General features: G+C 41.3%; 1 protein-coding gene across 1 annotated transcript; it reads left to right on the top strand.

The window, feature by feature from the left end:
- The first annotated feature begins 6,167 nt into the window (after positions 1-6,167).
- On the top strand, positions 6,168-44,139 carry LOC134351034 (BCL2/adenovirus E1B 19 kDa protein-interacting protein 3-like). The gene is made up of 6 exons (XM_063057021.1): positions 6,168-6,355; positions 15,299-15,485; positions 19,826-19,907; positions 26,827-26,933; positions 35,932-36,081; positions 38,341-44,139. The coding sequence occupies exons 1-6, from the start codon at positions 6,313-6,315 to the stop codon at positions 38,387-38,389; spliced, it is 618 nt and encodes a 205-aa protein (XP_062913091.1). The 5' UTR covers positions 6,168-6,312; the 3' UTR covers positions 38,390-44,139.
- Positions 44,140-58,830: the final 14,691 nt, after the last annotated feature.

The following is a 58,830-nucleotide window of genomic DNA, read 5'->3' as shown; positions in this document are numbered from 1 at the left end:
ACATGAAACTAAGGATTCATTTTATGCATTCCCTTTTAGACTCCTTTGCTGCAAATCTTGGTGGTGTCAGTGATAAGCATGGCGATAGGTTTCACCAGGACATTGCTGTGATGGAGAAACGATATGTGCAACTGGAATCCATTAATGCTGGCTGATTATTGTTGGACACTTAAGTGAGAAGCCTCAGACACAAGAGTACAAACAAAAATCAACAAAGCATTTTTGGCTTAGTTGAACTATTGCAAAGCATCAGCACTGTTATGCAATTACATGTATTATATTCAATAAGAGTTAATTTCTTGTTTCTCCAAATTCCTGTGTGATATTTGTGTTCAGCTTCTGGCAGTCTATCATAAAAAAATTCTGAGGCAGCAGCACTTGCGAAAAGAATTGTCCAGTGTTATGGGTAATTTTAGGACAGACAGGGGAGATATTCAATGAAGTGAAAGATAACATGGGTAGCTAAAGAAAATGGACAGTTCTGACCCGTGGGAAATATTAGTTTATGGACAATTTTCAGGAACTGCAACGGGAACTGCCTAAATTGGTTCTCAGGGATGGTAACACGGGAACTGCCTACATTGGTTTGCTGCCACACTGTGGTGCTACAGTAAATATAGGTGATTCTTACAAATTCACCCTTTTAAATTGGAGCCTCCTAAATCCAAGACATCTCGAGGCTCCCAATGTTTTCACCCTTGTCAGATTTCTTGAGTTTTGCTTAGCCTAGCCTACGTACCAACATTTTTTTTCAGTGTTTCCCCTGCTGGATACCAAGTTACCTTTGGCAAGAAGACTATCAATGTTCAGTGAATGTCTATGTTGAAAGAAATTTGAAAACTACTTGTATATATTGTCTCAGGTAGCCTTTGAAAGGGAATGATGTTGCCTGGAAATGATTTGAAAGAGCATAAATGCTGCTAAACTACGTGCCTAATCATTAGAATTGTGATGTACTAGCTATTTCCTGGTGTACTTCATGGAATGGAAATAACTACTAAGAAATCTTAATCTACATTCTGTATCACAAACAAAAGAAAATCTGCAGATGCTGGAAATTTGAGAAACACACAAAATGCTGGAGGATCTCAGCAGGCCAGGCAACATCTAGGAAAAGGGTATACTTTTCCCAGATGCTGCCTGGCCTGCTGAGTTCCTACATTCTGTGCGTTAGATTGATTGTATTTTTTGGAAAGTGCCTTGTTACAAATTATTGCCCATAATTTGGGTTAGAATTGTAAAAATTTCAATTATCTTATCTTGAAATAGCCTGCATGTCACTTTTGGAAAGGTTGTGAAGTGTTGCACATTGGGAGATCAAAAGTACAGAGACAGTTCACGGCCAACTACAAGACTTTTAACAAAGTTGATGTGCAGAGGGATTTTGAGGTCCAAGTCCATAGGTCCCTAAAAGTGGCTTCACAGGTTGATAGGATGGTAAAGGGGTGTTGACAGTTGGTGCTGATGCTGTGGACTGAAGGGCCTGTTTGTATGACTCTGAAGAAGTGTGTCACTATTTCCGATAAAGGATATTTTTCCCCTTGTAGTTACCAATTTCTTATGACTGAACTGGTGCTTTTATTTTCTTCAGTCAAGTAAGTTAGACCCGAATTGTTATTAGTGTATAAGAAAAAAAACTGCAGCTTCCCCCCCAAAGCCACCAATTTCTGTTATCAGCTCGTTAATGCAGAAAAAACATTCACATTCCTCTCCTATCAGAATCCTTTCTCTTCAGCCATTTGCCTTTCCTACCCACCAGGCTTCACCTATCACCTTCTAGCTATCACAAACATGGGAAAATACGTAGATGGTGGAAATCCAAAGCAAAGACCGGAAACATCGACTGTTTTCCATAGATGCTGCCTGGCCTGCTGAGTTCCTCCAGCATTTTTATGTGTGTGTTACCTTATAGCTCTCCTCCTTCCCCTACTCCCCCTCCCCTCCCCTACCTTTTTATTGTGTCCTCCTCCCGAAGAAAGGTCTTGTCTGGAAACGTTGACTTTTTTCCTCCACTTCCATAGATGCTGCCTGGCCTGCTGAGTTCCTCCAGCATTTTTGCATGTATGTATGTATGTGTGTGTGTGTTGCTTCGGACCATGAAGGCCCCGACTTTGAACCATGGCTACCGTGTTTGTAAATCTTGGTGTAGTTGTAGGAGAGTTGTTAATCTTTGTATTTTGGGATGTGGATGTTGCTGGCAAACCTATCAAAGGGGACTGTTAAAGTGCCAAGCCCACTTTCCTTGCCTCTCCACCCTAGAAAGTTAATTGTGTGTGCAAATGAAGGAACAGCGATTGCACACTATGGTGTTTCTATGTAAATAAAAGGAGCTGATCTCTCAACAATTTGAGTTTTACATATACAGCCAGAGGCTACTGCAGAAACTATTGTCCTCCGGAAATGCTTAGAAGGGAAAAAATGGCATGTACTCCAATTTAAAACTGAGACAGTTATTCTTACGAAAAACTGCTAAACCACTTTCCCTCTCTCCAATGAGTCTGGTGATGAAGGTCACGAACTATATTTAAAACCTTTTCCATCATACAGTGGCATGCAAAAGTTTGGGCACCCCGGTCAAAATTTCTGTTACTGTGAATAGTTAAGCGAGTAAAAGATGAACTGATTTCCAAAAGGCATAAAGTTAAAGATGACACATTCTTTTAATATTTTTAGCAAGAAAACTTTTTTATTTCCATCTTTTACAGTTTCAAAATAACAAAAAAGGAAAAGGGCCCAAAGCAAATGTTTGGGCACCCTGCATGGTTAGTACTTAGTAACACCCCCTTTGGTAAGTATCACAGCTTGTAAACTCTTTTTGTAGCCAGCTAAGAGTCTTTCAATCCATGCAGCATCTCTAGGAAGAGGTACAGTCGATGTTTCGGACCGAGACCCTTCGTCAGGACTAACTGAAAGAAGAGCTAGTAAGAGATTTGAGAGGGGGAGGGGGAGATCCGAAATGATAGGAGAAGACAGGAGGGGGAAGGATGGAGCCAAGAGCTGGACAGGTGATTGGCAAAAGGGATATGAGGGGATCATGGGACAGGAGGCCCAGGGAGAAGGGAAAGGGGGAGGGTGGGAAAACCCAGAGGATGGGCAAGGGAGAGGGACAGAGGGAGGAAAAATGAGAGAGAGAGAGAAAGAATGTGTGTATATAAATAAATAACGGATGGGGTACGAGGGGGAGGTGGGGCATTAGCGGAAGTTAGAGAAGTCAATGTTCATGCCATCAGGTTGGAGGCTACCCAGATGGAATATAAGGTGTTGTTCCTCCAACCTGAGTGTGGCTTCATCTTTACAGTAGAGGAGGCCATGGATAGACATATCAGAATGGGAATGGGATGTGGAATTAAAATGTGTGGCCACTGAGAGATCCTGCTTTCTCGGGCGGACAGAATGTAGGTGTTCAGCGAAACGATTTCCCAGTCTGCGTCAGGTCTCGCCAATGTATAGAAGGCCACATCGGGAGCAACAGATGCGGTATATCACCCCAGCCGACTCACAGGTGAAGTGTCACCTCACCTGGAAGGACTTTCTGGGGCCCTGAGTGGTGGTAAGGGAGCAAGTGTAAGACCATGGATCAAAACCCGGACTCCAGCAATGACCATGGATCGCTACACATGCCCTTACACTTCCTCCCTTACCACCATTCAGGGCCCCAGACAGTCCTTCCAGGTGAGGCAACACTTCACCTGTGTCTCCCTGGGCCTCCTGTCCCATGATCCTCTCATATCCCTTTTGCCAACCAACTGTGCAGCTCTTGGCTCCATCCCTCCCCCTCCTCCTATCATTTTGGATCTCTTCACCCCCCCCCCTTCAAATCTCTTACTAGCTCTTCTTTCAGTTAGTCCTGACGAAGGGTCTCGGCCCGAAACGTCGACTGTACTTCTTCCTAGAGATGCTGCCTGGCCTGCTGCGTTCACCAGCAACTTTGATGTGTGTTGCTTGAATTTCCAGCATCTGCAGAATTCCTCGTGTAAGAGTCTTTCAATTCTTGTTTGGGCCCAAGAATCTCACAGAACTAGAAGCCCTTTGCAAGGAAGAATGGGCGAAAATACCCAAACAAGAACTGAAAGACTCTTAGCTGGCTACAAAAAGCGTTTACAAGCTGTGATACTTGCCAAAGGGGGTGTTACTAAGTACTGACTCATGCAGGGTGCCCAAACTTTTGCTTTGGGCCCTTTCCCTTTTTTGTTATTTTGAAACTGTAAAGATGGAAATAAGTTTTCTTGCTTAAAATATTAAAGAAATGTGTCATCTTTAATTACAAGCCTTTTAGAAATCAGGTCATCTTTTACTCGCTTAGCTATTCACAGTAACAGAAATTTTGACCGGGGTGCCCAAACTTTTGCATGCCACTGTAACTTAAAGCTTTTTTAAATTAATTCTGATGTTTGATTAGCCTGTTGATATTTCCTCCTATTACACTTTTGAGATTGCAATTCCGATTTGTTATAATCATTTGACAATTGTCATTGTTTTCCAGCAGGCCAGGGCTATTTGTAATATTGTAGAATACAAAAATGCAAGTCATTCCTATTTTAATTTCACAATATTGTAGGTTTCAAGCTGATATTTCTTTACAACGGTATTCCCTTGTGTAATTGTATCTGCTGACGAGAGAGATGTAGACAATTTCGTGTTTAAGGAAGTGGTGTTTTGTGGGGTGGATGTTATGATGTTTTAGGCTTGCATGTTGCTTCAGTATTCTACCAGCTTGTGATCCCTCATTCACTGCTGCCTGTTGCTGATGAATAGTAGGCTACTGCTTTAGAGACACTAGACTATTTAATAATGACAAATCGGATCTAACTTTCTACACCCTTCATAATAGATGTTAAAGTTTAGTCTCCTTTTGCTACTGAATAAATTGGCAATTGGTTTTCTATTGTCACATCCACTGAGATACAGTGAAAGGACCTGGACACATTGCAATAGATCAACAGCAGATGTAATCTCAATGGCTCATTGCACACCGCCTTAGACAACCTACGTCAGGATGCTGTTCATCGACTGTAGCTCAGCATTTAACACTATCATTCCCACAATCCTGGGCCTCTGTATTGCCCTCTGTAATTGGATCCTCGACTTCCTAACCAGAAGACCACAATCTGCGCGGATTGGTGATAATATCTCCTCCTCGCTGAGGATAAACACTGGTGAACCTCTGGTGTGTGCTTAGCCCACTACTCTAATCTCTCCATACCCATGACTGTGTGGCTAGGTATAGCTAAAATACCATCTATAAATTTGCTGAAGATACAACCATTGTCGGTAGAATCTCGGGTGGAGGTGAGAGGCAACAACCTCAGTAAGGCGAAAGAGCTAATTGTGGACTTCCAGAAGGGTAAGACAGAGGGATCAGAAGTGGAGAGAGAGCAGTTTCAAGTTCCTGGGTATCAAGATCTCTGAGGGCCCATAAAGAAGGCCAGACCGTGACTATACTTCATTAGGAGTTTGAAGAGATTTGGTATGTCAACAAAAACTTCTGTAGATGTACCGTGGAGAGCAGTCTGCCAGGCTGCATCACTGTCTGGTATTGGGGTGGTAGGGCTACTTACAGGACCGAAAGAAGCTGTAGAGGGTTGAAAGTTTAGTCGGTTCTATCTTGGGTACTAGCCTATAACGTACCCAGGACATTTTCAAGGAGCAGTGTCTCAGAAAGGCAGCGTCCATTATTATGGACTCCCAGCACCCAAGGGCCTGCCAAGTTCTCACCGTTACCATCAGGTAGGAGGTACATAGCCTGAAGTGGCTCACGAATAGCTGCTTCCCCTCTAAATGGACATTGAACCGGCGAAATAATTTGTTTTTGCTTAATTTTAATCTATATACATAATTTGTAATGTATTTATTATTTTTTCTAATAAACCTGATTCTGTATATCTGAGTCTTTACAGTGGGCTGTTTCCCTAATAAGCAATGATGTTTGCTATTATACCAGAGCCAAAATGCGAATGCATTGTTAGCAGTGCTATGTGTGGGCTGGAATATACAACTCTGACCCTTTCGGTGCACTTGTTAAGAGGGGCCAAGCTTTCATCTCCTCTGTCTCATTGTCTTATACTGTGCTGTAAAGTTTCCAAAGACGCTGCGATGACACACCCCTTGGAACTACTGGTGACGCTGGAACGCGATGACGCAATGACGACCGGCGTCCTTTCCTTGGCCCGACAACGGCTCGGCGCATGCGCGCTGATCTGGCAACCGAAAGCTGCCGAGTGGTTGCGTCGGGCCGGTGGGGAAATTCAAACACCGAGGGGACGGACGGCCGCCCACTCCCCGCGACCGGGCGCACAGCGGGGCAGGTGCACCATGGCTGCCGCACAGCCACCCATCGAAGAGACAGGACTCAACGGTGAGTGTGAGGAGACGTGTGCGTAGCCTGGGCAGCAACTTCCACCCCACACCCTATGCATGGAGAAAGTGTGCAGGCTTTGGCGGACCCGCCGCAACGACCTCCTGCGGCTCCAGACGGCCGCTGACGGCCTCTCGTTTTCCGAGGCGGATGCTGGTAAACAAAAACACGGCGGCGGGGGGGCGGAAATGTCGTCAGCTGACTGACATCGGCCCCCAGCCAATGAGATAGCGCTGCTGTGTGTCGGGCTGTGGTGCTGGCGGCTTTCGGCCAATGGAAAGTGGCAGGGGCGGGGTGAGTAGGGACAGCTTGACTGTCTTGGCAACAGCTTTGGGCGAGTAGTGGCCACGGCCCAGGATACTCCATGGCCTTTCTGGCAACTGTCCCCTTCTCATTCCAGGCCAGCTGCTCGGCAGCCAGGCGGAGGTGCTGGTTGGGTCTCAGAACCCACCTCACCTAAACCTAGCATATTTTACCCTGGCCCCCTGAAACATTTCATGGCAACTGATGTCTCTGTGATTTGAGAGAGCTTGCTGTGCATGCATCGCAGGACTTAATAATCACTATATTTTGCTTTAGGGGACACTTTGAAAAGTTGCAGTTTTCAGTTTCTTTCCATCCTCTTAAGCCTTCCATTCATATCCTGGTCTCTTAGTGAGGAGCATCTGTGCAGGATGTATGGCTAGTCTGCCAGTACAAATTTATCCTCCTATCCTTGTAAAAGTTAAACAATTCTCCCCTCCGCTTCTATACCCCACTTTGGTCTTTTACTACTTCTCACCCGCCTATTGCTTCCCCCCTTGGATCATCTCCTTCCCTTTCTCATATAGTCCACTTACCTCTCCTATCAGATTCCTTCTTCTCCAGCCCTTTTCCTGCCCACCTGGCTTCACCCATCACCTTCCAGCTAGCTTCCATCCCCATCCCCCCCCCGACTTTTTTTATTCTGCCGTCTTCCCCCTTCCTTCTCAGTCCTGAAGAAGAGTCTCGGCCCAAAATGTCGACTGTTCGTTCACTTCCATGGATGTTGCCTGACCTACTGAGTTTCTCCAGCATTTTGTATGTTTTAAAATAGACCAGTAGTTATTTGTAATGTACATCTGCCAAATTGTCTCTATAAATGTGTATGGTTTATTTTGTACCAAAGTGTGTTTGTGCCGGATTCCCTTCACCTGAAATTTCTTCTATGTTATCGTTATCTACTCTGCATAAGGTTGAAACGCTGAAATTGCCTGTGTTATGTTCTGTTGGCTCTGATAGTATCAACAAAAGAATCGCATGGGTGGTTGATTTTGGTGAACAAAAATTGGAACAGATTTAACATTCCGTAATAGAACACAACCATCTGCCTTGTTTGTGATCTTTTAATGTCACAGAATGGAGGAGTGCAGTGTTACCTAAACTATTAAATAAACTTTTCTTTATTACTGTTACTTCTAGAAAGGTAAAATTTCCATATTATAACACCTGTACTAATATGGACTTAATGCCATTCCATAGTTTCGCTAATAATGTGACGGTCCTTACATTTTCAAGCTGCTGCCTTACCGCTTGAGTTTCACTGTATTCATTTGTCATTTGTAGCCAATGTAAACAGAATACACCCTTTTAGTTTGCTATCCCGGAGGTGATTTAATCAGGGAGTGCCGAAAAACATTTGAACATAAGAGTGGCGTCACAAAGCACATAACTACTTAAGGAAGGAAATGGAGGCAGTGGCGTTTGGGTCACCAGATTCATACATAGGTATTTTGAGTCTAACTGTGGTATTTACAATAGGCTGCATGGAGAAAAATATATACAATTACTCAGTGTAACAGTAGTCAGAATTTCCTGAAACTATAAACGGTTGAAAAGGATTGACTCGGTTTTGCTGTACATCTTTGCTTTTCAGTGATTTTGTTTGTAAAGAATTATAAGTTGCCAAACCAGGTCTGAATTGAAGAAATCATCCAGTGATTTTATCAAACATTTTATTGTAGTGCATGAAATTGTTTCCTTAGTAATTGAGAATTTCGTTAATATATATAGCTCTAAGAAAAAGTTTGAACCCTTTGCAGTTTCCTGCATTAATTACTCATAAAATGTAGTCTAATCTTCATTTAAGTCACAATAATAGACAAACGCAATCTACCTAAACTAATAACACACAAACAATTGTACTACTTCTTGAGTACTTTATACCATATAAACAATCACAGTCTGGGTTCATAAAAGTATATGAACCTCTGGGGTAATGCCTTCTACAAAAGCTATTTGGATTAGGTGTTCCAATCATTGAGATGAGACTGGAGGTGTGGGTTGTAGAGGTGCCCTGTCCTGTATATTAAAAAAAACACAATCAGTTTACTGACAGCCTGCTCTTCTCAAGAAAGATCTGTTTATGTGCATCATGCCTCAATCAAAACAAATTTCAGAGGTCCTTAGAAGAAGAATTGTAGAGATGAATGGACTTGGAAAAGGCTACAAAAGCATTTCTAAAGACCTGGGTGTTTATCTGTCCACAGTAATAGAAACTGTCTACAAATGGAGGAAATTCTTTGTTGCTACTCTCCCTTGGAGAGTGTGTCCTGCGAAGATCGCACCAGGAGCACAATGTATAATGTTGAAGGAGGTGAAAAAGAATCCATGGGCAACAGCAAAAGACTTGCAGTAATCTCTAAAACTTGCTGAAGTCTCTGTTCATGTGTCCACTACAAGAAGAACACTAAACAAGAATGGTGTTCATGGAAGGACACCATGTAGGAAACCACTGTTCTCCAAAATCTGCTTCATGTCTCAAGTTTGCAGAAGACCTCAATGTTCCACAACGTTTATGAGGCAATGCTCCGTGGACAGATGAGCCAAAAGTTGAACTCTTTTGACAGAAATGCACACCGCTTTGTTTGGAGGAAAAAGGGCACTGCACACCAACACCAAAACCTCATCCCAGCTGTGAAACATGGTGGGAGGAGCATCATGGTTTGGGGCTGCTTTGCTGCCTTGAGGGAACAATGAATCAAAATTGGATCAAGTCATTTTACAGGGGAATGTTAGGGTTGCGGTCTGTCACCTGAAGCTTAATAGAAGTTGGATGATGCAACAAGACAAAAGTAAATCAATAACAATGGTTTAAATAGAAGAAAATTTGTGATTTGGAATGGCCCGGTCAGAGTCCAGTCCTTAACCCAATTGAGATGCTGTGGCATGACTTGAAGAGGGCTGTTCGTGTAAGCTATCCCAGAAATACTGATGAACTGAAGCAGTTTTGTCTGGAGGAATGGTCTAAGATTCCTTCTTGTGTAAGTCTGATCAGCAGCTACAGGAAACGTTGGGTGGGGGTTCTACCAGTTAAATAATACTTGTTATCACATACTTTTTCCAACCTGGACTGGGACTGTGAATGACTAAACAATGTGTTCAATAAAGATATGAAAAGTACAATTGTTTGTGTGTTATTAGTTTAGGCAGATTATGTTTGTCTATTATTGTGACATAGATAAAGATTAGACCACATTTTATGAGTAATTAATGCAGAAAACCAGGTAATTGCAAAGAGTTCACAAATTTTTTCTTGCAACTGTATCTCATTGTTGTTTGGAGCTTTGATTATATTGGATCTTTTTTTCTAGGCTCTTCAATAGTTCCATTATACAATATACAACCTGAAATTCCTACTCTTCACAGTCACCCACAAAAACAGATGAGTGCCCTGAAGAATAAGTGAAAGTAAAAATGTTAGAACCACAAAGCCCACACAAGCAACAACAAAGCAATGACCCTCCCTTTCTCCCACTTCAGCAAAAAAATAGCATAGCACCTACCCACCAAGCAAGCAATAGCAAAGCACCCGAGAAAGACTATGATCTGCAGTACAACAAAAACTAATCGTTCACCTGACAATTCAACATACTGAAGGCTCTTTCTCTCCTCCCCTAATAAATGGACAAAGAGGTGTCGCCCCTTCACGGTGAAAGGGGACACCAACAAGGACAAACAACTTGCCAATTTATGGTGTTAAAGTCTGTCACGCTGCTTTTTTCTGAGTTCCCTGACTTGAGAATCGGCAACAAACTCCCCACCAATGATAGAGAGAGAGATTAAAGGTAGAAATTAAGTTGTTCCTGCAGATGCGGTGTTGAGCACCATCGTAGCTCCGCTCTTTGACAAGTATAAGCCTTTTAAGTTGCTTTTTGTGGCAGCATCCAACACTTAGTGTCATGGAAGTTAATTTTTCACAAAATTCAGTGCTTTGACAGGGTGGTATTCGTGTGGGAAGTAGCTGAGGGGGAGATATGTTTTTTTAAACTAGTGAATCAAGTAAAAAGAAAGTAGAAAATACAAGATGCTTGGCAGTGATAGAAACCCTTATCCCTTCCTCAGAACTAATTCAGTCTTGGTTGAGAGCCAATCTGGAAAGTGTAGATAGTGGTCTGTTCTATGGAATAATTAACATTAATATATGCTTCCTCTAAACATTTTCTGCATTTGAGTTCCACAAATAGCTGCTATTTATATAATATTAAAATTGCATTAGAGTTAAATGAGGAAGATGAAAACTCAGAACATCTGGATGCTTTGAGTAAGTCTATATTAAACAGATAACAAAAGGTTAACGTTTAACTGATAACCGTTGTTAACAAGTGAAGGAAAGCAATGAATAGTGGCACAGAGACTGTCAGTAGCAGTCATTAGCATGAAAATAAGTACACCAAATTTGGAATGTTCTCATTGATATGGTCGGATCCTGCTTGTTTTTCAGACCTTGTCAAATTATGTTAGTGTCATGTTATATTTAAGCAAATCCTCACTGCCTTTGTGCAATGAGATACAATTGCTCTCATAAAATCTCGTTCTACTTAAATATTTTATTGGTATGTAAAAATACATTGAATACTAAGCAACACATACAAAATGCTGGAGGAACAGCAGGTCAGGCAGCATCTATGGAAATGAATAGGTAGTTGACATTTCAGGCCCTTCTTCAGGACTGAGAAGGAAGTGGGAAGATGGCCGAATAAAAAGGTGGAGGAAGGTGATAGGTGAAGCAAGGTGGCTAGGAAAGGTCGAGGGTTGGAGAAGGAATCTCATAGGAGAGGAGAGTGGACCACAGGAAAAGGGAAGGAGGAGGGGTCTGTTGTGACTGTGACAAAGTAACCAGAAGACACAGAAGCTGGTGATATAGAAGTCTTTATTCTGAACGACAAGCAGGCATTATTCCAGAGACACTCTTGGAAGAAGAGGCTTCCTGACCCAATATTACATCACATTTTATATATTATAGAACAAAGGTAACAGCAGGACAATTTCCAGAGTTACAATGCATTCTTAATGCTTCCTTTCAGTTTCAAGCACCTACAGCTTCCCACCAATACACCCAAAATGAGTGTTAATAATCTCGCACTCATGCATACGCAGACACCTCAAGTGAATGAATGTTTCTTGGTTTGCAATCATCCAAGTCCACAGCTCCAGAAAGATAATTGTTTTGGACTGCATTTTAAATTCAATCTACAGTCTGAAGACTGATTGCTGTTGAAAATAATATTTGTTATGTTCCATAACTCCAGAATATGCCCAAACAGGGACCCCGGGGAAATAATACGCAGGTGAGAGGAGATGAAGGGTCAGAATGGGAAATAAAGGAAGTAAGGGGTGGGGGGAATTGAATATTAAATTGTTTTAAAGCAAGGGTTCCAAACCTGAGGTCCACAGACCTTTTGGTTAATGGTAGGGATCTATGGCATAAAAAGGGTTAGGAACTCCTATATTAAAAGTCTACTGTACAGACAGAACATCTTATGCTTATAGCTGATGTCAATTTGCAAAAGGGTTATTACACTGGTAGCTTAATTTCTACATTTAATTGTGCTGCACTTATCAAGTAATAGACTATTAATGGAAGTTCTTAGTTTGAACTGTTGATTTCTGTTGGACCAGAGAATTAAATTTGCTAGGTTCTTCCACCTGCAGAATCTTTTGTGTCTAGATTTGTTTTGATTCCATTGAGATATAGAGGGAAGCTCATTTAAAATAAAGCTTGTAAGCTGAAGTTTTCATTGGTAATTCTAATGAATGATAAAAGTCAAATGGATTCCTAATTGTAATCATGAATAAATAAATTAGAGCCTGCAAGCATTAGTCATAAGAAGAAATTTGTTGTAATCTGACCTTTTGGTTGCATTTTAAAACAAGAAGCCCTTTTTATGAGAAAGGTAATGGTTGTTTTAATTCCACACATTACTGTCTTTATACTTATATAATTATGTGTGATAAAAATAAACTTGGTTGGAGCTTAAGTACTAACCAGCAATGCAGGCAGAGAAGTGATCAAAAGAAAGTCTTGGCATGCTGCCACAACTCCCAGTGCCTCAGAATTTCCTTGTTCATAATTATAGCAAGAAGGCCATTTGGCCCATCAAATCTATGCCGGTTCCCAGTGGAATCTGGTTTTGCAAGTTCTTTTCCTGTAACCCATTCTTCACTTGTCATTTAACAAACTCCCACCACCATTCTGCCATCGGCCACCTACACTAGGAGCTATTTACTCTGTCTAGTTAACCTGTCAGTGTGGCATTGGTAAGTGGGACACAATTGGAACACCTGCAGAATGTGGTTCAACCATGTGGTTAGAGGTAGGAATGTGTGGAGTGTGCGCTATCACCCAGGGTCAGGATTGCATCTTCTGGAGTTCTGAGATAGCTGCACAACCACAGTATCACTGTGCCACCTGGATGCAGACAATGATGATATGTGGCAATGTAAATGAGGTTTACAGACTTATAATGCATAAACCTATTTCTAGGAATAGGTGTTTATGTAAGTAAGGATTAAACTGCTTCCTTCTCCCAATTTGGTTAGTGTTGGCCGTTGAAGTGTGTCTCAACGTCATTTGGTTCCTGTAATGATTAGTATCCTTTGTTTGCTGTAATAGATGTGAGGGCAGCAAACGTTGGGAAAGGTGATGTCAGATATCTCAAGTAGGTTTTCAGCTACGGTTTGACGTACAAGTTTGTGCTATTCTTGTACCACTTAGTGTTGTTGCAAAACAGCTGATGTGGAACATATTTTCCTCCTTCAGCAGTAGAGATTGAGTAAAGCGAATTCTGAATTCAGATAGTGTGCAGATTAGTACTCTGAAAAGTAAACTGTCCTCTGTTAGCATATTGATTAAATGCCATGTGCACACTAAAGGAATTTCAACGCCACTGTTTTTAGCAATGATGTTCCTTCAACGCATTGTATTTATTGTATGCTCCAAGTAGTTATGACTGTGGAAAGGTAGGTCAGTCCTTATACTTGCAGCTTTTCATCACTTGCTTGTTAAAATATCTGCCCTCTTACCTTTGCTGAGTTAATGATGAAGACCTTTTTAATTAATTATTGAGTGTTTACAGGGCTGTGTTCATATGTGGATAAATTGAAATAAGCCCAGGCATGATTAAATCGTATACACATTTATGTTGAGTATGCTGAAGTAATGTCTAGAGTGATTTAACACAGTTATATCATAGAGCAGATTGTATATGTCATATTTAGAAGGTATTTTTTCAATTTATCTGCGACATGGTAGCGTAGAGGTTAATGTATTCAGGGTTTAATTAACCAGATTATTGCCGCTGTCTATATGTAGCTTGTATGTTCTCCCCATGACTGTATGGCTTTCTTTCAGATGCCCCAGTTTCCCCCCATGTTCCAAAGACAGATGAGTGAGTTGTGGGACACAAACAACACACTTCATTATGTTTTGATGTGCATGTGACAAATAAAGCTATTTCTACTTAAAATCCAAAGAAATTAAGCATATTCTTTAGAAAACATTTTGAATTGAGATGATAGAGCAGAAGCTACCAGATGTCCATGATCATTTGAAGAATTGCAATGGTTTGCAGAGTTTTTCCTTTAGACATAGGGTAAATATGAGAAAATAAAGTCATTTGAAACTCTTACTTGGGACCAGCCAAACTCTGTGCCCTTTTCACCCATCAGTTCTGTGCTTGATGGTCTTTAGTGACAATCAGTAAACTAATGCCTTTTTAGAATCATTGGCCTTTCCTCCAAATTCCTCTGTTGTCTTGCACTCATTTCTGTAACCGCATCCAGTCCTGTAATCCTATTGTAATTCTAGCTTAATAGTTAGAATTTAATTATTCTAACTTGAGGTAGCCATTTCTTCTAGCTCCTAGAAGTCCCTTCCTGAAACTTTCCATATCTTTCCTTGATTACATTCTCCTTTCTTGAAAGTCTACCTTTCACCACACTACTTGTCATTTATCCTACCCTAATATTTCCATCTGTGGTTTGGCATCAGTTTTAATTTAATCACCAATCTGTGAAACATAATAAAATATTTTCCATGTGTTGTGAGTGTTATGTAAACAGAAGCCATTTAAATCTATGCTGTCTCCTGTAACTTATAGTTTAAACTCTAGTTTTAGATTTCCCCAAATGAAATATCTTTGTCATTCCTAAATATTGAGCAAGATCAAAAGATTGTGGCAGTGCAAATGTGAAATTATTCCACGACATTTGTACAGCTCCTGCTATCTCTCCCCCCTGAAGGGTTAATATTCCGAGTGAGTTTCTGAAGTGTTTACTGTGGTGTCATAAAGGGATTTGCACATTCCTCTTAAGTAATCTTGTCTGGGAAATCTGTGAGGCATTGCAAAGTACAAAGGGTATAGAGCAACATTTATTAATTTTGTTCAACGCAGGGGAACTGGGGAGGGGACGTTCTCTAAGAATGGAAAAGTATTCCAATCAGTACATATACTGGAAATTATTAATGACATTTACAGAAGGATTTATTGGTAAATATCCAAATGAAATTTGCTGTCTGGTGTTTGTATTTGAAATACATCCATTGTAGCATTAATAACTGAATGAATTTAACATACAGCCTTCAAGAGAGAAGAAAGAAAATTGCATTCTAGATATCACCTTTGTTATTCTTAAAACCTTTAGGTTCTTGGGTGGAGTTGCACATAAAGAACAATGGGAATGGGAATGATAATGGCGCTGGGCGAAATGGAGGGTTGGAACATGTGCCCTCATCATCCTCCATCCATGACGGAGACATGGAAAAAATCCTTTTGGACGCCCAGCATGAATCTGGTCAGAGTAGCTCGAGGGGAAGTTCCCATGCTGACAGGTAAAGAATTACCAATGAATATAACATTTAAGAAAACTGCACTCTTGATTCACAAAAGTGAAATCTTTTTAGGGCTGCTTTCTCTTTTGCTCAAAATTAAGTCTTCTGTGTACTCACAGTGCTGATTTTATGCAATTTTATTATAACAATGCTCTATTTGTTCTTTTAGGATTGTTTCCTTGTAGTGTTTTGCAAAAAAAAGATATTCTCCTGCACGGATATACTATATTGCACACTAGGAAGATAGATGCAGATGTCTTTGACCCCACTGTGTTCCACATGCTTGCGACTAATTTAGAGTCAGGTGTTATGCAGCTCAGAAATGGGCACTTCACCCAACTTGCTCATATGGACCAAGCTGCCTTTCTGGCTGGTCCCATTCACCTGCGTATGGCCCGTATCCCTCTAAACCAGGGATCCCTAACCTTTATTTTATGCCATGGACCAATACCATTATCCATGCACCCCAGGCTGGGACTCCCTGCTCTGAAACTTTATTATCCATGTATCTGTCTGAATTCCTTTTTTAACCATTATAATTGTACCTGCATTTATCACTTCCTCTGGCAGCCTACTACTGCCTTGTATGTGGAAAAAAAAATCCCCTGTGTTTCCTTTAATTTTTTCCACTCACACCTTTTGAAGTCATAAAAGTTTCTACTTTTATGCTCCTCTACTTTGTTGGGCAGGGTGTGGGGAGGCGGAGAAAGAATGTGACCATTCAGTCTATATGTTTCCCCTAGTTTTATAAACCTTAGTAGGGTCACCCCTCAGATTCCTACATTCCAGCCTATCCAGACTCTCCAGTCCCAGTTACATCCTCGTGAATCCTTTATGTACCCTTTCCAGCTTTTGTGCTTTTCATCAGTTATTGCCCCTACTTCAGTATTCACCCACGAGCTTCGTCCATGTTGTTGACAACTGCATATTCAGTGGTACATCCAGTTTTGAGTTGGATGGTTGTGGGGCAAAAAAATTGTTTAAAAATTGAGGCAATGCACATAAAATGCTGGAGGAACTCGGCAGGCCAGGCAGCATCTATGGAAAAGAGTACAGTTGACATTTTGCGCTGAGACCCTTTAGCAGGACTGGAGAAAAAAAGATGAGTAGATTTAAAAGGTAGGGGGAGGGGAGGGAGAAACAACAGGTGATAGGTGAAACGGGGGGGGGGTGAAGTAAGGAGCTGGGAAGTTGATTGGTGAAAGAGTTACAGGGATGGAGATGGGGAAATTTAATAGAGGATAGAATGCCATTGAAGAAAGAAAAGTGGGGAGGAGTGCCAGAGGAAGTGATGAGCAGGCAAGGAGATAAGGTGAGAGAGGGGAATGGTGAAAGGAGGCGGGAGGGGTCATTACTGGAAATTCGAGAAATTGATGCTCTTGCCATCAGGTTGGAGGACCCAGATAGAATATAAGATGTTGTCCCTCCAACCTGAGCATCGATTCCTCGAACTTCCAGTAATGCCTTCCCCTTCACCATTCCTCATCTCCTTTTCCCTCTCTCACCTTATCTCCTTGCCTGCCCATCACCTCCCTCTGGTGCTCCTTTCCCTTTTTTCTTCCCCCTTTTCCTCCTGTCCTCTCCTATTATATTCCCCCCTTCTCCAGCTCTGTATCCCTTTGACCAATCAACTTCCCAACTCTTCACCTTACCCCTCCCCTCTCCTGGTTTCACCTGTCACCTTGTGTTTCTCCCACCCCTTCTTCCGCTTTTTAAATCCACTCCTCGTCCTTTTTTTTTCTCCAGTCTTGCTGAAGGGTCTCAGCCCAAAACGTTGACTGTACTCTTTTCCATAAATGCTGCCTGGCCTATAGAGTTCCTCCAGCATTTTGTGTGTTGCTTGCATTTCCAGCACGTGCAGAGTTTCTCTTGTTTGTTTAATAATTGATTTTGATTGCAATGTGTTGAAGGTCATTAGAATCTCAGAGCATTCCAGCATACCTGGGTACATGCTGTCAGTGATACCTATCTTCACTGATCTCATTTGCCCACAGTAGGCCTGTCAATATCTTTAAACATCGTGTTTCCATCTGCTTTATTTCCTCTGGAAGCTCATTCCAAATATTCACCACCTCCTGCTTGGGAAAAACCTATCCCCTCAGGTCTCTTAAGTTTCTCCTCTCACATCTTAAACCTGTCCCCTCTAGTTCTCGACTCCGTGCCCTGAAGAAAAAGATTCTTATTATTTGCCCTGCCTATGCCCCTCAGAATTTTATAAATATCTATAGGGTCACTCCTCAGCCTCTTTCATACCATTGAGAATAAGCTCATTTATTTTTATAAATCTGTGTAATGCTGAATATAATTGGGGTTTGAAGAATAACGAGTAATTTTTTTAAACCAAATGCTTGTTTAGAAATATGTCTGTGAATTTGCCTTTTCATCAAAAAAATCCTGGCAATACATTCAAAGTACATATATTATCAAAGTGTGTATACATTATACAACCTTGAGATTCGTCTTCCTACGAATAGCCACAAAGCAAGAAACCCAAAAATACCCATTAAAAAAGACCAACAAACACCAAATGTGCAGAGTGAGAGAAAAAACAAATAGTGCAAGTAACGAAAGTAAGCAAATGGCATTTAGAACAAAAGTGAGTCCTCAGACACGAAGCCCGGAGCAGGCCCACGGCCGCAGTGCAGCGAGCGGAACCAGTCCAATCCTCGCCTCTGGTCCTGACACCCTGCCTTTTCAATCCATCCAGCTAACCAATCTTTTATTGGTTAGCAATTTACTTTGTCCCACTGTACAAAAAAACTGCAGAATGGTGAGGACTTTGCAGAGGAGCATCACTAAATAAATTTTACTACTTTGTGATTATTGGCTGTCATGGTTCTTTGTAGAATTGTGTGAAGTTTCATCTTTCATTTTGTACTGTAGCTTTGTTTGGTATGAAATCAATATTTGGCAGTTTCTTTTAAGATGGCGCTGGTGAAACACAGCGATGCCTTACTGGCAGCAAACAAATCTACTAAATACTCAATTAATCGCACTTATTCTGGACAATGATCACTGTAATCAATAGCCTATAACTTGCCTTTCGGCATTGAGCTTTTGAACCGCCTGTACGACCTGGCATTTTTGCGGTGTGAACTGAAGTTTCGAAGGTGCAGGATGGTTGTGGTGTGGCCTGTATGGACCAAATTGAGGCGGCAAGACCCAGGCCTGAGAGAGAGGGACAAGCCGATGTTTGACCAGTTTAAGCAACTGGCCAGATTGGAAAGGTCAAGTTGTCAGGGCTGGAGGTGAAGGATGGGCCAGTTTACTCGTCTCTGCACTGAACTGAGACTGCGGCCTACAACTAACAGGCTCCTGGACTGGCTGCAGCAGTGATTGGCTTCGTGGCTGCGAATTCATTTATGTAAACTTTAGTTCTGAATGTTATGTGCTTACTTTTGATTGTGTAATTTGTTCTTTTTTTTGGCACATTGGGTGTTTGACAATCTTTTTTAAATTGGTTCTGTTGAGTTTCTTTTTTCTGTGGCTGCCTGTAAGGAGACAAATCTCAGGGTTGTATATAGTATACATACTTTGATAATGAATGTACTTTGAACTTTGGGTTTTTTAGAGCAACATTAATTTGACCAAACAAATTGGGGACATTTTCACTTGTCATGTTGAGTTGGCTATGTCACTAATTTGTCTTACTTGTACATGTTTGAAAAAAGTTTTCTTATTCTATTCTTGTGATAACACAGACATTGCTTTATCCTAGGTGACATGTTTAATAACATAAGATTTATTTAAATGAGTCGTGCATGTACTCTAATTGCACCATATCAAATTTCTTTATTGGAAGTAGCTGACCTACAGCCATTAATATTCTACACTTGTATTAAGTTATGTTATTGCGTGTTTCCTTTTTATAATTCATGTAATCCAATAAAACAATTTCAAAATCACTTTGCACTTCACTGAAGTCCAAATGTCAGCATGAGGGATTATAAATCTTTACATATTTGTTAGACATTACCTTAACATTCAATCTCTAGTTATGCAATGGAAAAAGAAACTAGTGTTTTTAACTGGAGTTTTGAAACAGTATTTTAATTTAATTGAGGGTGGGAATTCTTTGTAGCATTGTTTCTACATTGTAATAGCTTGCTTGGGTGCCAGTGAATCAGAGATTTGAAAATAAATGGGGGTCAAGTGATGTTTATTTTGCAACTCTTCTGGTATTGGATATGTATCCCTTTTGTTACCTTGAGATATGTATCCATTTGATAGATATCCTACCATAGATAGATACTTTGGTCATTTTAAAACTTACAAACTTTTGGCACGGTAAGTCTTGTTTCTGTCTCATTTGGGTTGACCATTTCTGTTGAATTTTCCAGTCAGTCTCGACCCCAAACACCTCAGATGACTCAAGCAGTCTTTGAAGTAGAGCCGCAAAGTAGCAGAGACAACAGTTCTCAGGTATGTTCGTCTGATGTTCATGGTTGCTTGCAAATGTAATATGTAGGATTTACTGCAAAGGTAATATATCAAATTTCATGTCATAACCTGACACAAGCTGCCTTAAATTATGTTCAGACATCAATCCATGTAAAGGTATTATGACAGTGCCCAAAAAGTCAATGAGGTTTCTTTTGCAGAGTGATTGAAGAGTTTTGAGAAGGGGAGTACAGGTTTCCCCCACCATCCGAAGGTAGAGCGTTCCTATGAAATGGTTCGTAAGCAGGAATGTTGTAAAGCGAAGAAGCAATTACCATTTATTTATATGGGAAAAATTTGTGAGCGTTTGCAGACCCAAAAATAACCTACCAAATCATGCCAAATAACACATAAAACCTAAAATAACGGTAACCTATAGTAAAAGCAGGAATGATATGATAAACACACAACCTATATAAATTTGAAATACTTCTCTACAACGATTGACTGCACAGATCGCCGTAGCGAAAATCTCACGCAAGCGCTGTTGGCAAAAACACTCTCTCCAGTAACCTTTATGCTATGAAGCTGCCAAATCATACCAAATAACATATAAAAATACACAGCCTATATAAAGTAGAAATAACGTATGTACAGTGTACTTTCGCTTACCGGAATTGGGACAGTGCCGAGCACACTGATGGTGGTGTGTTAGGCTGAGTCGGAGTTTGGGCGGTGCAGTGGCCCCCACTCTCCAGGCAGCGAACCAGTACCAATCCGCGAAGCATGCAGGGGTGCAGCGGTAGCCGGGACGCATCCAGCACATCTTTAAGAAAAAAGCCGAAATAAACAAGCTAATTAGTTAGGTGCCGCCCGGCACATAAATGTCGACCCAGATCAGAGGCAATTGCCGATTACATAGAGCAAGTGAAATCGGCAATCGCTTCTGATCTGGGCCGACATTTACGTGCCGGGCGGCACCTAATTAATTAGCTTGTTTATTTCGGCTTTTTTCTTAAAGACGTGCTGGGTGCTTCCCGGCTACCGCTGCATTCTCTGCGAATCGGTATCTGTCCGCAGCCTGGGGTTTGGGGTGGTGGGACACTGAGGTTTCGATTGTTATCCTTTCCTCTTCCAATTGCATCAGCTCTTCAACTATCAGTTCTTGGTCATCGGATGCCAAAACCTCTTCAGCATCAACTTCGGCAACTTCCACAAGCCAAACTCACTTTGTCCTTACTTCGTCCACCATGATCGAGACACTTAATTATGTCTAGTTTTACGCTAAGTGTAACACCCTTACGAGCTCTTTTAGGCTTTCCCGATACCTTAGATCTCATCTTGCTAACGGCTGCTCACAGGCACGTGTTTAAGCAATGCCGGCGAGAATGCCATTCCAGGGGAGGAGCGGCTGCTCGGGGCGTGTGCTGCTTTTTCTCGCGCGCTGCCTTTTTTCACGCGCTGCTTTTTCGTGCGCTACTTTTTTCGTAACAGTGAAAACACCTGTTTGCGAAAACAGGGAACTAATGTAGGTCTTTCGTAACAGCAAGGTTTCATAAAGCGAACGTTCGAAAAACGGGGGACACCTGTACTGAACTTTGAGGGCAGGGAAGGTGAGAGAAATCTTGGTTGTAGAGGAAATGTTTCAGAGTTGTAGAAGAAGAATTGCATGAGATAGAATTGTGAGGGTTATATTGTGGAAGAGTTTGCAGAGATATCTGTTCTAAAGCTACAGAAGGGTGTTAACTTTAAGATTAGACTTGCAGCCCAGAGAGGGATAAGCCATCCGTTATGGGTGTGCAATGATAGCTATGAGTTAGGTTATGTGCAACAGAGTTTTAGAAGAGCTTAGATTAATGGAAGGTGGTAAATGGGAGATCAGTCGTCTTCAAATATAGCATCAACTTCAACCTATCCAAATATTAATTTCCCAAATATTGATTGGCATCTCCCTAGAACAAAGGGTTTAGATGGGGTGGAGTTTGTTAGGTGTGTTCAGGAAGGTTTCTTGACACAATATGTAGATAAGCTTACAAGAGGAGAGGCTATACTTGATCTGGTATTGGGAAATGAACTTGGTCAGGTGTCAGGTCTCTCAGTGGGAGAGCATTTTGGAGATAGTGATCACAATTCTATCTCCTTTACTATAGCATTGGAGAGGGATAGGAACAGACAAGTTAGGAAAACGTTTAATTGAAGTAAGGGGAAATATGAAGCTATCAGGCAGGAACTTGAAAGCATAATTTGGAAACAGATGTTTTCAGGGAAATGTACGGAAGAAATGTGGCAAATGTTCAAGGGATATTTTCGTGGAGTTCTGCATAGGTATGTTCCAATGCAACAGGGAAAGGTTGGTATGGTACAGGAACCATGGTGTACAAAGGTTGTTGTAAATCTCGTCGAGAAGAAGAAAAAAAGCTTACGAAAGGTTCAAAAAAATAGGTACTGATAGAGATCTAGAAGATTATAAGACTAGCAGGAAGGAGCTTAAGAATGAAATTAGGAGAGCCAGAAGGGGCCGTGAGAAGGCCTTGGCAGACAGGATTAAGGAAAACCCCAAGGCATTGTACAAGTATGTGGAGAGCAAGAGGGTAAGACGTGGGGGAACAGGACCAATCAAGTGTGACAGTGGAAAAGTGTGTATGGAACCGGAGGAGATAGCAGAGGTACTTAATGAGTACTTTGCTTAGTATTCACTGCGGAAAAGGATCTTGTAGCGATATCTTACAGCGGACTGAAAAGCTTGAGCATGTAAAAAGAAAGTGGATGTCCTAGAGCTTTTGGAAAGCATCAAGTTGGATAAGTCACCGGGACCGGATGAGATGTACTTCAGGCTACACTGGGAGGTGAGGGAGGAAATTGCTGAGCCTCTGGCAATGATCTTTGCATCATCAATGGGGACGGGAGAGGTTCCGGAGGATTGGAGGGTTGCGGATGTTGTTCCCTTATTCAAGAAAGGGAACAGAGATAGCCCAGGAAATTATAGACCAGTGAGTCTTAGTTCAGTGGTTCGTAAGTTGATGGAAAAGATCCTTGGAAGCTTGTATGGCGTATAGCTCCGGGGTTGTGCTCCCAATGGGTTTTTTTTTTCCGTTTCTTTTGTTAGTGTGGGTTTTTTTTTAGTTAGTAGGGGCTCTTTTTTCCTTCTTTCTTTTTTCCAAAAAATATAGTTTTAACATTTTATTTTTTCTTATTATTGATATATTGTTTAGCTTTGTTAATCAGTTATTTGATAATTTAATTCTCATTGTACATATTGACATGTTGACTTGATTACTTTAATGTTTTTTTTGTTGATTTTCAATAATAATCAATCAAGATAGAGGTGGGATTTATGAATATTTGGAGAGGCATAATATGATTAGGAATAGTCAGCATGGCTTTGTGAAAGGCAGGTCATGCCTTATGAGTCTAACTGAATTTTTTGAGGATGTGACTAAACACATTGATGAAGGTACAGCAGTAGATATCGTCTATATATGGATTTTAGCAAGGCATTTGAAAAAGTACTAATTGAGAAAGTAAGGAGGCATGGGATCCAAGGGACATTGCTTTGTTGATCCAGAATTGGCTTGCCCACAGAAGGCAAAGAGTGGTTGTAACCGGGTCATATTCTGCATAGAAGTTGGTGACCAGTGGTGTGCCTCAGGATCTGTTCTAGGACAATTCTCTTGGTGATTTTTATAAATGACCTGGATGAGGAAGTGGAGGGATGAGTTAGTAAATTTGCTGATGACACAAAGGTTGGGGGTGTTGTGGATAGTGTGGAGGGCTGTCAGAGGTTACAGCGGGACATTGATAGGATGCAAAAATGGGCTGAAAAGTGGCAGATGGAGTTCAACCCAGATAAGTGTGAGGTGGTTCATTTTGTTAGGTCAAATATGAGGGCAGAATATAGTATTAATTGTAAGACTCTTGACAGTGTGGATGATCAGAGGGATCTTGGGGTCTGAGTCCATAGGACACTCAAAGCTGCTGTGCTGGTTGACTCTGTGGTTAAGAAGGCATACGGTACATTGGCCTTCATCAATCGTGGGTTTGAGTTTAGGAGCTGAGAGGTAATGTTGCAGCTATATAGGACCCTGGTCAGACCCCACTTCGAGTACTGTGCTCATTTCTGGTCGCCTCACCACAGGAAGGATGTGGAAACCATAGAAAGTGTGCAGAGGAGATTTACAAGGATGTTGCCTGGATTGCGGGGCATGCCTTATGAGAACAGGTTGGGTGAACTCGGCCTTTTTTCCTTGGAGCACGGAGGATGAGAGATGACCTGATAGAGGTGTATAAGATGATGAAAGGCATTGATCATGTGGATAGTCAGAGGCTTTTTCCCAGGGCTGACATGGCTAGCATGAGAGGGCACAGTTTTAAGGTATTTGGAAGTAGGTACAGAGGAGATGTTGGGGGTAAATTTTTTTACACGGATAGTGGTGAGTGCGCGGAATGGGCTGCTAGCGACGGTGGTGAAGGCGGATATGATAGGGTTTTTTAAGAGACTCCTGAATAGGGGTACATGGAGCTTAGAAAAATAGAGGGCTATGGGTAACCCTCGGTAGTTTCTAAGGTAAAGACATGTTCGGCACAGCTTTGTGGGCCGAAGGGCCTGTATTGTGCTGTAGGTTTTCTATGTTTCTATCATTGATTACAATGAAATTATTTTATCATTCGTGAAAGGAAAGGTCTGTACCTTGTTTGATTTATGTGTTCGATTTTTCTTACAAACGTAGCCACTGAACCCAAGTGATTATACATCTTAAAACAGTTCATACCTGTACTTAAGATTGCATTTGATCTTTTTCCTTTGTCTTCCCAATTTTCTTTTCGTCTCTTATCAATAATGGCAAAAGCATTTTGCTGTTGAGTTTCGGTGCAGCCTGCATACCTCAGGTTCTTCTAACAATTGACAATCTCTGTGATCTCAGATGGCAATTTCATAACAGGAAGACAGTTGAGATCATAGTTTAAAGTAATAGTCTGGAAAACACTTTTTAAATAGATTTCCATCACTGAAGCACAGAGTGTGCAGAATTACACTTCTAGAGGAGTTGGAACATCAGTGCTGTGCGGGGTGCAGGTTGAAAAAAAAGATTTCAAGTCAATCTCTTTCCCGGTGCACTAATTCAACATTAATGCATTTGTTTTTAACCCTGCCATGGATAAATTTATCTGGGCCAAATGACAGTTTACTGTGACCTTGTCACTTCATAGTTTGACGTAAGTTTTACATCATCTTAGCATGATTGATCATTCTTCTGACCTGGATTGCAGTCCATAAACTTATCCTCAAATTGATGATTAGTTGATAAAGCAGTCAGAGGCAATGGCAAATGATATTACATAGACAACTGCCAAAGGAAAACAGAATATTTTAAAAACCAATAAAATTAAAAGATAAATGAGAGAATATAAGAAAACGAGTTCTCATTTGTTGGCTTGTGGTTTTTAGTATGTTGGCTTGTGGCTTAAAAAAATTAAAGCAACCTGACCTATCAATCTAGCTTTAATATCAGTGTTTATCTTCCACTTTCTGCTTTTTAGGTGTTTCTAAAGCAGGAGTTCCCAAACTTTTTTATGCCATAGACTCCGACCATTAGCTGAGAGGTCTGTGGATCCAGGTTGGGAACTCCTGCTCTAAAGGAAGCTTCTGTTCCTTAGCAGCTCGGTCTGCCTTTCGTCAACCCACTCTTTCCTGTTTGCAGATCATTTGGAGTATATTTTTATAACACATTGCTTTTATTTTTATCTATGTCATTTTGGATGATGGAATTGATGGCTTTGTTGCAAAGATTGCAGAGGATATGAAGATAGCTGGAGGGGCAGGTAGTTTTGAGGAAGTAGAGAGGCTACAGAAGGACTTAGACAGGTTAGGAGAATAGGCAAAGAAATGGCTGATGGAATACAGTGTCGGGAAGTGTATGATCATGCACTTTGGTAGAAGAAATGAAAGGGTTGCCTATTTTCTAAATGGAGAGAAAATACTAAAAACTGAGGTGCAAGGGGACGTGGAGTCCTGTTGCAGGATTCCCTAGAGGTTCATTCGCAGGTTGAGTCTGTGGTGAGGAAGGCAAAAGCAATGTTAGCATTAATTTCAAGAGGACTAGAATATAAAAGCAAGGATGTAGAGACTTCTGGCAAAGTTACAGAACACTTAGACTGAAATGGGTAGAACTGGTTTAGGAACAGTATCTTCATTTATTCGAATAGAGAATAGCATCTGTGAGGGGAAATGTTATTAAATTGTTACTTGTAATTGAGTTTAAATTATTCCAAATTATGTTTAGTATTTTAGTATGATAGCATAATTAGTGTGTAGTTCTTTTAATGTGTTTAAAGTTATTGTCAGCTTCAGCAGACAACAAACCAGCTTGGAAGAGGCCTTTGAAAGGAAGCTCTCCAAGTACGCAGGACTGGTCAGCAACTGTCAGCAGGCTGGATAGAGAGCGAGGTGTCTCCCAGTGGAGGTTGGTTGTAGGGGATTCGTAGCCCGTTCTTTAGTTAGAGCCTTCAGCATTTTGGGCATCGAGGGAGAGGAGAAGAGGAGAGCCATCCGCAGTACCACCGATGTGGCAGAGAGGGCCTCAAGATGGCTGTGGCTCAAAAGAGGGGAGCCATGGAGTCATAAGTAGCTAGCCATCTGGACACAAACTGGGGTCTGATCAGCCCCGGCTGGGTCACCTGGAGGAAGTTGTATGATGTTGAAACACCCGATGATTCCAGGAACATCACGGAAGATGTGTCCAGAAGCATCAATAGATGTATTTACACAACAATGTGTTTAAAGTTATTGTCAGCTTCAGCAGACAACAAACCAGGAGTCATGACTTGCATATCAGTAAGTGGCAATCTGCTAGCCAGAAGCTAGCCAGGACCATAATGTTGTTGGAAACATTAGGCACAAGTGTAATAACAATGTGATGCACACTGCAGACATTTGCCAATTCAGTCTGTGTTTTCCATTTAGTCTGAAGATGATGGTCTGGAACGAGACCGCGAGATGGAAGTTATGATGAAGAAGCGTGCTGAATGGATTTCTGACTGGTCAAGTCGACCTGAAAACATTCCTCCAAAGTGAGTGCCAGTATGTTAGTCAAGAAGGAAATGCGCCATACAGAAAATGTATAGTACTGTGCAAAAGTTTTATATATATATATATATAATATAGAGCTAGGGTACCTAAGGCTTTTGCACAGTACTGTAGTAATTCTGTAGTAATTTTATGTATTGCATTGTACTACTGACGGAAAAAATTCATGACATGTGAACGATGATAAACCTGATTCTGATATGGGTCTCCATTGTGGACTGAGAGTGGGAAGGGGACAGGGAGAAGGGAATCATGGTTGGGGAAAGGGGAAGGGGAGGGAGCAGAAAACCTCAGAGAGATATTCTCTATTGATCAATAAGCCAATTGTTCAGAATCAAATGACTTTACGATATGTATGTGCCTAAGAATTTTGCGTTGTACTGTGTCTTCTGTTTGGAGGTATGATATGCCATATAAATTAAATGTTTATAAAAAATCTGTTGGAGATTAATAATGTCTGTTTTTGTGTAATTATGAAAGAGTAGTTGTTTATTTTCTTAAAAGATCTGGATGAAAACTGACATGGGTGAGCTAGTAATTTTGTAGATGATATGAAGATTGGTGATGTTTTAGGTGGCATAAAGGCTGGCAATGAATGACACGGGATATAAATGAGTTGCAGATATGGGCAGAGAAATGGCAGATAAAGTTTAACATGGCCAGCTGTGGACTGTTGCAGTTTGGGGGATCAAATGTAAAGAGGCAGTACACTGTTAATGTAAAGACATTTAAGAAATTAATGAACAGCGGGATAATGGGGTCCAAGTCTATAGTTCCCTGAAAGCTGAAACATATGTAGGTAGAGTGGTGGAGAAGGCATTGGACGTCTCATGCTTGCATTTATTGGATAAGGAATGTAGTTCAAGGGCTGGGAAATTATGTTACAGCTTTATTCACTCAGTAGCCACTTTTATTAGGTACACCTGTACTCTTCTTTAATGCAAATATCTAATCAGCCAATCATGTGACAGCAGCTCAATGCATAAAAGTATGCAGACGTAGTCAAACAGTTCAGTTGTTCAGACCAAGATTCAGAATGAGGAAGGAATATGATCTAAATGTCTCTGACCGTGGAGTGATTGTTGGTGCCAAACAGGGTGATTTGAGTACTCAGAAGCTGCTGATCTCCTGGGGTTTTCACGGACAACGATCTCTAGAATTCACAGACAATGGTGCAAAAAACATCCAGTTCTGTGGGCAAAAATGCCTTATCAAAGAGAAAGGGCAGAGGAGAATGGCCAGACTGGTTCGAGTTGACAGGAAGGTGACAGTAACTCAAATAACCACATGTTACAACAGTGGTGTGCAGAAGAGCGTCTCTGAATGTACAATATGTCGAACCTTGAGCTGGATGGGCTACAGCAGCACAAGATCACAAAATGCACCCAGTGCCACTTTATTAGGTACAGGAGGAATCTAATAAAGTGGCCACTGAGTGTAAATTTCTAGTAGCGCTGCATTCACAGTGTTGCATTCAGTTCTGAGTCCATTAGAACAGGGGTCCCCAACCTTTTTTGCACCGTGGACCGGTTTAATATTGACAATATTCTTGCGGACTGGCCGACGGTGGGGTAGGGGGAGGCAGTGGGTGTTAATCCCGACCGGAATATAGGTAATAAGTCGACTATAAGTCATTTATAAGTGGCTAATACACTCAATATCGTTTCTAAAAGGGTTTATCTAACAAATTTAATATTAAACACACAGCGCATATTTTCCTCGCATGAATATAGTGATAAGTCAATTATAAGACACTTATAAGTCAATAGCGTCATAACATTTTAAGTAACGTTTGGATATTAAACGCACAGCGTGTATTTTCCTCAACTGAACATAAAAAATCATTGCAACACACCAATATCGCTGAATCAGTGGGAGGCCTGGGCTTGTTTCCCTGCAACGAGATGGTCCCATCGAGGGGTGATGGGAGACAGCGATACTCGAAGGAGGTTCCTTATGTCCAGTCTATTCCGCAATTTAGTTTTCATTGCATTCATTGCAGAAAACCCTGCTTCGCAGAGATATGAGGTTGGAAATGGAAGCAACATTTTCAGTGCTTTCGTGGCTATCTCAGGATATTCAGCCTTGACTTTGATCCAGAATGCCGGCAGAGATGTTATGTCAAACATACTTTTCAGTCCGCCGTCATTTGCAAGCTCGAGGAGTTAATCTTTTTCCTGCGCTGACATGGATGATTCACCGGGGACATTCACAAATGGGTCACGGACCCATTACTTTGTACGTCTTGGGTCATTTGCAGTTGGGAAGTAATGCTCGAATTCTGTCGACAGCGAAGATAGGTGATCGCGCACCAGCTGTGAGAAAGACGGTGCACCCTCAGTCTCTCCCAGAATCCCAGCTAATATTGGGAACATGTCAAATATGCCCCTGTCCACTCGCCGTCCCCACAGTTCCAGTTTGGCTTTGAAAGCAGACACTTTATCTGCCAACTTGAAGACAGTTGTCATTCTCCCCTGAAGTGACAAATTGAGTTCATTGAGCAGGTTGAAGATGTCACACGGATAAGCGAGTTTTGCTATCCACTCCTCGTCACTGAAGTGTGCTGCCAGTGGTGACTTTTTTTTCCTGAAGGAAATCTCTGTAGCTGCTCTCTTAACTCAAAAATCCTGGCCAGGGCTCTCCCCCTTGATAGCCACCTGACTTCAGTGTGTAAGAGAAGCATTTATGCTCTGCATCTATTTCCTCACAAAGCTGCTCAAACAGACGTTTCTTAGCCTTAGTACTACAGCTAGCCACTAAGTACGACGCTCTCAGAGCAGCAGCATTTGTGGAGGTGGTGACTCTCAGCACTTGCTTCTGTCCCGCTTGCTCACGTTTTTTCTGCTCAAAAAACTCAACGGGTTTGTCTTTAAGTGCAGGGTGCTTGGACTCAAGGTTCCAAAGCAGTTTTGAGGGCTTCATTGCCTCATTAGATAGCTTGTCTCCACATATCACACACAGGGGGCTTGGAGCATGCAAGTCACCAGTCGCAATAAAGCCATATTTTATGTACGACCCATCATATTTTCTATTGAAGGAAGCTTTTTTTTTGTAGTCTCGGCCTCAGCTGTCTCTGCGTTATCATCATCGTTAGGCCTTTTATGTCCCCTACCATCTCTTCTAAAGAAACTCTCAAGTGACATTCGTTTTTTTTACCCATCATACCGCCAAATCATGTTGTTTCCTCGCGGCCCGGTAGCACATGCTTTGCGGCCCAGTACTTGGGGACCACTGCGTTAGAAGAATGATGCGTTATAGGAAGAATGTTGAGGCTTTAGAGAAGTTGCAGAAGAGTTTTATCAGGATGCCGTCTGGATTAGAGGCCTTGTGCTATAAAGAAATATAGAAGAAAAGTGGTGGAGGGTAAGAGGAAACCAACCAATTAGATTGAGAAGCATAGATGCAGTAGACAGCCAGTATCTTTCTTTCAGGTTTGAGATGCCTAATGCTAGAGAGTATGTATTTAAGGTGAGAGGGCGCAAGTTCAAGGGAAATGTGTGGAACAAGTGTTTTTTTTTTACAGTGTTGAGTGCCTGGAATGCACTGTGTCGGGTGGTGGTGGCAGAGGCAAATATAGTGGAAGTGTTCAAGACTCTTAGGCACATGAAAGCTGTGGAAAGTAATATGGATATTGTGTACACAGAAAGGATCAGTTTAGTTGGAAACTTGATCACTAATTTAATTAGTGTGCATGACATTATGGGTCAAAGTGCTTATTCCCGTGTTGTACTGGTTGATGTTCTATTAGATGTACTGTCAATTGTGGCCATTTTGTCTATGGATACTATTTTTTTTCCCCTCAGCTAGGGAACTCTTATTTTTTTTTCACTTTCTCAGATTGGAAGGAATTGATGCTCTGTTGCCAGGACCTGACTCTATTCTTCAAAACAAGTACATGGTCGGAATTCTTACTGATGTGCTTTTTCATCCCCTTTTGTACTGAATTAGCACAAAAATAAATCGCAGCACCTCTACTAAACCCAATCTAAAAGCAGCTAATTCAGTAGAAATCCTGGCATATAATGTTTAAATGTTACTTAGTGACAAAATATGAACAAGTCTTTGATGTATATTCTAGATTGTGTTATTGTGTAACTAAACTTCGGGAGAAAACCCCTCAGGGATCCGATTGTGTAGCTGGAGAATGTGAACGGAATCATTCAAATCCTGAGACTCCGTATTTCCCATTTTAGTAGCACCATTATTGAAATGCACTGAACAGAATCCAACTGCATCCACTATGGCTTTAATCCTTCTGAATATTTTGTGCATTTCTGGTATTTTGAGAAGAACAGCACATTGAAGAAGTTGCATAAGAACGTAAGAGCAGAATTAGGCCTATTCAGCCCATCACGTCTGCTCCACCAATCAGTTATAGAAACATAGAAAATCTACAGCATAATGCAGGCCCTTCGGCCCACAAAGCTGTGCCGAACATGTCTTTTCCTGACAAATTACCTAGGGTTACCCATAGCCCTCTTTTTCTGAGCTCCATATACCTGTCCAGGAGACTCTTAAAAGACCCTATCATATCCGACTCCACCATCGTCACCAGCAGCCCATTCCACGCACTCAACACTCTCTGCATAAAACTTGCCCCTGATATCTCCTCTGTACCTACTTCCAAGCACCTTAAAACTGTGCCCTCACATGCTAGCCATTTCAGCTCTGGGGAAAAAGCCTCTGACTATCCACGGGATCAATGCCTCTGATTATCCATATGATCAATGCCTCTCATCATCTTAATACATCTCTATCAGGTCACCTCTCATCCTCCGTCGCTTCAAGGAAAAAAGATCGAGTTCACTCAACTTATTCTCATAAGGCATGCCCCCCAATCCAGGCAACATTCTTGTAAATCTCCTCTGCACCCTTCCTATGGTTCCTTCCTATAGTGAGGCCACCTGAACTGAGCACAGTGGGGTCTGACCAGGGTCCTATATAACTGCAACATTACCTCTCGGCTCCTAAACTCAATCCCACAATGATGAAGGCCAATGCACCGTATGCTTTCTTAACCACAGAGTCAACTTGTGCAGTAGCCTTGAGTATCCTATAGATTTGGACCCCAAGATCCCACTGATCCTCCACATGGCTAAGAGTCTTACCATTAATACTATATTCTGTCGTCATATTTGACCTACCAAAATGAACCACCTCACACTTATCTGAGTTGAACTCCATCTGCTACTTCTCAGCCCATTTTTGCATCATATCAATGTCCCACTTTAACCTCTGACACCCCTCCACACTATCTACAACACCTCCAATATTTGTGTCATCAGCAAATTTACTAATCCATCCCTCTGCTTCCTCATCCAGGTCACTTATAAAAGTCACGAAGAGTAGGGGTCCCAGAGCAGATCTCTGAGGCACACCGCTGGTGACTGACCTCCATGCAGAATATGACCCGTCTACAAACCACTCTTTGCCTTCTGTGGGCAAGCCAGTTATGGATCCACAAAGCAATTTCTCCTTGGATCCCATGCCTCCTTACTTTCTCAATAAGCCTTGCATGGGGTACCTTGTCAAATGCCTTGCTGAAATCCATGTACACTAAATCTACTGCTCTACCATCATCAATGTATTTAGTCACATGCTCAGAAAACTCAATCAGGCTCACAACGCCTGACCTGCCTTTCACAAAGCCATGCTGACTATTCCTAATCATATTATGCCTCTCCAAATGTTCATAAATCCTTCCTCTCAGGATCTTCTCCATCGAATTACCAACCACTGAAGTAAGACTCACTGGTCTATAATTTCCTGGGCTATCTCTACTCCCTTTCTTGAATAAGGGAACAACATTCGCAACCTTCCAATCCTCCGGAACCTTTCTCGTCCCCATTGATGATGCAAATATCATTGCCAGAGGCTCAGCAATCTCCTCCCTCGCCTCCTAGTGTAGCCTGGGGTACATCTTGTCCAGTCCCTGTGACTTATCCAGCTTGATGCTTTCCAAAAGCTCCAGCACATCCTCTTTCTTAATATCTACATGCTCAAGCTTTTCAGCCCATTGTAAGTCATCCCTACAATTGCCAAGATCCTTTTCCGTAGTGAATACTGAAGCAAAGTATTCATTAAGTACCTCTGCTATCTCCTCCGGTTCCATACACACTTTTCCACTATCATGCTTGATTGGTCTTGTTTTCTCACGTCTTATCCTCTTGCTCTTCACATACTTGTAGAATGCCTTGGGGTTTTCCTTAATCCTGTCCACCAAGGCCATCGCATAGCCCCTTCTGGCTCTCCTACTTTCTTTCTTGAGCTCCTTCCTGCTAGCCTTATAATCTTCTAGATCTCTATCATTACCTAGAGTTTTGAACCTTTCATAAGCTCTTCTTTTCTTCTTGACTGGTTTTACAACAGCCTTTGTACACCACGGTTCCTGTACCCCACCATCCTTTCCTTGTCTCATTGGAACGTACCTATGCAGAACTCCACACAAATATCCCTGAATATTTGCCACATTTTTTCCATACATTTCCCTGAGAACTTCTGTTTCCAATTTATGCTTCCAAGTTCCTGCCTGATAGCCTCATATCTCCCCTTACTCCAATTAAACGCTTTCCTAACTTGTCTGTTCCTATCCCTCTCCAATGCTATGGTAGATAGAGTTGTGATCACCATCTCCAAAATGCTCTCCTACTGAGAGATCTAACCCCTGACCAGGTTCATTTCCCAATACCAGATCAAATACAGCCTCTCCTCTTGTAGGCTTATCTACATATTGTGTCATGAAACCTTCCTGAACACACCTAACAAACTCCACCCCATCTAAATCCCTTGCTCCAAGGACATGCCAATCGATATTTGGGAAATTAAAATCTCCCACCATGACACCTGGGAGGCAAACTACCATCCCTGTTTCTTTCCTGCGTCCACAGAATCGCCTGTCTGACCCCCTAACTATAGAGTCCCCTATCACTGCTGCCATCCTCTCCCTTTCCCTACCTTTCTGAGCCACAATTGACTTTGATTCTGATTTACTTTGTCTCTCAACTCATAAATGGTTTATGAAGTGGATTTCAATGTGGATATTATCAACCTTTCCAGAATCTGTCTCTCTATCTGCTCCTTGATGTCTCTGTTACTATTAAGTGGTCTATAAAAAACACCCATTAGAGTTATTGACTCCTTTCTCTTCCTAATTTTCACCCACAGCGACTCCGTAGACAATCCCTTCATGTCTTCCTCCTTTTCTACAGCCGTGATACTATCTCCGATCAACAGTGCCACGCCCCCACCTCTTTTGCCTCCCTCCCTGTCCTTTCTGAAACATCTGAAGCCTTGCACTCGAAGTAACCATTCCTGCCCCTAAGCCATCCAAGTCTCTGTAATGGCCACAACACCATAGCTCCAAGTACTGATCCACGCCCTAAGCTCATCCACTTTGTTCATAATACTCCTTGCATTAAAATAGACACATCTCAAACCATCGGCCTGAGTGTGTTCCTTCTCAATCACCTGTCTATCCTCCCTTTCGCACTGTCTCCAAGCTTTCTCTATTTGTGAGCCAACCGCCTGTTCCTCCGTCTCTTCAGTTTGGTTCCCACCCCCCAGCAATCCTAGTTTAAACTCTCTCCAATAGCCTTAGCAAACCTCTCCACCAGGATATTGGTCCCCCAGGGATTCAAATGCAACCCGTTCTTTTTGTACAGGTCATTCCTGCCCCAAAAGAGGTCCCAATGATCCAGAAATCTGAATCCCTGTCCCCCTGCTCCAATCCTTTGGCCATGCATTTTTCCTCCACATCACTCTATTCCTAGACTCACTGTCGCGTGGCACAGGCAGTAATCCCGAGATGACTACCTTTGTGGTCCTGCTTCTCAACTTCCTTTCTAACTTCCTGTAGTCTGCTTTCAGAACCTCCTCTCTTTTCCTGCCTGTGTCGTTGGTACCAATATGTACCACAACCTCTGGCTGTTCTCCTTCCCACTTCAGGATATCTTGGACATTATCAGAAACATCCCAGGCCCTGGCACCTGGGAGGCAAACTACCATCCCTGTTTCTTTCCTGCGTCCACAGAATCGCCTGTCTGACCCCCTAACTATAGAGTCCCCTATCACTGCTGCCATCCTCTCCCTTTCCCTACCTTTCTGAGCCACAATTGACTTTGATTCTGATTTACTTTGTCTCTCAACTCATAAATGGTTTATGAAGTGGATTTCAATGTGGATATTATCAAGCTCCCCACAATCAGCACATTTCTTCTTAATTGAAAACATTTGATAAATCCATTTTTGTTTTTTTTTTAAGTGAGAATGCTGTCAATTCACAGATGTGCTACTTATTAAATTCTAGCTCTATAAAATAGTAAAACACTAAGAAACTGCTGAAAATACACAGGATAGGTTCAGCTAATGATAAGAAGTTACAGGAGCAAAAATCAGCAGTGCCAGAAAGTGAATGTTGAATCAGAGATTGTTGCTGTTTATTTTGTTATGAAGTATCATTTGAATATTACACACTTACCTACAAAATGGAGAAAGCTCTCAATTTGGTGTGATTGAAAGTTTGTGAAGTTAAAGTGAAAAACTTAGAAAATGATCCTGAAATGTATTTTAAATCCAAATGTTATGCAACCGCTTGTAACTAGCTTCTTGGAGTTAAAAGAAAACAAGTATATGATGCATTTCAGTTAAAAGCAGAGAGAGAGAGAATAAACAAGACCCAGCAGTACAAAGCTTTGCACAAAAGATAGAAAATTAATTTGAATTTATGTACTTTTATAGTATTTGTTTCTCCTTTGTCATCCATAGTTTTGTTTGTTTATTGCTGTCTGCTTTTGCTGTAATTGCTGTTAATTTACAGAAAAAGAGTAGCTACCTGCTGAAGTTATTTTTCCTCAGATTTTATGAAGGTACATTTGACCATTATTGAATTTAAATGTGTCAGTCTGAGAGATCCATAGTTGTACATAATACAAAATGTCCTTGAATAAAACACAGTTCTCAATTTCCTTGCCCCCTCTCCTGCAGGGAATTTCATTTCAAACATCCTAAGCGTTCAGTCACGCTCAGTATGAGAAAAACTGCAGCAATGAAGAAAGGAGGAGTATTTTCTGCTGAATTTCTGAAGGTTCTCTTTCCCTCCCTGCTTCTGTCACATGTTCTGGCTCTTGGCCTTGGGTGAGTATTTAATAATGAACCTTCGTATTAATTTTTAAAAAGCCTTTATTTAAAAAAAAAACACAAAATGAACGTCTTATTCGAGAGTAACTGGATCATGGATGTTCAGGATGTTGTTATTTCTTGCTGAACATTTATTTATTTGGAGATACATTGCGGAACAGGCCCTTCCGGCCCTTTGAGCCACGCTGCCCAGCAACCCACTGATTTAACCCTAACCTAATCACTAGACAATTTACAAAGACCAATTAGCCTATTAGCCAGTCTAAGACCAGAAGAGACAGCTCAGAATAGAGGGGCATTCTTTTGGAAGGGAGATGAGGAGGAATTTCTTTAGCCAGAGTGTGGCAAATCTGTAGAATTCGTTGCCGCAGGTGGCTGTGGAGGCCAAGTCGTTCGATATATTTAGGGCAGAGGTTGATAGATTCTTGATTAGTCAGGGCATGAAGGGATACAGGAAGTAGGCAGGAGACTGGGGCTGAGAGGGAAAATGGATCACCCATGATGAAATGGTGGAGCAGACTTAATGGGCTAAATGACCTAATTCTGCTCCTATTTCTTTATGGTCTAACCGGTACATCTTTGGATTGTGGGAGGAAACCAGAGCACCCAGAGGAAATACCCGTTCCATGGGTAGGACGTCCAAGCTATTTTGTGGCATGCCTGTTTGCATAATTCATTTTAATAGTTCTGAATTGGCATAGCCAGTCTCCTAATTTTTCAAAATCGATACTTGCAAACTGTAAGGGAATTCAGATAAACTTGTATTTCCTATTTTCTTTGACTGTCTACTGGTTTCTGTCAAGCTAGTCTAAAAACACTATTTAAATCATTGTAGCTGGTTAATATGAGCAGTCTATAACTACTACATCATCAGAGAAGCTTCTGATGGGAATGGAAACCTGAAATGGGGGCATCTGCAGGGAGTCATAAGGACTCTTTCCAACTGGCGATGTCGAGGTAATTTACCACCAGAAGTAAAATTAATTCCACCTCTTGGATGGCTAACAACTTCAGAAATTCTGCTGTCATACCTTTTCTAAGTTGGGCACAACTGTAGTAATCAAAATAAACTCACTCTGGGCACTAGAATTTTCACTAGTGCAGTGGGTGTGGAAGTGGAGTAATAATGCTCTGACCTGGGAGTTCCCAGCACCAATGCGGGATAAAGCATAATTTAAAACAAATGTTCACATTTCCAACAACAAAATGGTCTAAAGTTAGAAAGTCAATTTTTAATGTATCTTTTGCTTTTAATGTTTTCCATCTCTTACCCTGCATCTCTGCATCATTTTATGAATTCATAGAATAAAGGGAAACTTATGATGCAGGAGTCCATTCAGCCTGTTATGTCTTTACTAGCTGAAAAAGAGCTATCTGGTCTAGTTCTACTTTGATCTATTTTGCAGCTCCATCTATTTTTTAAAAATATAATCAGGTTTCACCTTCAATCCTTCAAAATCTTATCGCCAGTTATTTTAACTTTATGCCTCCTGAACAGCAGAGGTATCAAAAGATCCCTCACTATGGCCCTCAGACTGTTTAATCTTCTCTGTCCCTGTTTCTTTACTCTGGCATAATATCTTTGTAATTGTTCTCCACAGTTTCTGTAATGTGGTGACCAGAGTTGTACAGAATGTTCAAATTGTGCTCTGGCCAATGTTGCACTTTTATTTGTGGGGAGTCGTGATTGGTTACAAGTGCATGTTTATCATATTTTCTCAGACCTTTGGGAAATTACCAAGATTTTACTGAGTCACCTTTTGTATTTTGTATGCATTTAAAACATCCATTGAAACATCTGTAAGTCTATCACTATGTTCATATTTGGATTTAATTGTTTGGAATTTATATTTCTTAAAACCGTTGTATACCAGGCGATCTTCAGGCTTCTGACTTCAGTTGGAGGGACATACAGTATTTCATTTTTGTGAAAGACATATTTAAGTGCAAGATTAATTGCCTGGAGGGATTTCAAATTTATTGTTAAAAATAAGTGTTGTCAAGGGCCCAAATCTCAAATTTACTGGCTACATGAATTAAAGGTAGAATGGCTTTGTTCATGTTGAGAGTGCACTGGCCTAAATCTTAATTCCAAGCTGAAATCAAATACGGAGAATAAAAATTGTACTTTCATTTATAATTTTAACATAATGTTCATTTTCAACAATGTAAATTTAAAAATGTCATTTGCATTGTGTGAGTGAGAATTTGATAGGGAGAGAAGTGGTTTTCCTAACCTGAGCCCTTCTGTTTTAGGATCTACATTGGGAAAAGACTGACAACCTCATCATCCAGCACCTTCTGAGAGCCAGATTCAGATTTAAACATGACCTGTGAAATTGTGTGGATGTTCCATCAGTACATTTGAATTGGAGGAAGAAAAATACCCATCACAAGCACAAGACATCCCATCTCATCACATATTCCCCTTTATTACTTTGTAGAGAATGCCTTCCTGAGCACTAACTGGACTCCTCTCTTGCACTTTGACTTGTTAAGCAAGTTGTGTTACCACCTTACAGCAACCCTAATATGCTTGTAATTAATTGTTTGCATCAGTGTGAAGTAGATTCACCAGCAAACACCTTTGAAGATCTGTTCAGTGCATCTTTTAGTGCAGGCATTTAGATTATAAAATAGCACAAGTTATGCACAGCACAAAAGGTGTCAGTAGGGTTGGGAGAAGAAAGGTTTGGTGCCCAGCAGCATTGAACCAACAAAGCAGTGGGCGATGAAGTCTCACGTTTAACATTTACCACCTCTTGAGCAAGCAGCTAAATACTTGAACTAACAAATCAACATATTGTTTTGCTGATGAAGTTATTCCAGTTAGATTTATGTTTTTGATTGTAATGATTGGCATTATATTTAACCTATTGTGTATTCTCTTAACTAACCATAAATCACTGCTTCTTTACATGCTTGATGCTAACGAGGAAGCAGCCATGCAATTTGGCCTTGACTCTACTGATCAAATCAGTGCTTTTTTGTCTTTGCTTTCTAATGCTTCACTGAAACATTTTCAGAATTCTAAAGATAATTGTGATTTTTGTTTAAGAATTAATTTTTACCTCTGAATGTTGATAACATCTCTCTATTTCAAGCACACTTTATTGACCTTGCTGAACTGCACCCTGTTCCCACCTGATGTTTCCTAACAGGTTTCATGGGGGAAAGAAGTGTGATCTGATTTCCTCCCTTTGCAGATCCTATTGCCAGCAAATATTGAGACCAGTTGTGATATCCCAGCTAAGATTTGGTAAGTCAGCCCAGACTGGTGATTATCCCTGAAACTGAAGGATCCAAACTCTGAACCCTCTGATGGGCAAAATTCAGAAATCTCTCCATTATTTGAGGATATGAACTACTGACAGCAATGTACACCTTGGACTACAAATGATAATTTCTGCTGGTTTGTCACATCCTGTTTGACTAAGCTGCAATGCTGTGGATATTTAAGCCTTTCCCCTAATAGTTTAATAGGAAGATTTTAGTTCTGGAAACTAATACATTAAAACTATGTCCTATAACCTTTCAGTTTTTTTCTGTCTTTTGTTTTGAGCGTAGGCACTTCAGTTTCAATCTTCTGTTTGGGTAATAGAGCAGGGTTTCCCAACCTTTTTTATGCCACGGACTCCAGGTTGGGAAACCCTAATTTAGAGTAAGGTTTTAGATTTTTAATACATGGGGTTTAACTCAGCTTATTCTGATGGGATGAGCAGGTCTATTTTCTCTTGGTTGTAAGAATTCTGCCCCAAGTAAGTTAAGGCAGTCTGAGTCTGGTTCCCAATGTGTTGGCATTGCCCTCAGTTCTTCATTGATTTCACAGTTCTCTTTAGAATTGCTATCTGGTGAGAAGTAGAAGAACCTCAGTGTGTTGGGGCTGCTTTGAGCAGTGTTAAAAAGCTTAATTCTGCTGCAGTGTAGTGGGCTGACTCTGAATGTTGTCGCAGGGATGTCTGATGTTTCATTCCACTGCATGACTACCCCTTGCATTGAAGAATATAAAAGCCCCTCCTACAAAATGGCTCTTTCAGCTAACTCATGATGTTAAGCAAAATTATTTGATCATATTGACCAGGGGGAGAAAATAAAGTTTGGAAAGTGATTTTTGTAAAGTTTCTTTTAAGAAAGACAAGTAAAATTTAAAATGAAGTGAATTTGTTTAAATTCTGAGATAATCTAGCTCCTGTTGTATGTGTAGTTCTAGTAAAATACAACCAAGGAAGATCCTTGTTTAAGAAAATACTGGTTTGAAATGAATGTTGCTTGATCTCCAGCGAAAAGATATCCTATCTGAATGCTGTCTGTAGAAGAAGCTCATTGCAGTTGGGAAATGTATTATTTTCCTTCCGTTTCCAGCTGTTGAGATCTAGATAATTTGTTTCAGTTTCATTTTGTTGAAGGAGATGGTGATATACCAGAGAATTACTGATTTTGCGCCAATATTACATGTTAATTTTTTAAGAAAGATGTTGGAATGCTGTTTTAATTAAAGCAGAAGCCCAGGATATATTGAAAGATATATTCAGAGATTGTAAGCTTGAAGGACATAATATCACAAAATGATTGAGAAATGCAGTTTCCCAAAGAAAGGGCCATCAACTTTGCATAGGACCCTCCAGAACATATATGTAGAATCAGCTGCCAGAGGAAATGGCTGAGGCTGGTACAATAAAAGTTTCTAAAATACATTTGGATGGGTACATGAATTGGAAAGGTTTAGAAGCTTCTGGGCCAAATGCTGACAAATAGGACTAAATTGGATGGGACATCAAAGTCAGCGTAGGCCATTTGGGTGGAAGGGCCTGTCTCTGTGCTGTATACCTTTTGTCTATGACCAAGGAAGGTTCCTGACTGAAGCAGTCTGCATTTTCTCCTGGTAATGTTGTACCGTGCAGTAAGAATATTTGTTTTGAGCACAATACCTTAAATTGCATATCTGGGTGCCAGATTGGCTCTGAGATGCTCAAGGATTGATTGAGTGCATGCAGTGAGATTGTGACCATCATATGGGGACACCACAGTAGTGTGGTGGTTAGCATGACGCTATTACAGCTTGGGACATTCGGAAATTCAGAGTTCAATTCTGGTACCGTCTGCAAGAAATTTGTACGTTCTCGCCATGAGTGCACACGGGTTCCCTCTGGGTGCTCCAGTTTCCTCCCACAATCCAAAGGTATACTGGTTAGTAGGTTAATTGGTTATTATAATTTGTCCTGTGATTAGGCTGGTGATAAATGGTTGGGTTGCTGGGTGGTGCAGCTCATTGGGCTGGGAAGGCTTGTTCTGTGCTAGATATCTAAATGAACTAAAATATTGTTTTCAATGTGTGGAGGTGTGGGGGTGAGGGAACTGTCCTCATCTTAAATTGCACTTTGAGATATTAGAAGGACCATAGCTTTACAAGATTGAATTAATTCCCCATAACTCCCAATCAACAAAGTAGAAAAGGTTATACTTTGATCTTTAGCATAAACATTTATCTGACAGGTATTTATATGGTAATAAAATAACCTAAATTGCACATTAGTGTGTTATGTCCGCAGCAGCCAAGATGTCAATCTGCAGCACATATTAATGAAAAAGAGTTACAATTTAAAATAAACATTTTCTTCATTAATTTTGAATTGGTGGGACAGGTTTTCAAAAATGAATCTGTTGAATTTAACTGAGCCAAAGCGAGTATCAACATACCTGGCAATTATCTAGGTAGCACTTTGTATTATGTATTCTGATTAATGTAAAACTAGTATCATAACCATTTTTGTGCCATTAAACATATAAATACAAGACTCTTTTTTTCATTTTTCTAAAGGTTCACAAAAGGAAGTCAGTCTGTGACCCCTTTTTCTATAAGCAGCTTGGTTATATAATACTTAACACAGTAAATGCTCCAGGCTACTGTAGGAATTGGAGACCAGTTGGAAAAAGTAGACTTATGGAGAGGAGGAAGAAAAATGCTTGAAGTATTGAAAGTTTTGGAGTGACATTGCAAGATAGTGGCTGTTATCTTTTACAGAGTGTTGTTTATGTGGCCTTAAGTGTCTGTTGAGTGCTGTGAGGGAAAACATACTTATAGTTTGAAGATTAATTTTAGTTGAGTCAGCAAAAAAATCTGATTTTAATCAGAATCAGGTTTAATATCATCTGCGTATGTCGTGAAATTTATTAACTTTACAGCAGAGTTACAATAAAATACGTGATAAGTAGAGAGAAAAAATGGAATTACAGTAAATATATATATCTAAGGTATCTATTAAATAATTAAAGTTAAAATAAGTAATGCAAAAAAGCAAATTTAAAAAGTAGTGAGGTAGTTTTCAAGGGCTTAATGTCTATTAAGAAATCGGATGGCAGGGGAAGAAGCTGTTCCTGAATCGCTGAATGTGTGCCTTCAGGCTCCTGTACCTCGTATCTGGTGGTAGCAGTAAGAACAGGGCGTATCCTGATGGTGGGGATCCTTAATGATGGACGCCGCCTTCCTGAGGCAATGCTCCTTGAAGATGTCTTGGATACTACAGAGGCCGGTACCAGTGATGGAGCTGACTAATCTTTTAATGCCCTGAAAAATCTGAGAGTTGAGTAACTTTATGGGTTGTGAGAGTTTTGTTTTGTACTGACTACTTTTTGACAATGCTGTCAGTCAAAGAGGTGGAAGCAGGTTGGAATGTCTAGGCTATTGGCAAACATCTAATTGAACAGCAAACAAAGTAATTTATTCCTAAATCTGTTCAATGAGTGGAAAAGCAGAGCCCATGGCAAAATCTGCAGCAACTTCAGGTAAAAGCAAGATCATTTCTCCAGGGGGAGAAAAAAGCACCGAGTTACCTACAAATAATTTCCATAAAATGGGACTGTTGCTAACTGCATAATGGAAAAGAGGCTGCCCAATTAGTTTCCACTAATCGGTATCAGATTCTAACCTGGGCATCTGTTAAAGCTTTCACACACAAAATGCTGAAGGAGCTCAGCAGGTCAGGCAGCATCTATGGAAAAAAAATTAAGCAGTTTGTAGTTTCCGGCCTGAGTCCAGCATTTTGTGTGTGTGTGTGGCTTTGGATTAATAGTATCTGCAGATTTTCTCGTGATTGTGAGTTAAAGGTTCAGTTTTTTGCTCCAGCCAAATTGCTGAGTGCAGTTAAACTTGTTCTAAAGTCTGAAAATCATTTTGCTTCTGCTTCCACAGGAAAGTATTTGTGAATGGAAAATCTCTGAGGCAGCCCACTGAGAAGTATTTTTAGACTGTATCTTCAACAACATAGCATTCTGTTAGTTTTGGCTTAGGTTATGCCTTAATGTTCTGGTGTTGATTCCAGTGCCTGAAAGCAGTGAGCTTCTAGCAGCCAGCTTATTCAGTATTTGTCCCAAGGTCAGGCTCTATCCTCTAAATTAAACAATGCAGTAACATCCTGTGTAGACAAAATGGTTGACGTATACTTTTATATGCAGTGTAACTGACCAACAGAGGTCACTGCTGAGTGTACTATCACAGCCTGACGTAAGCAACACTCAAGCAGAATTTATAAATATATCTTAAGCAGGCACTTCATAGCCCGCATTTTAAAACAAACATACTGTCTTAAAAATATAGGATGATTTAATGATTTTGGAATATATTATTCAACATGTATTTTTTACCTCCAAGGTATTTCCTGACCCCCCCCCCGATCATCTGCTGAAACTCTTATCCATCCCTATATTGTCCATGGATGTGACCATCCCAATGCATCCTCAATGGCTTCTCGCTTTCTGCCCACCACAAGCTTGAGGTCATGTTAAACTACTTTATCTTAACACATTCATTTCTGCTTTCTGATCACCCCTGAAACCACTGACATTTGTGGTTCCTTCTTAAACTTTTCAATTCAGAATCAGTTTAATATTACTGGTATATGTCGTGAAATTTGTTAACTTAGCGGCAGCAGTACAATGCAATAATATAGTGTCTATAAAACATATTCACTTCGTTGCATGTTTTCATGTTTTATTGTTTTACAATATTGAATCATAGTGGATTTGATTTAGCTTTTTTTGACATTGATCAACAGAAAAAGACTCTTTAATGTCAAAATGAAAACAGATCTCTACAAAGTGATCTAAATTAATTACAAATATAAAACAAAATAATTGATTGTGTAAGTATTCAACTCCTTTAATATGACACACCAAATAATCACTGGTGCAGCCAATTGGTGTTAGAAGTCACATAGTTAGTAAATGGAGATCTGTTTTTAGAGATCACTTATGTGCAGTCAAGGTGCTTCAGTTGATTATAGTAAAAATACACCTGTATCTGGAAGGTCCAACTGCTGGTGAGTCAGTATCCTGGCAAAAATTATACCATGAAGACAAAAGAACACTCCAAGCAACTCTGCGGAAAAGTTATTGAAAAGCACAAATAAGAAGATGAATACAGGAAAATTTCCAAGTCACTGAATATCCCTTGGAGTGCAGTTAAGTCAATCATCAAGAAATTGAAAGATTATGGCACAGCTGTAAGTCTGCCTCGAGCAGCCAGTCCTCAAAAACTGAGTGACCATGCAAGAAGGGGAGGTCATCAAGAGACCTATGACAAGTCTGGAGCAGTTACAAGCTTCAGTGACTGACATGGGAGAGACTGCGCATACCACAACTTTATGGGAGAGTGACAAAGAGAAACCACTTTTTTAAAAAAACTCACGTGAAATCTCAGCTAGAGTTTGCCAGAAGGCATATGGGAGACTCTCAAGTCAGCTGGAAGAAGGTTCTATGGTCCAATGAAACCAAAATGGGCTTTTGGCCATCAGAGTAAATGCTATGTTTGGCGTAAACCAAACATCACAAATCATCAAAAATACACCATCCCTACTATGAAGCATGGTGGTGGCTGCACCGTGCTCTGGGAATGCTTCACTGCAGCAGGCTCTGAAAGGCTCGTGGAAGTAGAGGGTAAAATGAATGCTGCAAAATAAGGGAAATCCTGGAGGAAAACCTGATGCTGTCTGCAAGAGAACTGCGATTTCTTTTCCAGTGAGACAGTGACACCAAGCAGAAAGCCAAAGCTATACAGGGGTGCCTTAAAAACAACTAAGTTAATGTCCTGGAGTGGCCAAGTCAAAGTCCAGACCTCAATCCAATTGAGAATTTGTGGCTGGGCTTGAAAAGGGCTGTCTTCTCATGATCCCCATGCAACCTGACAGAGCTTGAGCAGTCTTGTAAAGAAGAATGGGGAAAAATTGCAGTGTCCAGATGTGTAAAGCTGATAGAGACTGATCCACACAGACTCAAGGCTATAAGTGCTGCCAAAGGTGCATCTACTAAATACTGACTTGAAGAGGGTGAATACTTTTGCAATCAATTATTTTCTGTTTTATATTTGTAATTAATTTAGATCACTTCATAGAGATCTGTTTTCACTTTGACAAGAGTCTTTTTCTGTTGGATCAGTGTCAAAAAAGCCAAATTAAATCCACTGTGATTTAATGTTGTAAAAACAATAAAACATGAAAACTTCCAAGGGAGGTGAATACTTTTTATAGGCACCGTATAGTAAATAGTTAAATTAAAAATAGTAGTGCAAAAACAGAAATAATAAACAGGTAACGTTCACGGGTTCGATAATCCGATTAGAAATCGGATGGCAGAGGAGAAGAAGCAGATCCTGAATCACTAAGTGTGTGCCTGTAGGCTCCTATACCTCCTGATGGTAGTAATGAGAAGAGGGCATGCCCTGGGTGCTGGAGGTCCTTAATAATGGATGCTACCTTTCTGAGGCACCGCTCCTTGAAGGTGTCTTAGATACTATGGAGGCTAGTGTCCATCATTGGAGTGACTAATCTTACAACTTTCTGTAGCCTCTTTTGATCTTTATGTATTTCCATTTCTGTGTATTTTTCTGACCTTGCCCCTCTGAAGAACAGAGACCTGATTGAAGTATTTAAAATGAGAGTTGCAGGAGGAGATAGAAACATAGAATTGTGAACATAAAATTCAAATGATCTGAGAATTTTATTTTTATGGTGTTAGGGTCTGTAATGGATTGTGAGACGTCATAGTAGAGTTCATTCAGTTGTACTCTTCATAACAGTGTTTTATTAATATTTGAAAGAAAATAAAATTACAAGGCTATGGGAAGAGGGCAAGGAAGTATCATTAGTTTGACTGATCAGCAAGGGGTGAGGGTGTAGTTGACGGGCTGCACTGTAAGTTTCCATCGAACTCAATGTATAAGTTTGCTGATGACACCACAATTGTAGGCCGTATCTCGGGTAATGATAAGTTTGAGTACAGAGAGGAAATTAAGAACCTGGTGGCATGGTGCGAAGACAATAACCTATCCCTCAACATCAGCAAGATGAAGGAATTGATTGTTGACTTCAGAAGGAGGAATAGCAGACCGCACGACCCCATCTACATCAGTGGTGCACAGGTGGAACAGGTCAGAAGCTTAAGTTCCTCGGGGTCAATATCACAAATGACCTGACTTGGTCCAGCTAAGCAGGGTCCATTGTGAAGAAGGCCCACCAGCGCCTTTACTTCCTGAGAAAGCTAAAGAAATTTGGCCTGTCCCCTAAAACCCTCACTAATTTTTATAGATGCACCGTAGAAAGCATTCTCCTAGGGTGTATCACAACCTGGTATGGAAGTTGCCCTGTCCAAGACCGCAAGAAGCTGCAGAAGATAATGAACACAGCGCAGCACATCACACAAACCAATCTTCCGTCCTTGGACTCACTTTACACCGCACGCTGTCGGAGCAGTGCTGCCAGGATAATCAAGGATACGACCCACCCAGCCAACACACTCTTCATCCCTCTTCCCTCTGGGAGAAGCTCAGGAGCTTGAAGACTCATACAGCCAGATTTGGGAACAGCTTCCTTCCCACTGTGATAAGACTGCTGAACAGATCCTGACCTGGATCTGGGCCGTACCCTCCAAATATCCGGACCTGCCTCTCGGTTTTTTTGCACTACCTTACTTTCCCGTTTCTATTTTCTATTTATGATTTATAATTTAAATTTTTATTATATTTGCAATCGATTTGTACTCCAGGGAGCGCGAAGTGCAGAATCAAATATCGCTGCGATGATTGTACGCTCTAGTATCAATTGTTTGGTGACTATAAAGTAAAGTAAAGTAACCATGCATTTTTGTGTCTGTGATCTGTGGTTCCTCCAGATATCCATCCAGTTCTTTAACATTCAAGAATCAGATTGCTCGCAATGCTCCAATTTCCAAATTTAAGGGTGAAAAGCTTTATAAACATGAGAAAACTGTAGTTGCTTTAAATGCGAAACAAAGTGGTAATCTGTGCCTGGTACTCACATGTAATTCCATACTGAAGAACAGCACTTGACTTTAGACCCAACAAAACGTCCCAAGGTTCTGATTTAGCTGTCAGATTTTATCCTGAGACACTAGGAAATTATTGCAAAAAAGGTGTGGTCCAAAACTCCAATTTACTCTGCGTTACTTTCCTTCCTTTAAAAAGGGAAGCGAGGTGGAGCAGAATTATGGAACTTTGGGTTACAACATGCTAGTACAACAGTGCTACTTCACTGTTTCTCAGCCTGGGTTTTGATCCTGCCCTTGAGTTCTGCCTGTTTAGAGTTTGCATATTTTCCCTGTGACTGCGTGGGTTTCTTCTGGGTGCTTGGGATTCCTCTCCCATCTCAGAGATATGCTGTTAGGTTTATTGGTTGTGTGTTTTTCTTGGCATAACCACATGGTAAATGAAACAAAAAGAGAGAATTTGCTGGACACATGAGAGAATAGTATGCAGAGCCACAGAGAAATAAAACAATGGGAATTGACTGATGGGATTGCTTTACTGTTGGCAAGAAGTTGATGGGCTGAATGGCCACTTGTCATCAGGTATGAATGATAATGCTGAAATGAAATTCAGAGGGCAGGTGTGCTGGAGAATCTGTGTAAATACAACTGTAAAGGGAGGGGTTTGAAAATTATTTAAAATAATGGACTGGTGTGTTTGTGAGCATTGGGTCGATGGCAAGTGTAATTGGTCAGTTTAAGATTTTAGGAAAAAGAGTTTTGGATGGGCTGCAGCGCACAAAGGACTGGAAAAGTTGTCTGCAGTTTACAAAGGCGTGGCTAAAGGATTCAACAGCAGATGAGCTAAAGCAGAGCAGGTTGGACAATGTTATTTTATTTAGAGATGTAGCCCAAGTCACCCATGTGACCAATTAACCTACTAACCCATACATCTTCAGATTGTGGGAGGAAACCAGCAGGGTCACAGGGAGAGTGTACAAACTCCTTACAGACAGAATGGAAACCAGGTTGCTGGTGCTTTAGTAGTGTTATGCTAACTTCTATGCTACTATGCCACTATAGGACTGGAAAAAGCCAGTGTTAGTGAGGGCTTGTCTGTGGTTTTAAAAAAAAAACACACCAGAAAGTCTGCAGATGCTGGAAATCCAAATGCTGAAGGAACTCAGCAGGTGAAGGCAGTATCTATGGAAAAGAATAAACAGTCGATGTTTCGGGCTAAGACCCTCCTTCAAAGTCCTTAAAACTCCTGAAGAAGGGTCTTGGCCCAAAACATCAACTGTTTATTCTTTTCCATGAATGCTGCGTGACCTGCTGAATTCCTCCAGCATTTTGTGTGTGCTGCTGTGGTTTGAAAGCGTGTCCTACTTCAAGGACACTTTTGACAGTACAATTAAACATCAAATTAATTGCTGTTCTACCTAGTAACATATAGCTCGCTCCATCCTTTTATTTCCCTGAAATAACATAACAAAGAACTAATTAGCGATTAATGTTTCTTTTAATAACAAACACAGCATCTATAAAATTATCGTGGGTCTTCTACTCATAACACAAGAGATTCTGCAGAATCTGGAAATCTCGAGCAACCCACACAAATGCTGGAGGAACTCAGAAAATCAGTCAGCATCTATGGGTGAGAATAGTCATTGTTTTGGGCTGAGACCCTTCATCAGGACTGAACAAGAAGGGAGCATGCTACTCAATCACACCTTTGAGAAGCTCTCACAATACCGTGGCATAGTGGCATATTGCTATTACTGTGCTAGCACACTGCATTCAATTCCTGCAGCTGTCTGTAAGGAGTTGGTATGTTCTCCCCATAACTGCATGGGATTTTCTCCCACATTCCAAAGATGTATGGGTTAGTAGGTTAATTGATCGCATGGTGGAATAGGGCACACCAGGTTCATTGGGCCGAAAGGGTCTGTTCCCGTACTGTATCTTGAAACAAAAGTAAATATCAGAACCTATTGCCACAGACCATTTAGGGAAGAGTATTATAAACTTTTGTACATTGTTATATTTCTCAGATAAAATGCTAGTTTGAATTGTTGCATCATGCAGACAGAGAAGGAATTCGCCAAAGCAAATGTAATAGTCCCATTTCAAAATGTGGATAATTCTGACAATGCCCCAATAGCTGAATGCGGAAAAGATGTCTAACTGGCAACAGAATCCTCTGCAGTAGATCTAAGGACGACTTTGATACAGATGACCTTCTCAGTTCAAATAAAATCTATAGCCTCCTTCCACAGTGCTCCATTAAACAAGAATGAATGGGTCATTCAAATTCTAAATCCGGATGTATTTTCTTAATGCTTTCCCCAACAAAGAATTAGAAGAATGCCCCAAGGAAACAGAAATCTGATTGTTCATTCTGGCAAAAATAGACTTCCATTGTCTGCAGTGCCTTTCACAACTTTGAATCATCCCAGAGCACGTCACAGTTGATGAAGTACCTTTTAAAGTGTAATCACTGCTGTAACATGACATGTTGTAGCCAACTCGTGCACAGCAAGAGCCTGTTGGACATAGGTAATGTAAAATGCAGCAAGTCTGGAAGACTGACAGTGGAGAAGCTGCACGGCCCCATTTGTCCTGTGGGCCAGGCCCTCGTGCTCAGCATTGCCTGTTACAGCCACTGAGAAAAGGAGGCACTGGAAGCGATGTCGAAGAGAACAGTGATGTGGCAGGTACGCTGAAATCTGTGCTGGCTTGGGGACTGGCCCCTGTCTTCTGTGCGCTCTCTGGTGTTTGCACCCAGACAAACTGGATTGCCTTAATCTGTGGCTCCAGGAGATGAACTGCTGCATCCTCATTCTTGCAGAACTGTGGCTCCAGGATAATATCTCATGCACCATCAATCTTCAGGAACTTGTGCTAATATTTTTTGTGACTATGTGCTACTGTAACTATACGTGCAGTGTGTGACTGTATGTGCTGTGATTTGCCCCTTGGCCCAGGAGGAGTGCTGTTTTGTTGAATGAGAATTGAATTTGAATAAACTCCTACAAGCAATGTGATAGTGACCAGCTAACACACCCAAAATGTTGGAGGAACCCAGCAGGCCAGACAGCATCTATGTAAAAGAAGAAACAGTCGACGTCTCAGGCCAAGGCCTTTCATCAGTACAAAGTCACGGTTGACGCTGCCAATCCAGCATCTGCAGATTTTCTTGTGTTAATGAACGGATAATCTCTGAATGCTTCGATGTGATTTAGCAGGGAAGGTGTCAATTTGCCATGGCACAGGTTCTTGTTCACTGCAATAAACCCTCCTCAAACACAGGAAAGTCTGCAGATGCTGGAAATCTAAAGCAAACATACAAAATGCTGGAGGAACTCAGCAGGCCAGGCAGCATCTATGGAAATGAGTAAACAGTGGACGTTTTGGGGACTCTCCTGATGGTATTTTCCTTGTTTTCTTTCCTGTGAAATGTGGGTTTTGTGTGCAGTGCATGCCACTTGGCTGGCAAAGCAAGTTGAAGCAAGGGGCTAGGAGCACTGTCATATGTGACCCTTCTTTCATATTTAACAGAGAGGCTGACTTCTAAGTGATGGATTTGCATTGAATTTACAGCACTAATATTGTGAGCTCTGCATTGCGCCAGTCATGCATGCAGTCAGGTACAGCCGTTCTGATCTATTCTTACTTTCTTACTTTTTAATTTATGTTATTTTTTTTATTTTTTTCCTCACGGTAACACGTCGAAGCTGCACCCTCTCTAACATGCTGGTAGAGAGAGTTTTATTTGGGTTTTCTTTAGCGCTGGAAATTGTTACATCCCGACACGTGTGACAGAAGCAAGGTCACATTGTGTATTCCACGGAACAGCAAAGACCGGCCAGTTTAGCAAACAGATCAGCGGTCACCCCTGCTGAAATCTGGAGGAAAACACACAAAGGATGCAGAGGGGAATCACAAAGCTGAGGAAAGAGGACCGGGTCAAGACAACAGAGACTTTTGGAGAAGAGGAGTTCGGTGGGTAATACCGTTCTGGCTGACCGGAAGTGCACTGAGAGCGGTAAGCGTAAAGGAGTTGGGTGCTTACTGATCTGGTTAACAACGGATAGTGCAATCCGGGGCATATTACGATCGAGGAACATGTTTGCAGACTGGATATTGAACTTTTCACTGTTGGACTTCGGCCACATTCCACCGTGATACGACACTTGGTGGCATGGGAGGTCGTTCCTGCCTGTGGCCATCGAACGTGCAGCTCCTCCCGTGGAGGGTCACACACCCTGAGCCAATAGACTGGTCCTGGACTTATTTTCCATCTGGCATAGTTTGCATTTGTTGTTTGATTGTTGGGGGGTTTGGTATTGCTATATTTACGCTCTATTCTTGGTTGGTGCGGCTGTAACGAAACCAAATTTCCCTCGGGATTAATAAAGTATATCTATCTATCGGATTTCTCCTGACCTCTTACCCCACCAACGTACTACATCCACTTCTCATGTTCAAAGTAAATTTATCAAAGTACATATATGTCACCATATATAACCCTGAGATTCATTTCAGTGATGAGGCAAGTGAAGTTGAGTGAAGTTATCCTCTTTTGTTCAAGAGCCTGATGGTTGAGGGGTAGTGACTGTTGGTGGTGGTGCGAGTCCTGAGGCATTTGTACTTTCCTGATGGCAGCAGTGAGAAGGGAGTATGACCTGGGTGGTGGGGATCCCAGATGATGGACACTGCAGGCATATACAGTAAATTCAAGAGATATAATAGAATTAATGAAAGGCCACAACCAACAGGACATACAAACAGCCAGTGTGCAAATACAACAGAAAAAAATAACAGTAATAATAATAAATAGGTAAGCAATAAATATTGAGAACATGAGACAAAGCTGGTGTATTTCACTATCTTTCCCTTTATCACTTTGGCTACTTCCTCTGGTGACGTATCCCCACTATTCTCTGGATGAGTAACTATCTGCTGAATGTATTTGTGGGTGGATTAGTGACTACCTGTTTATAGTCTCTGGTTTGGTCTTGTCCACATGGAAGCAAATTGTAATCTCTCTCGAGCTTGCTGGTACAGAAAAAGTGGGGTGGATTGGTGAGGCTAGAAATTCTATTGTCTATGAGATATAGGACCAGTAATAGGCCATTCAGCCCATGGAGTCTACTCCACCATTCAATCATGTCTAGTTTATGAAGCCTGCCCACCGGGCTCGTACGGAAACTTGGCTTATTGCCAGCTCCACTAACAGCCAAGGGACACAGCGGCAAGAATGCTACTTTTCATAAACCATAGGCGTCTAGGGCTGGTGTGATTTGGGGCTCAATCAAAGAGGAATGTTGTAATGTTCCAACGTTCCAATTCAAGAAACCTCGATTTCAGTGAATGCTGCGCAAATCCAACCCATAAGCAATTGTTGACCAGCAAGAAATAACAAATCGTACACTGCATAAAAGTATATTTAAAAATTTCAGCTTTATCGAACAGTTAGTCGGAAAACGAAAAGGGGGGAAAAAAGGGAAAACCTACAAATACTGGAAATCCAAACAACTCCACAAAATGCCAGAGGAGCTCAGCAGGCCAGGCAGCATCCATGGAAAAGAGTACAGTCAATGTTTCGGGCTGAGACCCTTCAGCAGTTCTGTATTCTTTTCCATAGATGTCGCTTGGCCTGCTGAGTTCCTCCAGCATGTTGTGTATGTTGCCCAAAAAAAAATAAAAAGGTCCATTACATTAACCCTGTCCAAATGTCCTTATGAAGTTGGAGCTCATACCAGAGTCGTCGTTAACTTGCACACTGGATCCACGGTCTGCGTGAAAGCACACACATTCCGAACTTGGAAATCCATTTTGAACAGGAGTATTGGCCCTTTTTTCTTGGAGCCATTTATCTGCATAAAGCACTTTGTGCAATAGGGATGCCCTTTCCCACGGCATCCTCAGCCATCTTTCCTCCTGTCCTCTCCGTAGCTCCCGCCAAAAAAAAAACACAAACCACTCTGTCACCACAAATCTCTCTCCATCCCGTTCTCTCGAACTTTCTCCTGATTTCACCATCTTGATTGGCTGACACAATATTCCTAAATTGAACATCATAGTCCCTTCCAGCTGAAACCAAACATCCTAAAAGCAGAACACACTGCTTTTGCAGAACTGCTAAAATGAAATGCCTGCAGCATAGCAGTAGAAATCTTAACCAGGGCATTACATTTATTATCTTCACAACCCCATTTTTCTGCCTTTCCCCATAACCTTCGACACCTACTAATCAAGAGCCTGTCAACCTCCACTTCAAATATACCCATTGACTTGGCCTTCACAACCATCTGTGGCAGTGAATTGCACAGATTCACCACCCTCTGGCAAAAATTATTCCTCCTCTCTGTTTGAAAGGGTTGTTCATCTCTTCTGAGATCTAAGCCCTTGATTCTTCCCACAACTGGAAACATCCTCCACATCCACTCTTTCTAGGTCTTTCAATATTCATTCATTGTCCACCCAGGGGGCGATGGGGATTGAACTTTTCACCACATTGTCAGTAAAATAATACTTTGTTTACTCCTAAAAGTGTTATAATCGACAAGTCCTCAGACCTGGAGTTCCATGGTGGAAAGGGGATTCAATGGCCCCTACCTGACATCCTATTGAACTCTTTCATAAACTTAAAGACTTTGATCAGATTTCCTCCAGCCCTGTCTTTTTGGTAGAACAAGTGATAGGCTGACTGGTCTTGGACATGTAATACAAGCTCCCAGTATGTGGACTGGGATTAGAGCAGTCAACTGTATTAAAACACTATGCAGAGGTGGATTAGGAGCCTGAGCTTCCCACATGTCACTCTGCTTTTTACAGAGGTACCGAAAGGAAATTGGGGGGAAAGTATCAATGGATCCATTCTGGGTGACCGCTATAGACACCTGGAGATGATGTCACTTATCCCTGCAAGCGTGACAAGTGCTACACCTCCTCCCTCACCACCTTTAAACAGTCCTTCCAGCAGGCCTTTTGGGGTCATCCATTGGACCTACATTGGTGAAGCCTGATGCAGGTTGGGAAACTACTTCATTGAGCTCCTTTGCTCTGTCTGCTACAAAAGGCAGCATCTCCTTGTGGCCACTCATTTCAAATCATCTTCCCATTCCTATTTTGACATGTCTCACCATAGCCACCTCTACTGCCAGAGTGAGGACAAATTCAAGCTGGAGGAGCAACACTCCCATTTTTATCCAGATAGCCTCCAACCTGAGAGCATGGATCAATTTCTCCAACTTCTAGTATCTTCTTCCCCATATCTCCTTCTCTCTTTTTCCATTCCCCATTCTGGTTACCCTCTCACTCCTCCTCACCTGTCCATCATTTCCCTCTGGTTCCCTTCCTTTCTTCCATGATACACTTTCACCTTTTAGATTCCTTCCTCAGCTCTTTAACTCATTCACCTCCTCCCTCCCAGCTTCTCACTTCATCCCCACCTCCCCCACACACCCACCTTCTCCCTAACCTGGTCTCATCTATCACCTGCCAGTTTGTAAACCTTCTCCTCCTTCCATCTTCTTGATCTACTCTGCTTATTTATTTACTTACTTATTGAGATAAAGTGCGGAATAGGCCCATCTGGGCCTTCAAGCCGCACTGCCTAGCAACCCCTGATTTAGCCCTAGACTAATCAAGGGATAATTTACAATGACCAATTAACCTACCAACTGGTATGCCTTTGGACTGTGGGAAGAAACCAGAGCACCCGGAGGAAACCCATGGTTTCATCCTCCTCTCTTTCCAGTCCTGATGAATGATCTCTGCCCGAAACATAGACTGTTTATTTCCCTCCATAGATGCTGCCTGACTTGCCGAGTTTCTCTAGCATTTTGTGTGCGTTGCTCTGGAAATGCCTTGCTGGTTTAGTTAAAAGCCAAGCAGAGGAGCTCTCAATCTGTGTTTTGGTTATTGGGTATTATAAGACTATAAGACCTAGATGCAGCAGTAGAACATTTGGCCCATCGAGTCTGCTCCACCATTCCATCATGGCTGATTTATTATCCCTCTCAACCCCATTCTCCTACCTTCTCCCTGTAACCTTTGGGACCCTTACTAATCATGAATCTATCAACCTCTGCTTTAAATATACCCAATGACTTATGACCTATTATAGGAAGCTGAATGCGGTTTATTACAGTCTGTAGTTATCCGAACTCTCTTCAGGCCACTGTGACTGTGTGTCTGTATGGTTCACTAGCTAAAGTCTGCAGCAATGAAGGCTGCACACCCTAAGCCAAAATCAAGATGTATTGATTTCAGGAATTAGTTCATATCTGGCCAAGGCTGTGGTGTGAAATGAGTTTGGAAGAAGGGCTTTGATTTAAAGTGTAAAGATACCTCATTTAAAATAAAACATTGGCTGTAAAGAGCTACGGGAACCTGAGGATGGGGAGGAGGCTGCAGAAATGCAAATCTTTATACAACTGCAGACATGGGAACCAGAGAAATGTTCCACTGGGTTCTGCCCTTGACTACAGAAGTACAGAGAGATCTTTGGTCTGAAGCCATACCATATTGGGCATGAATCTATTATCTGTCTGAACTTGGAAATGGCCCAAACTCTAGCACTGACACCCTTCATTCTGACAAGTATAAATTCCACACATCATAAAATGTGGATCTGGAAAGCTTTTTAGAATAAAAACTGCTTTTATACTATTAACAATTTAGGGTGACATTCAGGGGTTGACCAGTGAGTTAATTTAGGATTATATCACCGTCACCATGGAATATATTTACACTTTGCTACCAGGATATATTTTATTTATATTTAGAGATACAGCATGCAGCAGCCTTTCTGGTTTAATGAACACCCCTCGCCCCCAGTTTGACTGTAGCCTAATCGCAAGACAATTTACAATGACCAAGTAACCTCTTTGGAACTGGAACATCAGGAGAAAACGTGAACACCTTTGGAACACGTGAACATGTGTTCACGGCAAGGAATGTACAAACTCCATACAGAGAGCATTGGAACTGAGCTCCAAACTCTAACGCTCTGAGCTGCGATATGCAACTGTGACACCCAATATAGATCTGTGGTCTTTTGACAGAATAGAGGTTTCTATAATAGGGAGCTGATATCAATGGGAAATTTACACGCAGGCTTGGAGCTGAAAATCCGACCTTGTATTTGAAATCAGGAGAGCCAGCAGCTGCAGACAATCCTCCCGGAACATAGTATTAAATAATATATGTTGAAAAAGTGGATATGTGCAAGGAGGTTTGAAGTGCTTACATTTAATCAGCTGTCCTAATATATCCTTCTGTGGCTTGACATTAATTTCATTTGCCAAATTAGTATGATATATCTTGGGGTGTTTTACTATGTCAGAAGTGCTGTATAAATACGTATCATTGTTGTGGGCCGGAATAAGTGGTGCATTAAGGAGATGTCAATGAAGTATAAGGACCAGTTGTTAACGAGACTAAATTCATGTGCTCTTGTTCAAAATTAAATAACCCTTACCCTGGCTTATAAAACTGAAAGCATAAAATCTTGAACACAGTAAGACGTAGGAGCAGAATTATGTCATTCAGCTCCTCAAGTCTGCTACACCATTCCACCATGACTGATTTATTATCTCTTGCAATCCCATTCTCTTGCCTTCTCCTTGAAACCTTTGATGCCTTCACTAATCAAGAATCTATGAACAGTAGTCCATTATATTAAGTAAAAAGCAACACACACAAAATGCTGGAGGAAATCAGCAGGCCAGGCAGCATCTATGGAGAAGAGTAAAGTCGACGTTTTGGGCTGAGACCCATCATTCCAGCTTCTGCAGATAGTCTCATATTAAGTAAAAAGTTGGGCTAATATTTCCTGCCAGTATTACTGAGGATAAATATAAGACTGGAAACATGGAAGTCCCTTTCTACTCATCTCAGACTTGATAACTGTAGCAATATTTGCTCATATTGCTTCCACTCAGCTTTTCTTTCGAATAGGCAGAGGTTTCAGCTTGTACTTTACAAGTGAACAAGAACTGATGGTATCTCTTAAAGCCATGTAATCCACACTCTCCACCAGAGTTGTGAGAACCTTCCTCAGCACACTGAAAATGTTTCAGAAGTCAAGGTTAAAGTTTTTAAGGTTTCATCCATTAGATGTGAGGTATATATTTATTAATACTGAAGTGCTAGGACGATATTGCCTGGAGTGTAGGAGAAAGTGGGTAGATTTGGTAGAGGTATACAAAATTATGAGGAGTATAGATAAGCTTTCTCCCCTGGGTGAGACTAGAACTAGAGGTCGTGGGTTAAGGGTGAAAGGTGAAATGTTTAAGGAGAATGAGAGGGGAAACTTCTTCACTCAGATGGTGGCGAGAATGTGGAATGAGCTGCCAGCAGAAATGGTGGATAAGGGTTTGATTTCAATTATTTAAGAGAAATTTGGATAGGTACATGGATGAGAGGGGTATGGAGGGCTTTAGTCTGGGGCCAGTAATATGGCACTAGATAGATTAATAGTTCAGCACAGATTTGATGGGCTGAAGGGCCTGTTTTAGTGCTGTAGTTTTCTATGATCCTATTTCTTTAAAATGGATAAAACTTTCTGATTTAATCGTGCCTTGGATGGAAGCTTGCTAAGACCATAAAATATAGGATGAGAATTAGGCTATTCAGCCCATCAAGTATGCTTCACCATTCAATCATGGTTGATTTTTTTTTAAATTCTCCTTCTTCCATTACCCTTAACCCCTTTCCCAAGCAAAAACCTATCTATCTCTACCATAAATAGACTCGATGACTTGGCCTCCACAGCCCTCTGTGGCAACAATTTCCACAAATTCACCACCCTCCAGCTGCAGAAATTTTTCCTCATCGAAGTTCAAAGTAAATTAATTATCAAAGTACGTATCTGTCACCATATACAACCCGGAGATTCATTTTCTCCCAGGCATTCACAGTAACTACAAAGAAACTCATTGGAGTCAATGAAGAACCACTCTCCCACTAATGGAAGCATCCTCTTCACCTCCATTCTATTCATACCTTTCATTAACTGGTAGGTTTCAATGAGGCCCCCCACCCCACCCTTCATCCTGAATGCCAAGTACAGGTCCAGAGTTTTCAAATGCTCCTTGTATTTCTTGAGATGATTCTAATGGGCATTCTCTCAACCCGCTCCTCTTTTAATGTTACACAAGTCAAATGTACCCTGGGTGGTGGAGTGAAGATACATCGATACCAAAAGAGGTGTCAAGTGCTCCTTCCCTCTGCTAGCCTGCAGGTCACCCTTGGGCAAGGTTTAGCACCACCCCCCCACCCCGATCAGGGACACATGAAGCCATGGGAGCAGCTGCTGCATATCACAAGTCCTGATTATGCAATCACTGACACCTTGCAGACGATCTCTGATGAGTATTGATAGTGGCCAGGGTCACCCGTCTTGTAAAGACACTGCCCAGAAGAAGACAATGGCAAACCACTTCTGTAGAAAAATTTGCCAAGAACAGTCATGGTCATGGA

This window comes from Mobula hypostoma, chromosome 8 (assembly GCF_963921235.1).
Source record: "Mobula hypostoma chromosome 8, sMobHyp1.1, whole genome shotgun sequence".
NCBI classification, from domain to species: domain Eukaryota; kingdom Metazoa; phylum Chordata; class Chondrichthyes; order Myliobatiformes; family Myliobatidae; genus Mobula; species Mobula hypostoma.
The sequence above is the reverse complement of the archived record's forward strand: the minus strand, read 5'-3'. Positions and strand labels throughout refer to the sequence as shown.

Bases quoted from the DNA above. Each gene is read 5' to 3' on its own strand.
- LOC134351034 (XM_063057021.1), top strand. From the start codon at position 6,313: ATGGCTGCCGCACAGCCACCCATCGAAGAGACAGGACTCAACG. The intron at 19,908-26,826 runs GTATGTTCGTCT...TTTTCCATTTAG, and splicing joins GCAGAGACAACAGTTCTCAG to TCTGAAGATGATGGTCTGGA. The intron at 36,082-38,340 runs GTGAGTATTTAA...CTTCTGTTTTAG, and splicing joins GTTCTGGCTCTTGGCCTTGG to GATCTACATTGGGAAAAGAC.